The following is a 70,912-nucleotide window of genomic DNA, read 5'->3' on the forward strand; positions in this document are numbered from 1 at the left end:
GCCACAATGTTATCAGCAGGGTTTTTATACTCAAGTGCTGCCAGTTGATAAGTCTTGCCTTGTGCTTCTGATAGAAGGTTGCTCTGACACAGGCTTGCTAGTGTGTGAAGATAGTGTTTAATGTCAGGCAGTAGATGGATAACAAAGTGTGATGTGAATGGGTCAAAAGGTGACATGAAATACAGTCTACATTCTGCACTACAATGACAGTGAACAACTAGCTGGTGTTAGTTGACTGCACACTGAAAGCAGTGCTCATGGTTAAAACAGAGTGAGAGAGAGAATCTCCAGGAAGGATAGGAAAAGAATGACCTGAAGATCTGTTGATGCTGTGTTTATTGTGGAAAGTCTCCAAGTTGCAATGAGGAAACGTGCAAGCACACATGCACAAACCATAGACACCAAAGTGGGAGCTGACTGAAAGTTTATTTATATTACTGTTAAAAACATGTATAAAATTGGTCCTGTTCCAGAAACAAGGCACACAATGTCTCCATCTCAGTGTTTTAGTATCACGCATTCCCTATATAAAAACACAACCAAATCTTACAGAACTTAAAATTCAGAGCAGCAAGACAACCATGCAAGAACTTGAGCGATGCAAACTGGATGCTTTCTAGTAGTACGTCTCCCTTTCCACCCAACCTAAAACAGAGAAGATAAAAAACAGGATTTAGAGATCAATTACCTCTGGTAAACAGGTGGACTAAGGAAGGCTGTAGCATACATAAACAATGATCATGTTAACTATCAGTGTGTAGTTCAGACGATCACTGAGGAAGACAGTCAAGTGACCGACGTCTTTAACATCAGCATTTTATAAAGCCCTTTTTACATCAGCAGTTGTCAATGGAGTGGACTAGACTCCCAAACTTGTCTGTGTCCACTGTCTCGCACTGACTAGTGCATCTGAAAAATATGCTGCTGCTTAAAGATTTACAGACTTCGCTTGTTTGCCAGATAGTAAGGCTGCATATTTAGGTAGCTTTACTATCTTCCTGAGAACGAGGGAAAAGCTTGTGGTTTTGAGAGCCCAACTGAAGACCTTAAGACTTGTATGAACAAGTACAGCAGATAGTCACAGTAATAACTAAAGGGATTTAGCCTCACCGCCTGGGCTGCGTCGGATGATCAGTTTTCGGATTTCATCATAAATAAAGATGAGGAGAGAGTATGGGAAGGCGCAGAACCACCAGCTGGGTCTAAGGAGAAAAGAAAAACAAAACATAAAACAAAAATAACAGATCTCAAATGACTCCAGACCAGAATGCGCCAAGAACAGATCTTAACATTTTAAGCAACACATAGCTAAGCTTAATAGAAGTCCTCCTAGAGTTAAGTAGTTTTGGTACTACAAATATATTTTTTTAAGAGATGAAGTGTACCTAACTGAAGGGTCTTTACTTACTTGAGTGGGTACATTCTGAGGGCGATGCCCATTCCAGGACAGTAGGACAGGAAGGCGGCCAGGGCTGTCTCCTCAAACAGGCCGAAGATGAGAATCTTGTTCCTGAGGAGGACAGAAGCAGCATTTAAAATCAAGTCATTTCTTTGACAACAAAAACGAACAACAGCCGATGCTCTTCAAAATGGCCACGGAACTCACCTCATTCCTTGTTGGAAGACGGAGTTCCTCCTGGTCTTACAGATGATCAAATCAGCCCACTGTACAACGACAATACTGGCAAAGAATGCTGTGTGGCAGGTGAACTCCACAATCTTTCTCTGTTCATAAGTCTGAGGAAAACAGTCAGCAACAGAGGGAGAAACAGTCAAAACACAGTCAACTAATCATCTAGAATCAGACCAATCAACAAGGCTTGTGAAAACCACATTGGTGTCTGCATACTCACCCACTGCTGGCCATAGCTATCCTCCAGGTCATTGCAAAATTTGTTGTCCCAGTCCACACGAATACCTAGCAGTCTGGAGGGCAAGAATCCGTTCTCAGCAAGGATCACAAAGTATGTGAAGAACCCAGCCAAAGCCTGGATCATACCTGTGGAGAGATGGGGAGACAGGATCAGATGGGTGCATTTGTATCAGATTCTATCCATGTCATTCTGTCTGTTGGTTTTCTGTTGCATCAATCTCCATAAAAAAATTTTTTAAAGTTTGATTGTCACATATACCGGATAGGTGCAGGAGAATGTGTTGTTTCACAGGGTCAGCCATAGTAGTAGGGTGCTCCTGGAGCTTATTAAGGTTAACTGCCTTGCTCAAGGGGATGGCGACAGATTTTTCACCTTGTCGGCTCAGGTATTCGAACCAGCAACCTTTCAGTTACTGGGCCAACACTAACCGCTAGGCTACCTGCCACCCTACAGTGATTCCCAAGGAGTACCACGTTGGTGGGAGAGGTTCTCGACCCATGATATGATGCAACCGCAGTATGTGAATGCTGTCCATATCAGTGTTTCCTCTTAAGGAAAGTCCCGCTCACGTGGAAACCTCTGGTTTAAACCTATTTTTGGCTCCATCACCAAAGTGTGAAACTCTTGAGCCAGAGACATCCCATAATCACTCAGAGACCCCTTCTCTTATCACCAGGGAGGCTATTTCTGGCGCATACCCCACTTCCAGCTGATCCCAAAACCACTCAGTCAACTTAAGAGTCTAGAATCCAGTTTGAGGTATATGAGATATTAATCTTTCATCTAAGAATGAAAATACTTTGTTTTGCGCAAGTCAGGCTTTGTGAAAAGGGGTCTTACCGATTTGACCGTAGGCTATGCTGATAAGTCTTTCATTCACCAGTTTGTCTGTTTTGGAGTTTCTGGGCTGTCTCTTCATGATGTCACTCTCGGCAGCTTCGTAGGCCAGGGAGATGGCGGGGACCTGGAAAGTTGAGGACGATTTCAACAATTAGAATGAAACTGAACAGTAAACAAAGATTTAAAAAAATATATATATCTTAATTATACAAATTCCTTACCATGTCAGTTCCCAAGTCGATACAGAGGATGGTGACGGTTCCTAGGGGCAGTGGAATGTTGGCGATGATGAAGAAGAGGAAGGGTGTGATTTCTGGAATGTTACTGGTCAGGGTGTAGGCGATGGACTTTTTCAAGTTGTCAAAGATCAGACGGCCTAGGAAAGGTACATGCATAACGTTAGTGAAAATAATGCAGAATAGAAGGAACCCCAAACATTCTACATCCACTGAAATGCTGCTTCTACCTTCTTCGACACCAGTCACGATGGAGGCAAAGTTGTCATCCAGGAGGATCATGTCTGCAGCCTGCTTGGAGACGTCAGATCCAGAGATACCCATAGCAACACCGATGTCAGCCTTCTTCAGAGCAGGAGAATCGTTCACACCATCACCTGTCACAGCTACAATAGCACCCTGTGGATAAGGAGGAGAGGTGTTTGAGTCTATGGAGAGAGAGAAGTCGAGAGAACTGGTGAACACATTTTTAATTTTAAAGGAATTTATCTACGCTACATTCACTCTGTTTACCTCTCGTGAGATAGGCCTAGTGTCTTTAAGTTGAGCTGAATATTACCTGGCGCTGGCAGCCCTCCACGATAATAAGCTTCTGCTGAGGAGAGGTTCTGGCAAACACAATCTCTGTGTGATATTTCAGGATGTCGTCCAACTGTTCAGCGCTCAGGTCCTTGAGGTCACCGCCATGGACCACACAGGCCTTGGCATCCCTGGGAAAAACGTACCCTTTATTTATGGAAAATCCCATTGATATGAAGACATTTCTATAATGTCTATAAGCGCTCATGAGAAGGACCTGACATTCAAGCCTGAATGAAATCTTTGGAAGAAGGACTTCAAAAATGAAAAAAATGTAGAGAAACTGCAGGAGTTTAACTGTTGTTTCCAATAACCAAACTTAAATATTTTTTTTGTATTACCTAGGGTCAACTTCATTGACTGGAATGTTCAGACGAGCAGCGATGTCCTCAACAGTCTCGTTTCCTTCAGATATAATTCCCACACCCTTGGCAATGGCTTTAGCAGTGATGGGATGATCACCAGTGACCATGATAACCTGAGGGAAGGAAGGGAAGAGGAGTGGTCTGATCACAGTGGCTGCTATGTAGATTGACTGAAGAGTCGTGTCAAGTATTACATTGCTATACCTTGATTCCAGCACTCCTGCACTTTCCCACAGCGTCAGGCACAGCAGCACGGGGAGGGTCAATCATGGACATTAGGCCAACGAAGCACAGATTCTCAGTTGGGAAGTTCACCTCTTCACAATCAAACTGGAAGCCCTCAGCGAACTGGTCATCAGGGAGCTGGAAATGACAGAACCCTAGACGGATACAAAATGGTGAAAATGTGAATTGAAAAAAAGGAGCAAAAGCGCAACTTTACACCTCACATTGGATCATTTGACAACACAGATGGAATAACAAAAATACAGTAGTATTGGCTAATGATGCCTGAAATAAATGACTATTACCCAGCACTCGCTCTCCCAGACCACCCAGTTCCATGTAGGCGTTCTGGAAAGAGTCCTTCATCTCGTCATCCAGAGGCTGTTCTTTGCCCTGGATCAAAATGGTGGAGCAGCGGTCCAGGATCCTCTCAGGGGCTCCCTTCATCACCAGCAGATGCTTGGACTCACCCTCATTCTTGTTTAGGTGAACGGAGAGCTAAGGGATAAAATTATAGGAGCAGCCATTTTGAAAACAGATTTCCAGAATAGGCATAACCATGTTGATCTCTGTGCCAAAGGGAAGGGTTTTCAAAGACTTACAGTGAAACATATCCCTTATTTCGTGTGGCAGGGTGCTACCGTGCCATTGACCTACCTGGTATTTGTTGGTGGAGTTGAATGGGATCTCAGCAACCTTGGTGTACTGGTCTCTCATGCCTTGCACAGACCCACAGCACAGCTCAATACACTTCAGCAGGGCAGACTCTGAGGCATCACCAGCCACATCTCTCTGTGAGAGGGAAACGAGTAGGCAGATGAAGTGGACGTGGTATGCCGCACATTCGCTTTCACACACTAGCACTTCCGAGGACCTGGTTTATCCTTACGTGGCCTAAGACATTAAAATGCCCTCCCTCAATTTAAACAGATTTAATGAAAAGGAAATCTTTGTAGATTTTGTCTTCTACCAGGCTCAGACAGTGACAAAGAGAAACTGAAAATAAGGGGTGAAATTAAGTGTGGTAATCACAGCTAGTCCAAGGTGAGATGATTAACGGAGTGAGAGGTTATATTCCAGGGGATTGCAAGGGCTGAGGCAATATGAAGCATTCAGGCAACAGGGGAGGAATTACATAAGGTGAAAGACAACCCTGTTGAGCCTTTTCAGCAGCTTTACATGCTGAACTCCTGTCGATAGCTCCATGTGTATACTGTTGTCAATTCACTCTGGGGAAATGAGACACTTACTTTAAGGATAGGAATACCGCTCTGTTCTGCCAGGAAGACGGCACGGTTACACAGGCCAGCGACTCTAGCCAGGGCAGCCCAGGTGGCAGAGCTCCTGTCGAAGGAGGTACCGCTCTGGTTCTCTGTGGTGTCAGCCTCATGGATCTGGTTGTCGAACCACATGTGAGCCACGGTCATTCTGTTCTGAGTCAGGGTTCCAGTCTTGTCAGAGCAAATGGTGGAGGTGGAGCCAAGGGTCTCAACAGCTTCGAGATTCTTCACCAGGCAGTTCTTCTTGGCCATACGCTTGGCAGTCAGAGTTAAACACACCTACGGAGAAAGCCAAAAGTCACTCAACATGTCTGTCGAACAAAATTGGCAATGTACTGGTTTTTGGAGCCATATGTGAAGTGTTTGGGGGGGGAAAAGCACTCCCGAAAGACAGTACTCACAGTTACAGTGGCCAGGAGACCCTCAGGCACGTTAGCGACAATGATTCCGATGAGGAAGATGACAGCTTCCAGCCAAGAGTATCCGAGGATGAGGGACAGGACAAAGAAAGACATGCCCAGGAAGACGGCCACACCAGTGATGATGTGGATGAAGTGCTCAATTTCAATGGAGATTGGGGTACGTCCGACTTCCAGGCCAGAGGCGAGGGTAGCAATACGACCCATAACAGTGCGGTCACCAGTGTTGATGACAATACCTCTGGCAGTTCCTGCAGGAAATAACATGCAGATTTCATTTAACAATCATGACATCATATTGACTACTGTTTAACAGCACAGTTGACATTGATTCAACCTCAGAAATGGTGGACATACTTTATACAGCAACAGGACTTCATCAAAGCTAGATCAGTCATGGTTTGTTTTCTTTTATTTATTTGCCAGGGACCATGTACAACATGCCCTTGCACCAGATTTAGCTAGATTGCTAATTTTTATCTGTGGTCCATGGGCAGAATTTCTTTTTATTTGGTTTGCTTCTCATCTGAGCCACTCTGCTCTGTTAAAGTACCTTCAACACAGTTGGTAGAGAAGAAGGCAATGTTCCTTGTCTCCAGGGGGTTGTCATTGGAGAAATCCGGAGTACGTGTCTGGGGCTCAGATTCACCAGTGAGGGAGGAGTTGTCCACCTGAGTGGGGAGGGAATTAGATTAATACAATAATGAATGGCACGGACATGGGCGGAACGTGACGTATTTGGAGCAAGGGGATTTTAAAGTACCCACTTTGCAACCGCTGGCAGAGATGATTCGCAAATCGGCGGGAATCCTATCTCCACCTTTCACCTCCACCAGATCTCCAACCACCACTTGTTGAGCGTTGATGTTCATCTTCTCACCGTCACGGACAACCAGGGCTTGCTACCAGGCAGAGGACACAACAAGATTAATCTTTAAATGTAACAATAAGGGGGAAAAAACACCTTCAAAAGATGTGTTTCTAAAACAGCCAGTACCTGTGGGACCAGGTTCTTGAAGGAGTCCATGATCTTTGAGCTCTTGGCCTCTTGGTAGTAGGAGAAACAGCCAGTAACAATGACAACAGCAGAGAGTACAACACCCAGGTACAACTGTGTGGGACAAAGATGCAGAACGTGTTAGAATTAAGTTAACTCCCCCGCACAAACACCTGTACAAAATAAATAACTGCTTTCAATTCCATCACAATGTCAATAAAATCAACATTCTTCATCTTAGAATCTTACGTTATCATTGGCCGGCTCATCCTCCATGGCTGCCTGGATTCCGTAGGCCAGGAAGCAGAGGAGAGCTCCAGTCCACAGCAGCATGGAGAACCCGCCAAACATCTGCTTGCAGAACTTCACCCACTCAGGGGTAGTGGGAGGAGGGGTCAGGGAATTGGGGCCATCACGGAGAAGGTTCTCGGCAGCCTTAGCACTGGATAACCCCTGAGGAAACAGGAAATGGGTTGTGTTACTTTACATGTCGAGACCTCAAATTAAGATGTTGTAGGAGGATACTTAATTTTAAAAGAATGGATGCTTCCCTCCCACCCAACCTTTTAAGGGTATACCATTATCGACCCTTGCTTTTTAAAATCAAGTACATTGCTATAGTCGGGCATATCTAGGTACCCCACCCTTGAGATTCTCTCTCACGGCACGTGATAAGGAGAGAGGAAGCAAATTGTCAACACAATATATCTCTCTACGAGGTCTGTCAGTGGCAGACAGAGACACTGCAGGGCCAAGTCATAACTATAATTTCACATAAGGCAGAGAACAGAGAAACAAGTCAATGGGGCTCTGGAGAGAGTCGAGGTGCTGACAGTTGCCAGGCAACTCGCCGCAAACAATGAAAACAGTGCCATCTCCTCTGCTGGGATTGAGTGCATCCTAAATCTGGGCTGAGGTGCTATGGGCCTGCTGCTTGTGAATTATTCAAAAGGACCACTCGGCTGCTAAGCTGCGCTGCTAGGTTTGGAGGCGGTAATCTACTATTCCCCTTGATCTCCCAATCATGATCAAGAATCCATTTGTATGGCTGTAAAAGAGGGATAAAGCATCTCTCGTATTGCCTTGGTATTTGTCACATCCAAGTCTGATAACCCCCTTCTTCAACGGTTTAATAATTGGAAGAGATCCCAAGAGTCCGAAACCCATAACTTGAGCAGAACTTTGAAGTACTTGACTTAATTTTTCTATTAAATAATTGAAACTATTCGAATTGAGGAGAACCGAGCTGAATTGCACTCCAGCTGTGGTCGATAAACAACTAATTTGTTAACAGAAAAGTGCAGGGGAGATGAATGAATCGCCAACTGAAATGAAAATGAGTGAAGCTCCAGACTTACCCTACTAAGGTCGGTGCCGTATTTGCGGTTGAGCTCATCCAGGGTCAGTTTATGGTCATCCTATGGGACAGAGTTTAGGAACATGTCACTGACAATCGTATTGCACTGCACTTCTGCACCATCAAGATAAACATTCAGTACATTACATGCAGCGCCAAGCTTGACACCAAGTCAGTGACATCAACACGCGAGTGACCAAGACTTGTGATTTAAAGATGAACTTCCCAGGTCCTGAAAGAGAATGAAAGTGAGAGAAGCCGACTCACCAGATCAACTTCCTTTTTCAACTCATCCATGTCCCTCTCCTTCTTCATGGCCTTGGCATTCTTCTTCTTGCCTCCCTGCTCAGAGGTCGCCGCCAGCTCATACTGTTCCCGTCCTTCCTACAGAGAGGGCGAGATAAGATAAGAAAGATATACAAACACTATAATAAAATAGGTAGAAAGAGCCCCTTAAGAGCTCTGCCCGAGAAAATAAAATCTTCACCCAACTCAAGCCCCTGATGCAGAATCTGCTTATAGTATAGTTTCCCATAGTGTTTCCGAGGTATGAATAAAACCCAAGTCTGGGGGCCCAACTCTTGAAAGGTAATTCATTGAGTCAATGAGACTCGCTCATTTGAACAAAGGATAAAAATGCTACTTTTCAGTTACAAATGACTTACCAGAAGTCACCCAACAACTTGTGGGTTATTGATGTAGCATTGTTCTACTGAACGTAAGCCCAGTTATCATTTACAAAACAAACGTGACCTAGACAGGTATGGTGCAACAAGTACAAAGATAGTTGTGGCTGTTCCTTTTGGACTATCACCCGGTAGGCTTTCACCTTTTAGCGTCTACGACCTGTGCTAGATAGCCAAATTACTTTCACTACTCAGCAGAAGAAACTCAGATGTTTGAAAATGGCATCTGTCTGAAGTTCATGAGGAATGCTTAATGAACAATCATGTCACAGACCGTCACTTTGCGCAACTGCGTCAATAAGGAGAGCTGTGGGAGGGGTGGGGCTGAGGGTCATTTCAACATACTCCACTGCAATCCAGAAATGTCAGACTATTAGGCCCTATGTCACAATACTTTGTCCAGAATAGGGGTAAAATTTACTCTCCAAAGGGGAAAAGATGCACACCATTGGCTCGGTTGTCTTGAGTACACACAGAACTTTCTTCCTCTGGAGTCATCTCATTGTGAAAGTCCAAAAAAGCCCCGGCCCCTCACCTTCTGCAAACCCATTGTTCATTCACTCTTCCCTTTCTCCATTATCAAATCGGTCACTTTTGGGACGAGGATAAAGACCTTGAAGAATGCGCGTCAGCTAGACGGCTGAAAAGGGGAGGGTGTTGGGACACTGCGGCAACAGGATAACGCACAGTACCAGATAAACATCGGTAAGGCAGTTAGCGATCATAAATTATTCAGGTTCTACTGGTGTTCAGAAGTGTTTTGGCTGTGGGGGAGAGAGCTCTACATGCTTCTCTTGATTTGACCCTATGGGGTTACACAAAAGCTGCTTGACTCTAAGCAAGACAGATCCTGGTTCAGAATGTGATCCCCAAGTCACAGGGGCGTGACTGATAATTAAACTTCGTTGTTTGGTTACAACTGAATCCAACATAAGGTGTCTACCAGTTGTTGTTTTTTTGCTGTTGGGACAGTAAAGGGTAGAGGTGGAACGACAAGTCCTGCTGGAGTCTTCCGGGCCCCCTCAAGGAATCTGTTGTCGCAGTCCCCGGTTGTCTTTTTATTCGTTGACAGGCACACCGACTTGCCCTTCTTGGAAATGCACCCCCCTCCTACTAATACTATTTAGAAATATCCCTTTTACTTTCCCAATAGTGTACACATCCGTTATTACCACAATGAAGCAAGGAAGGGAGGATGCTGTTTTGGAAGTATTACTCAGCTGTCTCTCAAATGTAACAGGAAGCTAGTGCACTGAAAACAGGAAAAGAAAGTGTGAATGTCAGCAAATGTGTGGAATCTCTCAGAAGACCAATCACGCAAAAACAACAGTTGTCCCACTACAAGCCTGAGAACAATGAGGCTTTGCACCTCTAGAGAACCACGTAAAAACAAGAATGAAAAATGGGGCAAAGAAATATATCTTTAGAGTGACTTTATTTTGGACAAACTGTACAGTCACGGAATCTATTCAGACCCTCTTAGCAAAACACCTAAGATACCAGGCTTACCGCATTCTTATATGGGATTACTGTAATGGTTTGATCTGGGAGTGGGAGCAACACCACTGTGGTAAACATGGCTTGGGTCTGCATACCATTTCTCCCATAGTTCAGAGTAGTATATTCAACTGCGTAATCGTTGTTCTCATGAACGTTGCATATGGGAGTGAGTGTAATTAGTCAGGGACAGAGAAACAACTATGTCTGAAAGAGAGTGCAAGAACGCAGGGTGGGTGGAGAAGGGGGTGAAGCCGGCAAGACATCCTTTCCAAGAGGACAGAAAGTTTGAAAGAACAACTGTCCTCATAAAAACAACAGCGATAAACAGAACAGAGCCTCAGTGAGACGAGGGGCCTCTCACTTTTACGCTAAAACAACACCACCGCCAGATCAACAAAAGTTCATAAGAGACGGTCGAGCGGGTGCATATTTTACAGCCAGGGTCGAATTCCTGTGAACACCATTCCTGGTTCTGTTCCTGTACGTGTGCCAAATACAAAAGCTGCTCACTCAAGCATATTGGCTCCTCCTCGCCCTGGGACTTTGCCCCGTTGCTACAGGCGACATAACCACACCTCTCAGATATCTGAATGGACCGAGTCACATGTTACTCTCCTCCCCTTTTCTCTCCCTCTCTTCAGTTTAGAAAAAAGTTCATTTATTCACAAGAAACGCATTTAAAACTCCCACCACGTCCGCTGGAAGAGTCCGTTTTCCCACAGAACAAAAGATGGTGAATGCCTGTGTTTCTCCTTAAGACCCCAGGAACCACAGTTAAAAGCAGAATACGAATCAATGGGATGCAACTTCCTTTATTGCGCTAGTCTGAAATGTAGGTTAGAACAGAACACACATGGCTATTGCGAAATGCCGATTGTGAGTAGGCCTATGGGACAAACATTTTTCTACAATTACCTCGGCAGTTGGAACAATAGAAATTACAGTGGAGGAAACAGAAGGTGTAATAATGTGTGGTACTCTCCATAATGTTTAGGCAGCTAAGCCAAATGAGCAGAGGGAGCTCAAGCAGGAGAGAGAAAGGGGCAGTGGGGGTGAGATGTGTTCTCTGTCACAGAGATGGGGTGGCGTGTGACAAAAGGGATGCCTAATACATAGTGACTGTCGAGCGGAAAGAATGTGAAATCCTCAGGAGAGAGAGAGCAAAACATTTTTTTTTTTAAAGAGCGCTAGAGCGCAGGTCTCTTGGTTCCACAGTGGACCCCTGGGGGGAAAGAATGGTCAGCTGAGGCCACAACCTGATAGTAGCTCAGAGGTGGAACACTGGAGAGAAATAAAATAATTCCCCAATTACTTCACCATATAAAAGGGCCTTGTTTTGGACATATTCTAGGCCTCATTTGTTTACAGTGGAGATTTTCCACAAGCCACTTTCCATCACACTCAGTGGTGGAATCTTTAAAACAATGACCCCCCTTGATGAAAGATGGCGAGAAAAGAAGTGGAAAAACAAAGAAAGACGGCGCCCTAATAACGTTACAGGAAAACGGCCTTGTTTTCAGATCATCACAGTTTATTTTGAGAGATGGAAACAGTAGCCATAGTATTCCATTTCGGGAAGGAACTTTTGGGCGTTTCAATTTGTTGACAGTGAGCAGTTGTATACTATCATACCTCTTGATTTTCCATTTCATTATAGAAAAACAGAATTTTTCCTCCATCTGCCATTCAATCAGTTCAGAATTTTTTTTGCCAGCTCCCTCTGAACAGGAGCCTATGAACAATGATGACAATGCAGCAACTGGTGCCTCATCTTCACAGCAGTCTCCCTTCCATATACCTCACCGCTCTAACCAACCCTTTGCTCCCTCCAGCCCTATGCCACCCTCAATCTCTCCCTGTACCTCTCACTCCCCCCTCTCTCATCCCTCTCTGTGGTCTCCTGGAAATCATTAGTCCGGCTGTCCAAGCATCTGTGCCTATTGCGCGTGTACTGGACCGGAGCGCTGAGAAGAGGACAGAAGGGGTGGGGGCAGAGCAGAGTGTTCACCACCAAACACGGAGGTTTGCTGCTCTGCATTCACATCATACAACCAATCTGTCTCTAATCACCCCTCTCTTACTGTAGCTGTGAATGCATAATTTATCACTGTGCCCGTGTGATCCATTGCCCAGCAGGGAGTGGCGAGCCTTTTATATGATGCTATTAACCTCCCCGATATCCCACCAGTCTGCCATACAGTAGTCAATACAGTACCCAAATACAGGAGTCACAGGTAGGTAGCTGTAAAATATAAAACATCAAATTAAAAATCACTCCAATAATTGATACATTTCCCATCACCATAAAGTTGCAGGTAGTTATTTAGACAGGTTTGATGACAAAAACCCTATTGACTAAGGTTTGCCCATTAAAAGAAAAACGTAATTCTACAAGTCTAGAACAATATGCCTTGAAGTGAGAGGAATATACAACAAATCTAGTGTATTGAACATCACTGGATTTAATAAAAACTATTGTTTTTTTTGAAAAGCGATGACTTTCATTAATACATGAGAGGGCTGTAGTTGATGTAGGTCTATCTGAATATTCGCAGAATGTAGGCTACACAAGAAATGTCACACAACCATATGCCAAATCAGTATACAACAATTAAGCCTTCAGTGGAATACATTTATTTTTTAAAGAGATTTTGCAGGTGCTCTGAAGGAACAGTTTGGTATTTTCCCCAGAGTCAGATGACCTCGTGGATACCATTGTTGGGTCTCTGCGTCCAGTATTACGAAACTTAGAGGTATTTTCGTGAGCCAATGCTAACTAGTGTTAGCGTGTTCCCATATACTTCAAGTCATTGCGCTAACGCTAGTTAGCAATTAACTTCAAACTTAACGCTGACATAAAAAATGGTATCCACGAGTTCGTCTAACTCGGGGAATGTAGATAAGGGCATCCTGATAAAATCCAGAACTATCCTTTTAAGCTGCCAAAGTCAATTATTCCAATGTAGGCCATCTACATAAAAACTACATTCTTTCAACGAGCATGACAAAAAAAATAAACACCGACGACTTTGGCGCATGGTTGATATTGTGAATGGGGTGGACTACGGTTATTATTCAATTTATGAAGAACAGACTTTCGCAATAGCCCACAGTCGCAACTACATTTAACCAATTTATTAAGAATCTGAATATTACCTATACTTCTCATTGATGAACAAAATTCAGTCAAGCGGGTTACAAGTCACCATGAAAGACTCATTGAAACAAAGACCATCACTTATATTCAGAAGTGAGCTAAGGCTCTGTATGGCCGTGTATCTCAAAGTAACACAAGTCACAAGATAGCATGTCTTCCCCACTTCCCGCAATTAGAATTTAAACAGACCACGCTACATTTGTAGTCACCTTGGCGGCAGTTTACTTGGATGAAAATAAACATTGTATCAATCTTCAAACTTGTCTTACACCGCCAATTCTATCATCGTAGCGCTTACAAGCTTTTCTCCTTGGCGACTAGATCCAAGCTAAACAACCTGTGGATCTTCAGTATCAATGTAAAAACAACACATTTTTAACCCTAATTGACACTCGACCAAGACACGTTATGAAAGCAACTTTTGTTCAGCCTACAAAATGCGGAAGTCACTCTCCCATCGCAGGCATTTTGAAAAAAAATGCGGCCATCTACGTACATGTGATAATTTGAAAACAACTTCGACTGTATTATATATATTTTTTAAATCCATACCACTTTTGACAAGTAGGCTACAATTAAGAATTGCGTAAATTAGGCTACAGTAGCATTTCATGGAGGAGCTGGAATGTGAAGATGGAAAGAAAAAGCGCACTTACTCCACGTCCCATGTTTGCAGTTTTGTGGAGGAAAAAAAACAACTTATTGAACAATCAAATCCCAATTTACTTAAAAACGATTTGAAAAATGTATTGCCCCTGGATGTGCCCTTATCCACACGTGTCACTCCTACCGGACACGGATCCAAGCTCCCTGTCTCATTAAAAGGTCCAATACTTATATACAGTGTTCCTTTCGATCGTGACGTCTGCACTTTTTGCCATGGTAACATAGAATGGAGGGGCGGAGTCCCCATTATTGAATGTTTTACGATTATCGGCCTTCATAAAGTAGAATGAATCCATTGCGTGACAATGGACTTTAGTCTCTGTAACTTCAAACATTTATGAAGGAAAGTCACTTGGTCTCTTCTGTGCAGGCTTATTCATATTAGGATGAAATCTTCAATATCTCTCACCACTCATATTCACAATGGATACTAACCTATCCTCAATCCTCTTTAAACCTATCCTCAATTCTCTTTAAGAATTCTCTACATGTTTTGTTTGTCCCTTTTCTCTTAATTTCCACATAGATTTAAGAATTAACATGATTTAAACGCACACAAACACACTCTTTCTCTCTCTCAATCACTCTCTCTTCATTCCTTATTTTAACCTCATTTATGGAAAGCGATAATTTTAGTGTAAACTCCATCACTGGTCTTTAGGAAGTTTAAACTTGAACGAACCAGGCCGTTAAACCCTGTAGGATGTAAACTTTCCCTCCTGACCCTGTCATGAACACTTCGTGGACAATGTGACCCTGTCAGAAGAATAATGGAAGCCTGGGAGATGGCAGGTTGTTGTATCTACAAATGATTAACTCTTTAACTTTGGGATCCTAACCATTAACCCCGTCTCAAGGTCCTGTTTTATGTCTTAACTTCACCCTTCAGTTTGGACTCCAGTAGGAGTGCTGATCTAGGATCAGTTTGTCTTTTAGATCAAAGTGAATAATATTATATGGACAGATCCTAGATCAGCACTCCTACTCTGAGGTGCTTTGTGGATACGGGACCAGGTATTTCACTGCAGAACCAGACAGAGGCAGATTCAACCACATGTCTAGAATTCAACCACATGTCTATAGGTCACTGTAATTAGTGTAGCATTCTACCTGTGTGAGGTAGAATAGAATAGTATAGAACAACACATCTTTATTGTCCACCCAAATATCAACTTTTCCCTTTGGCTTCACACTACAATAAGACAATCTAAAATGGTGTTAATAATGAGCATTACATACAAACTCTAATGAAAACACATTCACTCAGACACTGACTTTTCCCCCACCACGACAGGTCAACTAAAGTCAAAGAAAACGATTTGAAATGCTAATTACATTGAATTTAATATTTTTATACACAAGACTTTGCTTCATGCCGATGTACAGTATCATCTAGGACTTGTTGTACCCAAGAAGCTGCTTGAAAGCGTTTGCATGAATTTTACTTGGAGAGACTTGATGGACAGATGGACAGACAGCTCAGGCACAGTGTGTGTGTGTGTGTGTGTGTGTGTGTGTGTGTGTGTGTGTGTGTGTGTGTGTGTGTGTGTGTGTGTGTGTGTGTGTGTGTGTGTGTGTGTGTGCATGTTCAAAGACGGAACTAAAAATATCTCAAATTGTATATACAAGCTGTGAGCCTGATCCAATAAATGAGTTACCATGGAAACTATCACGTTCCTGTCCCCGCAGAGCGAGCGAGAGGAAGCTCTTCTCTCTTTATCTGCATAATGCCCCCTAGTGGGGAAGAAATACCAGTCCACAAGTTGGTCTCAGAGTAGGATGAAGCTGTCCCTATTAGGCCTAAAGACTGATCTAAGGTCAGCTTTGCATTTGACCCATACGCAAACCCAGACCAAAAAATACAGTCTCTCTTTCATATAACACCACCATTGTTTTAGTTGAAGTTGCTCCCTTGTCACTGTATGCATCAAACAGCCAGGGGCGAAAATCTGATATCAACCTTGGAGGGGACAATTACATGAAATTTTCTCAGGAGCAATTCCTGAGGGGGACACCAAAAGTAGTGCTGTAACACATAGACTATGTTGTAATATGTTAAATGTATATTGAGGGACCATAATCACTACTACTGGATAATTGTTAGGTACAGTAGTTAACTGAAGGGTTGTCCCAACTTGTTTAAATCATTATAATACTAATAATAATAATAGTTATAGCAATGTTCCTTATCAGTGCAGTGTTCCTCTCTCTTGAAACGTCAACACTCTGTTTGCAAGAGTTTGCGGTTCTATAAATTGTGGGTGTGGCTGATATGGTTTTGTGTCATCACTGAGGTAACTGGACGATGCTGTGCCACTGTCCCCTATACTGGTGCTGCTGGCAACAAGGGTGACACCTGGTCCTGCCGTGGCTGTGACACTGTCCTCTGAAGTCTCTCTCCTTGGCTCTTTCCCTTTCACCACCCTCACTGACTCACAGTCTGTCTCCTAGAAAATAAATAAGGTGTTTGCCGTACTCCTAACTACCGGTACCCAAAACTACACAATTAATCACAACAGCAATACCATTGCCTTAAACAAATCTTGGTTCAGTCACCAGTTTAAATTGAGAGTGGGGGTATTCATGGCATTTTCCAATTATGTCCCTATTTTACAAGTCAAAAAAATTGAGAACCTTTCATAATGTTGCCAAACAAAGACTCAACTAACTTACCTGAGACTCCCTGTCTCTGCCAGTCTGTCCCTGCATATCTGTCCCCAGCTCTGCTGTCTGTGTGCCATCTGTTGCCTGCTCTGCCTAATGACATCATTGTGAAACATTTCCATTAGCATTTCACTTCTTTCTTATGAACATTTTATCAACTGGTCTTTGAGATATTAGGCTACTAGAGTTCTTACTTTGCGTTTTGGTGTACTGAAAAATACTCTGATGTCCGTCTTTTTACTTTTTTCTGACATTTTTCTACCTGGCTGGCTGGCTGACCGGTCTAGCTGCACACACACATTTACACAACACATGCTGCAACGTTTTGAAATTTTAACATAGTTTGTTTCATATTGGCAGGCTTCCAACAATAGCTGAATTTGCAAAGCTAGCGAGCACCAATTCCGTTTCTGTGGTGTTTGCTATAATCTTTGCTACCTGGTTAAAGGTGAAAAAAATAAAAAATTCACTAGCGACAATTTAGCTTTTGCAACGAGACCATTAAATATATTTAAGACAATGGTATAAGAGAGTGTAGTTCTGTTCAGTTTGGACTTCAGTTTATCGCTAACCTTATCACAGGGACTTTGAAGCACTACAGCTGCATGCTAATCTTGGAATAAACTGACGATAGCAAATATTCCATCTTTGACGACGCCACATAAATGGAATAGGTACTAGCTAGCTTGATAGTTAATGTTTGCGCGCTAGCTCTGCAAATTCAGCTAGTGTGTGAACCCTGCAACATTAAAAAAAATATATACATTGCTAAAGCGCGATTGACTGGATTAACCTCACGTCAGTTACGTACACTGAGTGCTTTTCTGACAGTAGATAAGAGCCCTCTATTACCTTGCCAGCTAAAGAACTGGCAGTGGATCAAACCATTGTGAGGCAAAGGGCGGGGGGGTCGCAATCTTGTGAAACTTAAAAACGCGCTATTAAGTGTCTATAATCAGCACAATTGCTTTCATTGCGTATTATTAATATTATTGAAATTACATAGTTATGTTTACAGTGATATATTGGGGGGGACAAATCATATTTTTCCCAGGATGGGGGGGTCGTGTCCCCCCCGTCCCCCCTGGGATTTCCGCCTATGCAAACAGCAGGTGATAATATGTTCCTTTTGAGTCGGTACCTTTGGTAAAACAACTATGGGGAGTAGCACTCTCGCGACTTCAATTGAAGAACTAAAATCACGGCTAACGAGGCCAATGAAATCCGCGCCTCGCTGGAAGCCTCGGCTTCCACAGGTGATAAGCCCGAGGCTCGGATTCATTCCTTCAATTCTTCCGCACTTCACCTCGATGTAAGCAGGAACGATTCACGCTACTAAAAACTAATATTTTTGGAACACAAGACTATCTGACTTTGTGCTAACTGAACTGTCCTTTTGTGGTACAGTGTGCTCATCCCCTGGACATTGTGTGCTGGAGTTTGTATTTGTTATCCTAATTTCCTGTAGCAATGAGATGAAGATGGCTAACAAGCTGGGTTTTTGCGACAATGCTCGAATGAATAAAAAGATAGTAATGTTTGTTGTCTTGTATGTCTCAGCTCAGTGCATACTCGGACGGTGTCAGTTACAGTTGCTTGCCCGCGGCTGGCACTGTTCCCCTAATCCACGGTGCAGGTTCTCTTGACAGTCGTATAGCATTCTTGAAGGAGCTTGGTCTTTCCGATGGTGACTTCCTCTCCCGGGTGCCCGTACCTCGACTGAGTCTCAGTTGCGGGATGCGGAAATGGATTGGGTATTTGGTCGAAGCAAACATCATGTCTGTATGTCAGTGGTGGCATACATCAAGCGATGGGGAGAGACTCGATCTCTCTTCCTCTTAATTTTCTGTCTCGCTCCCTATTGCTGGGGAGCAGTGCGCGCACATGCTCTCGCATTGGGCGACGCATGTCCCCGGTTGCCTCAACTCAGGTGGAGATCTTCTATCCAGGTGGGGCCCTCTCTCTCAGGAGTGGAGGCTACACCCCTGGCTGGTCTCCCAGATATAGGAAATCTTTGCGCATCATGAGAAAATGTACATTGTCATCTGTTTATGCGTTTAAGTGGCAGGTGTTGGGGCTTTGGTGCCAAAATAAAGGAATTGTTTGTTTTCAGAGTGCACATGGGGACATTTTAATGAGCAGGGTTGTTCATTCTCCACTTTGAAAGTGTTCATGGCGGCTATTTCAGCGTGTCAAGTGGGAATTGATGGCGCCACTAGCCCTTGCTGTGCGCTTCCTAAAAGGTGTGTGCCATCCCAGACGGGTTTCTAAACCTATTTCTCTCACTTGGGATTTAGCTTTGGTTGTGGATGCTATGTTTGAGGCCCCATTTTGAACCACTGGAGTCTGTGGATCTGAAGATCCTCTCCTACAAATCCTCCTTGCTCGTGGCTCCTGGCGACTCTAAAGTGACGAAGCATCCTAATGGCGCCTTCGCCCCAAAGGTCATGACTATGCCCTACAGGTCTCTAGCTTTGAGCTATTTCCCTTTTCGCTTCCTCCATTTGTTCTGAGAAGCAACTGCAGTTACATGCCCTGTGTCCAGTACGATCTTTATGCAAGTACATTGAGTGGACCCGGATCCGGTTATGTGACCAGCTTTTTGTATGTTTTGCTAATCCAGCTCAAGGCAGGGCACTCTCTAAGCAACGTCTCTCCCACTAGATTGTGGAGGCATATGGCAGCAAGGGGCAACGGTTACATAGCGGTGTACACATCCACTCCACTATGGGTCTGGCAGCATCTTAGGCATTATTTAAAGGGTTGGCTGTGGGGGATATTTGTGCTGCAGTGAGTTGGGCATCACCAGACACTTGGTGGTTACAGCTGGGACAGGAAAGGTGATTAGGCAGCTCGCTGTGTGCACAATAGATGTGGTAGAGAGGTCAATGGAACTCGACCAAAACAATGGAAAGTCATGGAAAGGCGTGGGGGAAAGATGCCTTGAGGGAAAGATCCTGAATCTCCTCATTGCCCCCTGGAAAATTTGGCCTACATTTGGGCTATTGTTTATATGTGTATTTCACACTATGTTGAGGTAAAAATCGGAGTATAATGCTGTATAGATGTCAACCCCAATACATGTTAATTTCATTGTCACCAATCCACTGCATTACAGTTAAAAACGACTTTGGTAACCTCCACTGCTTTCTCCATGTAGCTATGCTACCAGATTATATGAATAGGACTTAGCAGTCACTTCTTCTAAACCTGAAAATGGACTACTTCTAAATGTTATGCAGCGAAAACAGCCAAATATACCCAAACTCGACCATATATCCAAACTCGAACAGGCCCTCGACAGGGGCCTTTTACAATACATCGATGATGACAGATTTGAAGAATATCCTAGCCTAGCAGTTAAGCGCGTTGGGCCAGTAACTGAAAGGTCTTTGGTTCGAATCCCCGAGATGTCTAGTTGAAAAGTCTGTTGATGTGCCCTTGAGCAAGGAACTTAATCCTAATTGCTCCTGTAAATCGCTCTGTATAAGAGTGTCTGCTAAATGACTAAAATGTAATGTAAATGTAGATTTGTTGAATGTGTGCCAATCCCCCATGGTCTGCGTTCCATTGTCCTCCTTACCGGATCTATACCCGGACTACTACATCCTGCAAGGGGGGGGGGGTCTGCCATGGGCCATTTCATTTGGTATCGGTTGGTATAAAAGTTCTACCCGATTACATCATGAATAGTTGGTTTTCAAACACTATGAGATTCACAGTGATGTGGGGAGCAAGAACATACCCTCCCTCTGTCTAGAAACTTGTTGCAGGTTAAACTTTTAATCATTGGTTCAGGGCACAGAACAGAAAACCGTAAAACAAATAAAACATTTGAGGAACATTTATACTGTTCTGGAACAGAACCATTCTTTTAAAAGTATGGGAACCAGTTAATAGTGTTATTTTACGTTCCGGGCATTTTGAGTCCTACAAAAAATGTAACAAAGCGCCTCTGCAAAGCCCTGACTCTGTCACTCAGAAACGTATTCCAGTGTCTGCCTGCCAGCTGAAAATCTTTGCCAGTGTGTGTGGGTGTCAAATCAAATCAAATGTATTTATATAGCCCTTCTTACATCAGCTGATATCTCAAAGTGCTGTACAGAAACCCAGCCTAAAACCCCAAACAGCAAGCAATGCAGGTGCAATGCAGGTGTAGAAGCACGGTGGCTAGGAAAAACTCAGTAGAAAGGCACATGTGTATGATACCTTCCCCGCCCCCTCCGAAGCATAGGCCATTGTAGCCTACTGACATTACAAGCGTGATTCAGAAATTAGGGAGAGAGATTTTTAATTAGAGAAGAATGGATTCACTTTTTCAATGCTAGTTAAGGATACTATAGTTATCAGCTTTCACGTGTTTTTATTTTAATTCTGGTTCCCCTCTGCACACACAAGCTTGTTGGCTAGCTAGCTAGCTCTGGTCCAACGTTAAGCTAACTCTCGGAAGTTCAAAGACATTCAACGTTCCTTCATAGAAGCTGCTCCTCCGTAGATATAAACGCTTCAAGCTAAGCCTCCTCCTCCACCCTCTCTCGCTCTCTCCCAACCTGCAAACTTTCAGTCACATCTCGTGTCCTACACTTGTCTGTCCAATGCATGTAAATAACTATAGCTTTCCCCCTCCATAGCAAGCTGCTCTATCCGCACTGATTGGTGAAGTAATTTAATGTGGAGCTAATTGTAAAAAAAATCAATTGTAAACCGTTACTTTTTGGGGGTTTGAACCGGTTCAGAACTTTATTTTGCTGGTCGGAACAGTTGAACGGAACAGATTTTTTTTTTTCAGAACCAAACGATTGGAAAATAATTTCGGTTCCAATCACTACTTTTAATCCTACAATGTGATGTCACAGATCATTTTATAGGACATTTCTTCTTATCTTTTTAACCGCAGATCATATAAACGTGCCGTTTTCACATACAGTATGTAGACTGGTATGGTGCTGGAGATAATGAATATGAAGTTGAAAAGGGGTGGAATTGCCCTTTAAGAAAGCACTAAACTTTCCATGAACCCATGTCTCATTCATAACTGGATAATAAAGCCTGTATCCAGTTTGGAGTTTTTAGTGAATAGCATTCAGTCAGACAGGCCCTTAAGATAATTGAGGATAGGGGCTCAAACAGAGGACAGAGGGTAATCAAATACGGCCAGATGAAATCCTTGACTAATAGCTTTGGCATACCAATACCTTTTCACCATTGTGTGCATGTGTTCCGTATGACTCATTGTTTTGAAGCCATATTTGGCTTGACTTCAATGGATTTCACATGTTTGTTTGCAAGTGTTTTCATATTTCCATTCTCTCATTGTTTGTCTGGCCTAGTAATCAGACAAAGTAATCATATATAATCATAAACCTAGATCTACCTCACATACCCTCCCTCAACCTTGCTGTTGTCAGCATCAAAACAAAACAACTAATCCATCTGAATCTGTGTCACAAGCCTTGTGTTTTCTATCTATAACCATAGGGAGGGAGTTTTAGACTGTTATTTTAGGTGTTCTATTTTGGAATCCTACAGTTCAATAAGGATAACAGTGTTCAGAATTTCAACAGAGAATAACATGTGCAATCCTAAATTATCAAGTGCTTAAAGGTCCAGTGCAGTCAAAAACTAGATATTCATTTGTTTTATTCCTTTGTTTTAGGTTGGAATAATACTGTGAATTTATGAAAATTATGATAATGCCATTTAAGTCTAAGAGCTGTTTGAAAAGACTGCCTGAAATGTCAGCCTGTTTTGGTGGTATGGAGTTTTGGCCTGCCTGGTGACATCACCATGTGGTAAATTAGTTAATAGACCAATAACAAAGAGGGTTGCAAACCTCTCTGCCAATAAGAGCTAGTTTTCACTTTTCCCCTCACCACTCAGATCACTCCCAGACAGTCCTAGCAAATTTCTTGGTTGAGAAATTGCTCTTTGCTAAGAATCAAATCAAATCAAATGTTATTAGTCACATGCGCCGAATACAACAGGTGTAGACCTTACAGTGAAATGCTTACTTACGGGCCCCTAACCAACAATGCATTTAAAAAAAAATACAGATAAGAATAAGAGATAAAAGTAACACGTAATTAAAGAGCAGCAGTAAAATAACAATAGCGAGTCTATATCCAGGGTCGTACCGATACAGAGTCAATGTGCGGGGGCACCGGTTAGTTGAGGTAGTATGTACATGTAGGTAGAGTTATTAAAGTGACTATGCATAGATGACAACAGAGAGTAGCAGTGGTGTAAAGAGGGGGCGCACTGCAAATAGTCTGGGTATGTGTCACGATTGTTGGTTGAATTAATGGACCAAGGCGCAGCGTGCATAGAGTTCCACATGTTTATTGGATGAAACTCACAGAAAACAATAAAGCGCAAAACGAACCGTGAAACTAATGTAGTGCTCGCAGGCAACTAGACATAGACAAGATCCCACAAAATCCCAGTGGGAAAAGGCTACCTAAATATGATCCCCAATCAGAGACAACGATAGACAGCTGCCTCTGATTGGGAACTATACCAGGCCAACATAGAAATGAAAAAACTAGACTACCCTAGTCACACCCTGACCTAACCAAAATAGAGAATAAAAAGGATCTCTAAGGTCAGGGCATGACAGTATGTAACGACCGTTGTTGGAAGGATGGTCGGACCAAGATGCAGTGTGGGGTAGGTTAATAATTTTTATTATTGATAACCGGCACAAAAACAAGAAAAAGTAACAAACGAAACGTTCAGCTTTGTAGGGCTAAAAAGCAACAATACAAAAACAAGATCCCACACAAAACAGTTGAAAAAGGCTGCCTAAAAATGATCCCCAATCAGAGACAACGAATGACAGCTGCCTCTGATTGGGAACCATACCAGGCCAACATAGAAATGCAAAAACTAGAGTACCCACCCTAGTCACACCCTGACCTAACCAAAATAGAGAATTAAAAGGATCTCTAAGGTCAGGGCGTGACAGGGTAGCATTTGTCTAGATGTTCAGGAGTCTTATGGCTTGGGGATAGAAGCTGTTTAGAAGCCTCTTGGACCTAGACTTGGTGCTCTGGTACCGCTTGCCGTGCTGTAGCAGAGAAAACAATCTATGACTAGGGTGGCTGGAGTCTTTGACAATTTTTAGGGCCTTCCTCTGACACCGCCTGGTAAAGAGGTCCTGGATGGCAGTAAGCTTGGCCCCAGTGATGTACTGGGCCGTTTGCACTACCCTCTGTAGTGCCTTGCAGTCGGAGGCAGAGCAGTTGCCATACCAGGCGGTGATGCAACCAGTCAGGATGCTCTCGATGGTGCAGCTGTAGAACCTTTTGAGGATCTGAGGACCCATGCCAAATATTTTCAGTCTCCTGAGGGGGAATAGGTTTTGTTGTGCTCTCTTCACAACTGTTTTGGTGTGCTTGGACCATGTTAGTTTGTTGGTGATGTGGACACTAAGGAACTTGAAGCTCTCAACCTGCTCCACTGCAGCCCCGTCGATGAGAATGGGGACATACTCGGTCTTCTTTTTCCTGTAGTCCACAATCATCTCCTTTGTCTTGATCATGTTGAGGGAGATGTCGTTATCCTGGCACCACACGGCCAGGTCTCTGACCTCCCTATAGGCTGTTTCGTCAGGCCTACCACTGTTGTGTCATCGGCAAATTTAATAATGGTGTTGGAGTAGTGCCTGGCCGTGCAGTCATGAGTGAACAGGGAGTACAGGAGGGGACTGAGCACGCACCCCTGAGGGGCCCCTGTGTTGAGGATCAGCATGGCGGATGTGTTGTTACCTACCCTTACCACCTGGGGGCGGCCCGTCAGGAAGTCCAGGATCCAGTTGCAGAGGGAGGTGTTTAGTTCCAGGGTCCTTAGCTTATTGATGAGCTTTGAGGGCACTGTGGTGTTGAATGCTGAGCTGTAGTCAATTAATAGCATTCTCACGTTGGTGTTCCTTTTGTCCAGGTGGGAAAGGGCAGTGTGGAGTGCAATAGAGATTGCATCATCTGTGGATCTGTTGGGACGGTATGCAAATTGGAGTGGGTCTAGGGTATTCTGGGATGATGGTGTTGATGTGAGCCATGACCAGCCTTTCATAGCACTTCATGGCTACAGACGTGAGTGCTACGGGTCGGTAGTCATTTAGGCAGGTTACCTTAGTGTTCTTTGGCACAGGGACTATGGTGGTCTGCTTAAAACATGTTGGTATTACAGACTCGGACAGGGAGAGGTTGAAAATGTCAGTGAAGACACTTGCCAGTTGGTCAGCGTATGCTCGCAGTACACGTCCTGGTAATCCGTCTGGCCCTGCGGCCTTGTGAATGTTGAATTGTTTAAATGTCTGACTCACATCGGCTGCTTAGAGCGTGATAACACAGTCTTCCGGAACAGCTTGTGCTTTTGTGCATGTTTCAGTGTTATTTGCCTTGAAGCGAGCATAGAAGTAGTTTAGATCGTCTGGTGGGCTCGTGTCACTGGGCAGCTCTCGGCTATGCTATGTTTTCTTAAAGAAGCTATTTTTGTTTATTTTTGACTATTTTAATTGAAAACAATCATAGTAAGGTACTTAATTGTTATCCAGAAATGATTTGATATTGAGATAAAAACAGCTGACCTTAAAAGTAACTATAAGGTTAAAATATCACTTTTAAAAGTTAATATTCTATAAACTCACACCCAAATAATGTTGTTGACTCATTGTATACTCACTCATACTTCTGGCCAAAGCATAAATTAGAGAAAAAAAAACCCACCTCAAACAGTGTTTAAAAAATGCTTGCTATTTCCTCATATACCATGACATCACGTTGGCAGAGCTGGCCAATCAGCTGTTGAATATTTTAAATGACTGGTATACGACCACACCATTCTGTTGTTGGAGTACGCACACACCATTCAAACACAGAAAAGCTGCTTTTTAACATACTTCAATACAATTGTTTGGAAGTAAAAACTATTTCACTCATATTGTAATTCATTATAGGTCATATTTCATAGAACTATGCAAACACTGGACATTTACTTTAAACAAATAAGACACAACTATACTAGGTTATTTCTCCCATAGATGCAACACAATTTAAGCCTACAGGTCTTACATTAAATCCAAACCAATAAATCTAAATAATTCAGACAACAAAAAATGAATACAGTCTTAAGCATTCGTGTTGAAGTGATGTTTATTTCAATTTGCATTATCACAATCAAGAACTCCTCAATGCAGCTGAGTGCACCATCACAGTGTTCATTGGATGTAATGGTAATGTAGCAGATTGAAATGTAGTGTAATGTTGTTGGTTGAGATGTAGCAGCAGAGTGAGATTGAGTGATCCTGGGGATAGCCTCTTTTTGTCAGTAGTAGGTCTCCTGTTCCACCCAACCTTAAAGAAGAGACAATTCAGAGAGAAGAACACAATTAGTTAGATTTCATCTCGTCACTGAAAATCTCCATGAGACAAATTAAATAATTTGTTCTTCCCAATCCTGCATGCCATTGTCATGTTATAACACAATTATTAACTTTGATGTAAAATTGTCGACGCTATCTTAACAGCTTGTTTTCGTCCATAGTCCCTGAGCACTTACCTCCTGGGTTTCGTCGCAGGATGTATCTTCTACCCTCATCATAGAGGAAGATGAGCAGAGAGTAGGGCAAGGCACAGAACCACCAGCAAGGCCTGAGGAAAGAGAGAAGGAAAGAGAGAAGAATAGAGAGAAGGAAAGAATAAAGAGATTAAGTTGAGCGTAAAACAGCGAGGTAATGCGCTGACAGGGCCCCTAAATGTCAAATAGCGTTTTCTCTCTTGGTTGGGCAGTAAACTCCATTACACTTCAGCTAACTAGTGAACCCCAACTGATCCTGAGGCCACAGTAGTCTCCTCCACCCATTGTAATATCCATCCATTTTACCACTCATCTTTTAAAACGGGTGAGCTTTGTTCCAAGCTGATATACAGAAGAGAATCAGAAGGGTCTACTCACTTGAGTGGGTACATTCTGAGGGCGACATCCATTCCAGGACAGTAGGACAGGAAGACAGCCAGGGCAGTTTCCTCAAACAGTCCGAAGATAAGAATACGGTTCCTGAGATGGGAGGAAAAAAAGAAAAAAAATCATGGATTTGATACCAACAGGGTGGATATTGATTTAGAAGTCAGTTGCAGGGCTGTATGCACATTAACTCCCCTCTGGCAAACAGTTCAGCTTCATCATGACCAAAACCACCCACCACCTGAACAGTTTCTTTCCCCGTGCTGTGGCCCTCACCAACTGGCCAATAGTGACCAAAGCACATTGCAATCTGTGATGCACACTGCATCAAGTATCCAACACTTAGCGACCTTGTCTAGAAGTTCTGGCCTCTTGGTGTAATGGTATAGGTGTTGGCTTGACAGTCACTGGACATGGTTTCGAGTTCCGGTTGGGGCTACCCCCTGAATTTGCTACATTGGTGTCAGAAATGTTATGGTGGCCATGTGGTCACCGGAGAGGTTGGAACATGTCAGGGACATGGTATAGAGGAACGTGGGGACACACTCTCCCAAAGGAAGGGGGTAATGTAGCGACCTTAACCCAACACCTCATTGAGAGGTTTGGTGTAATGATTAAGGTGTTGGCTTAACAGTTGCTGGACCTGGGTTCAAGTCCCGGTCAGGGCTACCCCTGAATTCTCTACAATATATTTATACTGTAAATGTGTATATCCTCTCTTACTCTTCAGTTCTATGCACATTTTATCAATTTTGTATATAATGTATTTAAACTTTGTGTAAATTGCTCTGTCTGTATTCTGGCCTTTAATGTTGTCTATTGCTAGCAGCACCATATCACCAAGTACAATTGTGAGTATGTGTAAATGTACTTGGTGAATAAAGGTGATTCTGATTCTGGTGATGTGTAAGTCAAGACCAGAGCAGTGAAGATCAAGCTTCAGAAAAAACCTCTTAGGACCCAGACCTAGACCAAGACCACAAAGATCGATGTGTGTACTCACTTCATTCCCTGCTGAAGGATGGAGTTCCTCCTGGTCTTACAGATGATCAAATCGGCCCACTGTACAACTACAATACTGGCAAAGAATGCTGTGTGGCAGGTGAACTCCACAATCTTTCTGCGCTCATATGTCTGAAGGATGGATCATAGACCATAGAAAGAGAGAGAGTGTGTAGAGAGACATATGGAAAAAAGAAGAGTGAGAGGACATATGTTTCTTACATTTGTACTTTACAGTAGTGAAGATTACTGACTACTCTGTTACCAAATGTGTGGTGAACCTGTGTGCCGGCGGCAGCAGTGGCATTCACAAATGGTAGTTCTGGAGGAATAGTAGCAAGCTATCTACAAAGCCCAAAATAACGGAGAGGACTGTTGGGGCCGGTGAGGTGCATTGCTGAGGCTACGGACCTGTATGTCTGAATCCCTGGCTGTGACTGAGATGCTCCGTATTTTTTCAAGACAATCGATATTTCCTCTGCTGACTATCCGAAATGAAAGCTTCTCAACTTTCTTGATAATGTATCAGATTTACTTATTTATTTTGTTATCTTGAATTTCCAGATATATACGCAATTCAGCTTTCAGCTGCCATGTCTGCTGGAATAAACTAAACAAAAAAATTGGGAGAGAGATTGAAAAAGCTCTTATCGAGAACTTATCAGATCAAAACAAGGCCAATGCTAATCCGTTAGTACAGCAAAAAGCAGAGCGGTGTTTGTGTACTTACCCACTGCTGGCCGTAGCTGTCCTCCATGTCGTTCATTATCTTGTTGTCCCAGTCCACACGAATACCCAGCAAATCCATGGGCAAGAACCCGTTCTCAGCCAGGATAACAAAGTATGTGAAGAAACCGGCTGTGGCCTGCATCATACCTGTGAAGAGTAAAAATGAGGAGAGTATTTTTGTCAGTGAAGAGGCATTGATCAGCTATGAAACTGACTGGCCAACATACAACGAAACAAGACCCGGTAAAGGCAGGCAAAACAGAAGAAGGGCCAAATTTACTCCTTACCAATTTGACCGTAGGCTATGCTAATGAGCCGCTCATTCACCAGTTTGTCAGTTTTGGGGTTTCTGGGCTGTCGCTTCATGATGTCGTTCTCAGCTTCTTCATAGGCCAGGGAGATAGCTGGGACCTTGAAGGTAATGATGGGAAAGATCATCGTTGGTAACTTTGATGTTAGTTCAAAGACCTTCCAAACAAACTCTAAAATGATCATGTACATTGTTCTTCATAACGCAGCAGAACACATTATCAGATTGTTCACAAAGGAGGAGTATCCACATCTGAAAGACCCACCATGTCAGTTCCCAGGTCGATACAGAGGATGGTGACAGTTCCTAGGGGCAGTGGAATGTTGGCGATGATGAAGAGGAGGAAGGGTGAGATTTCTGGAATATTACTGGTCAGGGTGTAGGCGATGGACTTCTTCAAGTTGTCAAAGATCAGACGGCCTGAGGGGAAATAGAGGATGGGGGGAAGGAATAGTCAGGGTGATGAGAGAAGGATGGAAAAACCCAACAGATTGCTGGTCATTGCCAGAGCTTCTCTTACCCTCTTCAACACCAGTCACGATGGAGGCAAAGTTGTCATCCAGGAGGATCATGTCTGCAGCCTGCTTGGAGACGTCAGATCCAGAGATACCCATAGCAACACCGATGTCAGCCTTCTTCAGAGCAGGAGAATCGTTCACACCATCACCTGTCACAGCCACAATAGCACCCTGTGGATAAGTAAGAGAGGTGTTTACAGATGTTAGAAACTCCAAAAGTAAGATGCAATCATCCTGACTGACTCATGAGCATGAATTAATTCAATAAAATAGTACCTGACGCTGGCAACCCTCCACAATGATCAGCTTCTGCTGAGGAGAAGTTCTGGCAAACACAATCTCAGTGTGATGGGCCAAAATGTCATCCAACTGTTCGGCTGACAGGTCCTTCAGCTCTCCACCGTGGACAACACAGGCCTTGGCATCTCTGGAGGGTACAAATATAAGCTAAATATAGGGGCTTGTATTGGTCTGTTCTGATGATGCCCCAAAAAGGCTAAATAAATGTTTCTGTCACTCCTCTTTAAGTTTAGACAGTGTGATGACATACACTGAAATGATCCCAAACAAATTGCAACATACCTTGGATTAACCTCAGAAACTGGGATTTTCAGACGAGCAGCGATGTCCTCAACAGTCTCGTTTCCTTCAGAAATTATGCCCACACCCTTGGCAATGGCTTTAGCAGTGATGGGATGATCACCAGTGACCATGATAACCTAAGGGAAGGAAGGGAAGAGGAGTGGTCTGATCACAGTGGCTCCTATGTGAATTGACTGAAGAGTCTTGTGTTTAGTATGATATTGCCATACCTTGATTCCAGCACTCCTGCACTTTCCCACAGCGTCAGGCACAGCAGCACGGGGAGGGTCAATCATGGACATTAGGCCAACGAAGCACAGATTCTCAGTTGGGAAGTTCACCTCTTCACAATCAAACTGGAAGCACTCAGCGAACTGGTCATCAGGGAGCTGGAAATGACAGAAACCTGAAAAAGACACAGAGTCAGAGACACGCCACAACAAATTCTTCATGTTCTAGACCAGTCAGGGCCCAACTGGGTTGTGGTCACAAAGAAATAAATTAAGAGTACAGATTATGTTGGGACAATATACAAAAGGTTTTGAGAAAGATCATTTTGTTATTGGTTTCTTTTCATTTTAAAAATGTAATGAATTGAAGGTTATTTGTTGATGTTAAAATTTAAAGCGGCAATCAGCAATTGAAACAATAACAAAGCAGGCTCCCCACAGCTGGTTCGGTAAAAAGCTGAGGGATGGGGCTGGAGAAATGATACCCCTCATAGACAGAGCTATGGATGCAAGGATTGACCATCCATGATATCAAAATTATAGTTTAACAATGTTTTGAGGCTATTCAGTGTTGTTTTACATTTACTTTGTTTACAAACATTGGAGTAAAAAAAAAGCTTATATTTTGGGTTATGATGGTTTACGACAGTTGAACTAATTAGGCATTTATTCAGTTATATTCTTCAAGAATCAATAGGTACTTATCAATAAGTAAAAAAATTGAGAATAAAAGATGTAGCAACTCCAGATTGCCTCTATGTTATGTCATTAGATTTGGGGCGGGGTCGCAAGAAATTCTGGTTGAAGAAATGGGGCCCCACTGAAAAATGTTGAATACCACTGTTCTAGACTTTTCATTCAGTCCAAAACCTTTGAATGCATATTTTCCCATACTGGTGCCCTCTTACCCAGCACTCTCTCTCCCAGCCCTCCCAGCTCTTCGTAAGAGTTCTGGAAGGCTTCCTTCAGCTCGTCATCCAGAGGCTGTTCTTTGCCCTGGATCAAAATGGTGGAGCAGCGGTCCAGAATCCTCTCAGGGGCTCCCTTCATCACCAGCAGGTGTTTGGACTCTCCGGACACGATGTTCTTATGAATGGAGAGCTAGGGGCGAAATGAATTGGATTTTGATCAGATGACACCATGAAGAGAGTTTAAATTTAAATTAGCAGGCAATGACCAGTAAGTAGCCTACAGTGCCTGGAAAACTAAAGTTCTGGCAACTTTTTGGATGTCGATACAAAGTGGCATTTCCAAGCTGATTGAGAAAATCCATCCATCCTGATTTTGAGTCTATCACACCACCTTCTACAACTCAGTTTAACCCGTTGCTAACCCACAGATACCACAAAGAGTGCATGTGGTTACCTGATATTTGTTGGTGGAGTTGAAGGGAATCTCAGCGATCTTGCTGTACTTCTCTCTCATGTCTTTGACAGACCCGCAGCACAGCTCGATACACTTCAGCAGGGCAGACTCTGAAGCATCACCAGCCACATCTCTCTTGAGGATAGGTACGTTGTTCTGTTCTGCCAGGAAGACGGCACGGTTGCACAGGCCAGCGACTCTAGCCAGGGCAGCCCAGGTGGCAGAGCTTTTGTCGAAGCAGGTACCACTCTGGTTCTCTGTGGTGTCAGCCTCATGGATCTGGTTGTCGAACCACATGTGAGCCACGGTCATTCTGTTCTGAGTCAGGGTTCCAGTCTTGTCAGAGCAAATGGTGGAGGTGGAGCCCAAGGTCTCAACAGCTTCGAGATTCTTCACCAGGCAGTTCTTCTTGGCCATACGCTTGGCAGTCAGAGTTAAACACACCTACGGTAGAAAGCCATATTAGACAGTTAAATAATCAACAAGTTTTGTTGTTAGGACTGAAGTTTTTGTTAAACATGACTTTTCATCAGTACTCACAGTTACAGTAGCCAGGAGACCCTCTGGCACATTAGCAACGATGATTCCAATGAGGAAGATGACAGCTTCCAGCCAACCATATCCCAGAATGAGGGAGAGGACGAAGAAAGACACGCCCAGGAAGACGGCCACACCGGTGATGATGTGGATGAAGTGCTCAATCTCTTTGGCTATAGGCGTCTTACCACCCTCCAGACTCGTGGCCAAGGTGGCGATACGACCCATGACAGTGTGGTCACCAGTGTTGATGACGATACCTCTGGCAGTTCCTGACAAAACATGGAGAATATGGTTTAGAGTCACAAAATGGCTAAGTGATACATTTCAAGTTATTTGAACTATTCAATCACTACGGCTAGTTACACAAGTTATTTACCTTCAACACAGTTGGTAGAGAAGAAGGCAATGTTCCTTGTCTCCAGGGGGTTGTCATTGGAGAAATCCGGAGTACGTGTCTGGGGCTCAGATTCACCAGTGAGGGAGGAGTTGTCCACCTGAGTGGGAAAAGAGAATTGCATTAATACAACATTGAATGACACTAAAGGCGTCCGCATGCTTCCCATCCGAAACAGTTCAGAACAGTTTGTCATATAATATGATGACATTTTGTGCTGTTTTTATTTGTTTTGGTCTCTGGCAAGTTTCTGGGGGGCTGTTGGTACACACACAAACAAATTCTCGAGGCCAGCCAAAGTTCAGGTGCCAAAGTCTATGCCCCTTCGTCGGTCATTGGTCAACAGTAGTGATTTTGTTGTCATTCAACGATAGACGATTTGTTTTCATTCACATTTTTTCACTTGAGAAATACTGCACCAAAAATCTTATTTAGATTGCGCAACCAAGATCTCCTTAGCAAAAACATCAACATTTATGACATATTTCTTGAATTATCTTAGATTCATTCGGACTATTTTGAGAAAGTGTATACTGGCTACGGCATCTCAAAATGGACAAACAGTACTATTGTCGATTTTTCAAGCAAAGGTCTTTTAAGGGAGTATGCCAGCCAAACCGAAGCATGCGGAAGCCTTAGGTTACATATCTGACCCATGATCTTGGATTGTAAAGTACCCACCTTGCAGCCGCTGGCAGAGACGATACGCAAATCAGCAGGGATCCTATCTCCTCCTTTCACCTCCACCAGATCTCCAACCACCACTTCTTCAGCGTTGATGTTCTTCTTCTCACCGTCACGGACAACCAGGGCTTGCTACAAGGCAGAGGACAGGATTACAATCCGTAGACATGACAATACAATCAAGTTCTTCTCAGAGGTGTTTGAAAAGGCAGAAGTCTAACCTGTGGGACCAGGTTCTTGAAGGAGTCCATGATCTTTGAGCTCTTGGCCTCTTGGTAGTAGGAGAAACAGCCAGTGACAATGACGACAACAGAGAGCACAACACCCAGGTACAACTGTGAGGGACAGAAACGAAGAGGGAGAAAGACTATGAGACTATTAAGTTACGGTTAAGTGAGAAAACCCTTTCAGGCACTAGAGGCATTGTAGTTTTTGTTAAGTCTCAAATGATCTCAGAATTCTATAATTCTCACATTATCATTGGCCGGCTCATCCTCGGAGGCGGCCTGGATTCCGTAGGCCAGGAAGCAGAGCATAGCACCAATCCATAGGAGCATAGAGAACCCACCAAAGAGCTGCCTGCAGAACTTCACCCACTCAGGGGTAGTGGGAGGAGGGGTCAGGGTGTTGGGGCCATCACGGAGAAGGATCTCCTTAGCCCGAGCTGAGGATAAACCCTGGATGGGGGAGGGATGAGAGAGAAGGAGAGAGGGGAAAGGTAGAGTGAAGAGAAAGGAGGAGGGAGGAAAGCAGGAAGAGGGAAGAGCAAGAGGCAGAGTAAGAGGCAGTAGAGTGATTACCTATGGAACTCAAAACTTTCCCCTCCCCTTTTGTCAGCAAGAAAATCTGTCCTCCCCCCATACCTCGCCCCGCCCCTCATCACTACATAGTGCTTTCAATGTTCCCGTGTGAATGTGGCCCTGGTAGTGGAAATTCTGCTTAATCCCTGGATCAAATATCAACAGATCATTATCTCTGCTCCATCAACCAAAATAGTGTTTAACTGTTATCCTTTCCACACAAAACAATGTTTAGGCCTGTCCTAATTGTACTCCACACAAAGCTGAAGATATTTCAGATATTGTGTCCCTTGCATTAGACCTACCCTATGGCTTGTTAAAAGTTGTTAATGTGTATCTGACTTGCTGTCACACAAATGGAAAAAGTCTCATCCATATGTTCTATGCACCGTTTTAACTTCCACTCACTGTCATGTCTAATGTTGTGGTTATATGTTGTGTTTACTATGTATGCCGCTTTTCCGGCCAGGGCTCACTTTTAAAAGAGATGTACATCTCAATGTGACCTCGCTGGTTAAATAAAGGATTCAAAAAATAAAATGAAAAGAATGTAATGGGAGTCACACAATCGGAAAATATATATTTGACTCAGTGGTAGATAGTGATGTCATCATGACTCAGAAGGCAGATGAAGTTCTACCTACGATATGACCTCGTGCCGTAACCTCCACGACCTCAATGCGCTTCAAATTACAGTCAGAAATAATTCGTAGGAGCAGCTGATACAACTGGTTGTCAGTTTTTTAAAAACGGAGGCACACATGCACACACATATTCACTCACCTTGGCTAAGTCTGTGCCGTATTTCCTATGAAGTTCATCCAAGGTCAACTTGTGGTCATCCTAAATCAGAGAGAGGGAGAGAGAGAGATTGAGAAAGAAAGAAACAGTTTCTTGTTGAACTAGGGAGTTCTCTCAACTTTTCCCCATGGCGGAAGTATATGCAGAACATGCATAGTTAATGAAACACATTCCTCAAACAATTTGAAATGATCCTAGGTATGATGAGGTTATGCTGCATCGATTTCAATATAAACCACAGATAAGTCATGCGTTTCTTTATGATAGATGGAATTGTCTGGTTCACATTTCTGCCCTGAAAAAGTACTGCACAGTGCACACGTTTTGATTCTGCTCCGTGTAAAAAAAAGCAGTTTCCAAAGATACGCTACTGTTCCTCTGAAGTTTAAACGCAGGCTATTGGGGTTTTGAAACTGCTCCCAAGGCTCCCTGCAGAGTAATAGTAAGTCAATTAAAATGCTAATGAGTACCCAAATGCAAGTCTAGAAACTACAGAGCTTGATGCACATTTGAAAGGTTGTGTGTTGTACCTTTTCTGATCCACAGAGACTAATAGGCTTACTGTTTACCTTAGTCTTTTCTTGGTGAAAATACTGACCGTTTTGATGCTATATCACACTATTTAAATCATCTCTGGGACTACGGATTCAAAGTTTGGCAGCCAACTCCAGTGCTTTGATGTGTAAATTGCATATGGATAAATGTGCATTGTTCATGTCAACTAAATTAGATTAATCTAATTAGTAAATTAATAAATAATCAGTTTTCCTCACCAGGTCAACTTCCTTTTTCAGATCATCCATGTTCTTCTTCTCCTTTGCTTTCTTCACCTCCTTTTTACTCTTTTTATTTCCACCGTCCTCTGAGGTCGCCGCCAGCTTATAATCATCTTTCCCCTTCTGTATATCAAAAGGTACGTTAATGATGAGAAAGTGTGAACTATCGATGTGCCTCTTTCCTAATGAGGGCTTAGATAAGGAGTGCATTCAGAACTTTATCAAATATATAACTTTTTTTTTTAAACTAAGAAGCAGCCATGAACCGAGGGCTAAACCTTTAATATGAACTGCAAAGAAAACGACAGATTTTTTAAAAGTTGAAAGAACACAATATAAGTAAATCCAAATCTTAATACTTAAAAGTGAAATCCAGACTTACTCCAAGCCCCATCCTTGCACTGCTGTCCTAGGACTCTCAATCCCAGTGGTTTGTAACGAGAATATACTTGCTCCTTATCCTGAGAAACTCCACCTGTTACACGTTTACACTTCTCTCTCTCACTTTCTCGACGTCTCAAGTCACCCCAGAGCTCCCTGGATAGCTAACTCAGGTTTGAATATATTTATATACCCGACTGGTTTACCTGCCCAAGGGGAGGTACACAGGAGGAATGAGGCAGGTGAGTGGAGAGGGGGCTGAGGATGGGAGGGGTTGGGGAGAAGGAGGGGGATCTGTGAAATGTAATTTATTTATTTATTCAACCTTCACCTATACAGCTTGGTCATTTTGACGACAAGGCCGCTGAAAGAAAGAATCCGTCTGAAGTTGACGGTAATAACAGTGTGTAGTGGAATGGAAAAGAAGTTGACAGTAATAACAGCGTGGAGTGAAATGGAAAAGAACGAGGACAATGAATGAATAAAGATCATTTTCTTTCTTTCTGCTGTACTTACTTTCTCACTTGTTGGTTGATTTGAAAGAAATCCTGCACCTTTGAAGCTAAATAATATCACGAAAAGCTGTTGAAGCGAGCATAAAGAACTGTGTTTGTACATTCATTCTCACACTTGAAACATAAGTTGCCAGTATAGAAACCAAGGCCATGAGCCTTTGTCCGATGGCGTGTTGGTTGTTGCAATTATAACAAAAAATACTGACTTTGACCCAGAGGCCATCTTATCTGCCTTCCAACTGGACAACGTCACAGCACATTCATTCCTTGACCTTTGCTGTCGCATGTAAATCCACAGGTTAAGATGGAGGCTGTGGGGAAGAGTGCGTAACCTTGACACACTCAGGGAGAGGTTGTACTTCGGGAGGCAGGGTGGAGTGCCGCGGGTGTCTGTTTAGTAAACGTCTGGCTGTTTGTGGTTATCAGTCTGTGGGGAGAGGCGGGCGGTAAGAGAGATGGAGGTAGGAGGGGGGATGTGTAACACCAGTTTATTTAAATAATAGCAACATCAAAACTTTTATACTTTCTTAAAAACCCAATATAATCAAATAGTCTTGATTCATTTTACAAAACAGTGCAAACCTTTAAAGTTGGTAAGCCATACTCTCCTAGCCATACATTAAATCGGCGATATGTGAATTCTTCCATAGTAGCTGTAATACCTTGTGGAGTGTAGATGGAGATTTAGAGAGGGAAATAATGACATGATAGATGGATAGATAGAAAAGAGAGATGGGTAGATAGAAAAGAGAGATGGGTAGATAGAAAAGAGAGATGGGTAGATAGAAAAGAGAGATGGGTAGACAGAAAAGAGAGATGGGTAGATAGAAAAGAGAGATGGGTAGACAGAAAAGAGAGATGGGTAGATAGAAAAGAGAGATGGGTAGACAGAAAAGAGAGATGGGTAGACAGAAAAGAGAGATGGGTAGATAGAAAAGAGAGATGGGTAGACAGAAAAGAGAGATGGGTAGACAGAAAAGAGAGATGGGTAGACAGAAAAGAGAGATGGGTAGATAGAAAAGAGAGATGGGTAGATAGAAAAGAGAGATGGGTAGATAGAAAAGAGAGATGGGTAGACAGAAAAGAGAGATGGGTAGACAGAAAAGAGAGATGGCTAGATAGAAAAGAGAGATGGGTAGATAGAAAAGAGAGATGGGTAGATAGAAAAGAGAGATGGATAGATAGAAAAGAGAGATGGGTAGATAGAAAAGAGAGATGGATAGATAGAAAAGAGAGATGGGTAGACAGAAAAGAGAGATGGGTAGATAGAAAAGAGAGATGGGTAGATAGAAAAGGTGAGAGAGTTTCTGAAAGAGAGTGTGTGTGTTTTTAGAGATATGTAAACTGTACTGCGCCACCTTTTTTATACACGAGGGGAGGTCCTCGGGACAAGTTAAGCACAGGTCTGTCAAATGATTGAGATGAACAATAGTTAACCAAAGTGCCAAGGTTTATTAACATAGAGAGCACAAACAATGGATTAGCAGCAGGGCAAGAAATACTACCAAGTCTCCAAGACTCAAACCTTGCATGTAAAACACTTCAAGGAGAATATCATGCAAACTTAGATAAAATATATTCACAATCATTGTAAGATAATACACTTGTGATTAAAAATATTTGTAAGACCTGATGAAACATTCTTTGTTAGATAGCATACTCAATATGAAACATTCTTTGTTAGATAGCATACTCAATATGAAACATTCTTTGTTAGATAGCATACTCAATACGGAACATTCTTTGTTAGATAGCATACTCAATATGAAACATTCTTTGTTAGATAGCATACTCAATACGGAACATTCTTTGTTAGATAGCATACTCAATATGAAACATTCTTTGTTAGATAGCATACTCAATACGGAACATTCTTTGTTAGATAGCATACTCAATATGAAACATTCTTTGTTAGATAGCATACTCAATATGAAACATTCTTTGTTAGATAGCATACTCAATATGAAACATTCTTTGTTAGATAGCATACTCAATATGAAACATTCTTTGAAAGATAACACACTTGTGATAATTAGCATGCTAAAGCACACACATTAATTCTTAAGACTTGCCACTCCTCTCTAACCAAAATAACTCCCCAAAAGACAACAAGCCCTGGAAGGCTCTGGAGAAGTGGTATCAAAATAAGACAAATATACAAACAAAACATATAACAAAGAAAATTCAACTAGTTAGACTGCCAAAGCAACCCCAAATCTTTTGCCTGAATACCAGCTCATTCGCTTAGGGCAGCCAAATTCTTTTTTAAAAATCCTACCTACCTAATGTAAGGGACACAAACTAACATTAAGTAACATTTTGCTAATAGTTTCTTCATTCTTGATTCGGAAGTAAAGTCTATCTTATAAATGTCTGTGTTTAGTTGCACGTGGTTTTCCCAAAACCAGAGAATATAAGTTTGTAAAAGCCACGTCTGGCACCAAGTGAGGAGTTCCCTCGCCATATTAGCTGCCAGACATCTAGCATTTCCCAACATCTTTGCAGGAACTAGTCATTTCTATGCGACGCGTCCATGGCCACGTGTAAAAAAAAAAAAAAAAGATGACAGCGCATCACACAGTGCGACCAAAACAAAGATCCAAACACATGCATGAGGCATTTCTCTCTCGATACAAAACTTAGATTTGTACTATCTTTCTGAATATTCCCTGGTTTTTGGAGAACCACCTGCAACTGAACATGGACATTGATAAGATACACTTTTCTTCTGAACCAAGAAAGTATGTGCAAGAACAGGTCCTCGTTTCCCAGTGTCGATGTAACTTAAGCATTACGATGATCGTACCAGATGCATCGTTATTTACGTTATTTATGAGCCAACTTTTGAAGTGTTTCCCCAAACAAGCACGTAGCGAACGTTCACTAAGTGCGTCGTTAGACCATGTGTCGATACTGATAGGATCAAAAGAAAGGCAGCGCTGCTCTCGGGTCAGCTTTATCCATTCAAATCTTACCTTAACATTAGAATTACTCCACAATAGTGACGACGGATCAGCTCCTAGAGAGAGATTACCACCTATGTCTGCAAAAAGGCTATTGAGGTAGTTCATTATGCTTCCCTAATAATAAGGCGCAACATCACAGATTGGGCACGTCATTTCGCACATGTTGTCACATATCATGAAACACATTGAGGCAAAACATTTTTTTTATAGACAGTAGCCTAGTCGCAAAATAGAACTCCATTGATTGAACATGAAATAGATTTCAGTATAACTGAAATAGCCTACATAGGCCCATGCAGCCTATATATCTTTTAATGCAGTCATCTCGGTTTTCATTTGAAGCATTCATTTACCCTTGCAAATACTTTGGATACTTTGCATTTGTAGTCAACTTCGTTCTAAAGTTATCGGCAGTCGCAGTCAGACAGATAGAATCAACATGTTGAGTCTATGTTTAGCGAAGATCCTCTATGAATATAGTGACGCGGAACGGCAAAAAAAGCATCTAACGGTGCACCTTGGCTGCTCTACGAGTGGTCTGGATCACTCAGAGATGTGCAAAGGTTTTTCAGAGCCGCTTTACTAACAAAGGCTCTGGGAAACACCTGGGCTACTAAAGCTACATCGTAAGAAGGTTCTAACGATGATATTAACGCTACAAAGGCTCTGGGAAACGAGGCCCTGGTTAGTTGAAAAATTGCTTCCAACCCTTTCTACTAGCCAAGATATATTGGCAACTATGGACGAATTCACATATCTCTAACTCTCTCCAGGCATACACAGCCAACAGAACGGTTTCAATGATGCGTCTCGCAGACAGCGTCGATCCTGTTTCAAACCTGCGCCGAACACGTTACTGAAACACAAATTATTGTTTTAAATGGCTGTCGTATACTTTAACAAGCGGTAAAACATGCACAGACCAACAAACAAAAGTTAGCTTACCCAAAGTTCGACTAACTTTGACAAACACAGCCAGCATGGGTGAACAGTGAAGTGCACCGTCCCTTGTCCTCCGGGGTGGAAACAAAGATCCCAAACAAAGGTATTTATGGCATCGCTCACCTCATCTCATACCAGCCCATAGGTGCAACTGGCTACAGAGACAAGGGAGGAGATAAATATGGAGATAAACTGTGTGTCTATGTGTGTGGTGTGTGTCTGTGTGTCAAATAGAGAACTGCTCCTTATTTAGAGCAAACATGACCAGTGTTTACACTTTTTAGAGGTGACCACTCCCTGCATTAAAAAAACGATTGTGGACAAACAAACACAAAATGGAACTGGCACCTGTATTTGAAATGCTTGAGCCCCATCCGCTCTCACCATTTCATTTGTTGCTACCCAGATAACTGCAAAAGAGGTAAGTTCTTGGAAAACTGACAATCAAAGCGGAAGTGTATGATTCTGGGGCATTAGCACAGGGGCCTGTTTTCATATGTTTAATATTCCAATGGTGAATAGGTTTTGTTTTGAGAGGGACCTCATCGCTGTTGCCCTAAATTGGCGACTGTGCCAATTGAATATCAACAAGGAAACTGTAATAATCCCTCAACACCTGTGGAATTCCAACACTCACTGACTAGAGAGAGAGGGGGAGAGAGAAAGGAAACACACACAACTGCACATAACTACACACACACACATCACTGTGGATGAGAACAGTGGTCCCTGGATGGTCCTGCTCTTCTCCATCTTACTTTGACATGGCTTTGTCCTCTACCCAGACCAGGACACAGAGAGAGTTGGGGAGTTGGGGGGGGGGGTAGTTGGGGATGGAGGGATTCAGGACAGAGAGAGCAGGGGAGAGAGGAAAAGGAGAAATAGAATTGTAGAAGGAAGGAAAGAGGAAGAGGGGTTAAGAGCTCATCACAGTGCAATAAAACCTTATTGCTCTGAGGCTTACACACGCAAACGCATGCACACACACACACATGTATGTGTCCCTAAACAGCCTCTTTGATTATGTGGAATTATTGTGGATTACACAAGGTTTAACCACCATGCATTTGTACCCGTGTGAAAGACCTAAACCAGGGGCATTCATATCCTGGCCTAGAGGTCTGAGCAATCATCCCATCGGCCATTCACAATCTTTCCATTCCTAATCCTACATGGATACACATCTGATCAGTCCAGATACAGTTTACTGTCTTGATTAGAAGCGAGTGAGGGAGAGGAGGGGGAATTAAAGGATGTGGGTAGAGTAGAGAGACATTCATTAGGGAAGAGAGAGACTCAGGTGTGAGAGAAAGAGAGTGAGACTGAAGAAAGAGATGGAGGCAGAAATAGCGGTGGAGAAAACGAGAGAAAGAGGGAGAATGCAAAAAAGAGAGAGAATGCGAGAAAGAATGAGAGATACTACAGGTTTCATTGAATCATGTCTACTGGTCTCTGGTGGGTGTCCCTGTCTCCTGGTGAAGCTGTCATGTGACCAAGCTCAGCGCCTCTCATGTTTCTCTACCGCAGGATCACATCCATCATCACAAAGGGGCAGGAAAGGGAGGGAAATAACTAAAGAAAGTTTAAAAGAGAGAACGGAAGAAGCGAAAAGTGGAAAAAAATAAAGAAGGGAAGTAAATAGGAAAGAGATCAAGAGAGAAAGACCGAAAGTTTAGTACAGAAAGTAGAAAAACAAAAGAATGAAATAAAGGAGAGTGCAACAGGGCTCTGCCAGTGCCAGCCTCCTCGCCTGAGCTGAGACTTGGCACAACAAACAAAGAGCCTCTGTCCAAATCCAGAGAGGGCACACAAACAAACGCACACACACACAGTCACATACACACACACACACACACAGTCACACATACACGCACACACACTTGGTGGCCTGCTGAGTGTATGGAACAGCAGGGGAACACTCTGGGGATGTCATGGGGAGTCAGACAGCAGAAGTCTTTCTCTTTAATTATCAGAGTCCTGAGTAACACTGAGACCTCACACACACACACACACACCTGCTTTTGAAAAACTAGATGATTACTTCTTGGATTACTTTTAAATTCAGAAACAACTGTAGCTAAAATGTCTGGTACATCTTTCAGTTAGGTTCACACACGATTTAGAACACATTTGTTATTGTGCATGTGTAACCAATGTGAAATGGCTAGCTAGGTAGCGGTGGTGCGCTCTAGCAGCCTTTCAGTCGGTGACGTCACTTGCTCCGAAACCTTGAAGTAGTGGTTCCCCTTGCTCTGCAAGGGCCGTGGCTTTTGTGGAGCGATGGGTAACGATGCTTCGTGGGTGACTGTTGTTGATGTGTGCAGAGGGTCCCTGGTTCGCGCCCGGGTCGGGGCGAGGGGACGGACTAAAGTTAAACTGTTACACATGGTTAGTAAAATAGAGATATACAAAGTGTAACGTTTGACCGATTGTGAAGAAATATATCACTGTGTCATTTAAAAAAAAAAGTTTTATTAAAACAACAATACAATACAAAAACCATATGAATAGCCTCTACCATCAGAGGGTGCTCTCCCCGAAACGCCGTCAGGCCGAAACCCCCGCCCCCGGCCCAAAAGGGATTTTCCAAGGGCGGGATGGACCAAGCCCCGCCCGATGACCGGGTGAGCGCACGCATAACCACCAGGACCAGCACACACACTGTTCACACACACATCGCTCACAGTGTGAAACCAAAACACCAAACATACATAACTAAACACAAAACATCCCCACCCTCACTCCTGATTGGAGGACCTCAAACCTAAACTTGATGCTGTGCATGTGTGTACGTATTTACAACCCTCATTAATTCCAACCTTCAGATCAACCCATCTTTCTCAGTAAATCATCATTCGACCATTTCCTCTTGCAATACATCCATTCTACCATGGTGTCTCACTAGTGACTTCAACCTCCCCATCTCCAAAACGAAAATGTTTACCCAAGAGCACAATGATATTTCCTATTGGACCCCAACAACACAGTTTGCAGGTTCAACCGCGCCTTGATATTATGACATAACAAGCATTCCTGGACCGGACTCCAAAAACAAGCCAGCGATGCACAGTACCAGAAGAAATGCTCTTTGATTCTGTTTCCACATGGCAGTCTGCACCGGTCTGACTGTTCAATGCCCCATAAACTGAGCATTGTTTTTGTAGCGTGAATATTTGTATAATAGCTTAAATTGAAAATAATGGATTGATGCATCAATTGTTGTTTTGTATATCAGTTCATAAACCCGATGCCATGGTATTGAGACTAGGAAAATCTGTTCCCAACTATCTTTAATGTTATGCTGCATAGTTGTCAAACCTCTTGACTGTAAGTGAAACTGATACATTTTACGATTTATGTTGGTCATTTATGCCATTTTTAATTGGTGGCAAACAAACTAATTCATTCCTTTCTCTTTTAAGTAATTGCATCTTCCATTTTTGTGGCAGAGCTCAGCTGAGTTGGTTTTCATTTTGTATTGAGCACACATTTCCATACACCTTGATTAATTGGTTGTATGACATCATTTTACCATCGTTGTAAACAACGTCGTTCATAAACATGATACTCATATACATACCCATATATATATTCTCTCTGGTTTATCCTCCATCAGTACATCAGGAGTTTAGCCATATTATTATATTAATATTAGGGGCGGCAGGTGGCCTAGTGGGCCAGTAACCAAAAGGTTGCTAGATCGAATCCCCGAGTTGACAAGGTAAAAATCTGTCATTCCGCCCCTGAACAAGGCAGTTAACCCACTGCTCCTAGGCCATCATTGTAAATAAGAATTTGTTCTTAACTGACTTGCCTATTTAAATAAAGGTTGCTGTAATATATATTCTGCCTCTTCTGGAGGATAAAATTGGAATTGTAGCCAACATGGCTTCCTCCTTTAAGAAGGAGGATTATTTAAAGACGGTTCCATTGTCAATCCACCGGAAATTGATAGTTTTAATCTGTATAAGAGCAAAGAGTCTCTGTTTAAACATCGGATGTGCCTCTCTTAGTAGCCTACTGGAAAACCAGTTAGCATTTAGATACAGTTTCAGTGTAATAGAAGCTTTACGAGAGAGGTGTAATGCTTTGATATTTAATAGTTTTAGCCCTCCAAACTCATATTCATTATATAAATATACTCGTTTAACTTTTACAAAAGTGCCCTCTGCAGTGGTGTGCCTTTCTTTGTTTTCTGAAATCCATACTTTCCCAATAAACATTAATCAAATACAACCTCTCACTGTTTCCTTTTTGAGATTAAATTGGCACAGTTGCCTTCTTAGAGCAACAGCAATGAGCAAACAGTCTGTGGTTGTATTTGATTAATGTTTATTGAAAAAGTATGGCTTTCAGCAATCAAAGAAAGGCAAGCTCCTGACGAACAATTCTTGTGCTGACGTTGCTTCCAGAGGCAGTTTGGAACTCCAAAATGAGTGTTGCAACCGAGGACAGACACATTTTACGGGCTACGCGCTTCAGCACTCAGCGGTCCCATTCTGTGAGCTTGTGTGGTCTACCACTTTGTGGTTGAGCTGTTGTTGCTTCTAGACGTTTCCACTTCACAATAACATCACTTACAGATGAACGGGGTAGCTCTAGCAGGGCAGAAATTTGACTAACTGACTTGTTAGGAAAGTGGCATCCTCTATGACGGTGCCATGTTGAAGGTCACTGAGCTCTTCATTAAGGCCATTTTACTGCCAGTGTTTGTCTATGGAGATTACATTGCTGTGTGCTTGTCAGCAACGGGTGTGGCTGAAATAGCCGAATCCACTAATCTGAAGGGGTGTCCAAATACTTTTGTATATATATATATATAGTGAACATAGCTTGCTAATTAGACAGTAAGCTCCATTAATTTAATCATAGTCATTCTTTGCTGAGTTGAACATTTCCCTTATCCATAGCTACTGTAGCTACCTAGCTACCCTAGTCTGACCTCAGGTTAGCTGACATAGCATGTGAGCAGAAAATGAATTTTTAAATGTTTGCATTGTAATTTCAGAAAATGTCCATAATATATCTGCAGTAATACTGGAATGGTAGCGTTTCACAGCATCACTTCAGTGTTGTGATTGGCTATGATATTGGCCTATTGATTTCTCCCACCGGCCGGCAAAATAAGCTGTTTTGGCTTTGTGGATGTTTTATCTAGTGGAAACTGGGGCAAGTGTCCAATGTAGGGCAAACGGCCATTTCCTGGTTGGTAAAATTCGACACTGTTCGCTCAATTTCTGGTTATGTAAGAAAACAAGCACTGAATAGTGCAGGGAATCATTGTACCATCTGTGAAATATATTTTCAATAACAATATGGTTTTTATAGCTGTTTGAAGCTGGTGGACCAAAACGGAAAGTTTCTGCCCTGTTACGGGGGATGGGGAGATTTGTTTTGTTGCAACCTAGTGCTGTTGCAATTCAACTAGCTTCCACTGTAGGGGATAAATTCAGAGAAATTATATGTATAGCGCCTTTAACGTAATCAGTCATGCACATGCTGCCTACGCCATTTATCTCTGGATACATTGCTGCTCGTGTGTTTCCGTGTGTCCACTTTACTCACTCCTGTCTTTCGGTCTGTCTTCCTGTTCGTCTTTCAGGAACATGAATGGGAGGGAGGCAGAACCCCACTGATGAATGCAGCCAGAGTACTGTACAGTACTGTACCCTTTCTAATCAGCAAAGGTGTGCCTCTGCTCCCTCCCTGTATAACACAGAACCACACAGGAGACATCTGACACATTGCATTAGTGATCTAATGTTGTCACTTCTGTTGACAACGACTGAATGTTAAACAGGAAATGTCATTGTAGGGAAGAAGCACCCAGAGCATTGTTTGTCATTGTTCCTCTTGTCCACACACACAGGGCACCTGGACATGGTGCACTTCCTGTTTGTTAGAAGCTGGGGCTGATTAGATGCACACAGCACTCATGGAGGCTTGTATGGTGAGTACACACACAGACACACTGGCTGCTGTTGGACAGCGGGGCACAGGTCAACATACCTGCTGACTCTTCTGTGTCTCCGCTGACGCTGGCGGCCTGTAGGGGACATGCAGAGCTGGCTGCCCTGCTGATGGAGAGGGGATACGATGAGGGATACACTCCACACATGGAGGTTACACAAGAGGGCCAAGAGGAGATGGTGGCGCTGCTTTTGGAAAGAGGTATGGGCTTCATCTCTCTGGGTTTGAATTAAACCAATGCCAGTGCTTTTGTTTAGAGATTGTACCTACCATATTGACCATCTAAGCTCAGTGCTGAGGCAAAACATGGAACCCTGCATATGCATTATAAAGATTTTGTATCATTTCAGCCAGTAGTTCTGAAGGTAGCGCTCACGAGCCAAAAGGGGTCCCCGAAAATGTTGCACAATTGTGTACAATGTCATCCATTTTCTATAATATGTTATTTCCTATATAAAACGTGTTTGTGCTTGATATCCCCTTCAATCTATCATTTGATGTCTCATTGTAGAGCCGTTAGAAGCAGAACTCGAGGAGAAAGGGCTTTTTGAGCTGTTCTTGTTTTTCACGTCAATACATCTAGCTACAGCACTCTCACATTTTATAGAACTTGGTCCTATATACCAGAGTGGCAGTCACTCTTTCCTCAAGTCGTGTCATTACAGACTGAAAACGTTCCAAGATTTTAACGTCTGCAATTGGGAGGAAAAGAAAAGTTGAACACAAGGGTAACTGAACTTTCAAACAGCCAATTTGGTCGGCAGCATGTCAAGCCCAAATTTGGGCATTTTACAGTCCATTTCCTGAACAACGTATAATTTTGAGGGTCTGGTTTGAGCATGCCAATCATTTCCAGATTGGCTCATGACATTAAAAGCTCGTAGAAGAACAGAAGGTGCCATAACATTTTAGGCCTCAGGTTGCTCATGTGGAATGGAATACAGTTGAGTAGTACAAGTAGTTTACAACGAATGTGTGTGTTTCTATGCGTGTGTCTGTGTGTCAGTGTTAATTTCGTCAACAATAACTATGACTAAAAATATGTGTCAATTACCTATTTTACCTGACGAAAACGAATGACGATAATAAAAAAATTACATGAAAAAAACCCGATAACTGCGACAAATTATTTTTCATTTTAGTCAACGAAAATGTGATGACAAGAATTCCACATGAGAGACTAACGGATATTCAATTTGACATGAAGCTCATTTTTCATCTCTTTTGTCCAATCATAAGCAAGCATGCAGAATATGTCATGCAATCCTCTCATTGGCAGAATGAATTTATTTCAGTTGGTTGTCTGATTAGGCTGACACAGCTCCCGAGCCGTCACTTCAGTCGCTCGTCAATCTTTTGAACTGGTGCGCAGCCAGCCAGGACACTTCACTTGTAAATAACTAAACTAGAAACAATCATGTTTACTCTTGTACTTTCATGTTGGCTATTTTTGCTTTGATCATATCAGAATCTCTATTTTCCCATGTGCGCTGCAATTCATCTATGTTGCTACTCTCGCGGTCCGCAAATGAAGTGCAGTTGTTTATTTCTGATTGGAAATATTAATTTGCTGAATATTAGAGTATAGTAATATTTCTGGCATGGTTGGAAAGCTCAGATTCTCCCCCTTTTAAGTGAATCACTGTTATTTACCCCCATCCCAAGGTTATGAGGGGATAATAGGCCTCGTTGGACCAGGCTATCTGAATGTGCACATAAATATGATTTATCTAACGGAGGAAAAAAATGCACTGGCTAATACTGTATATGACTAAAATGACTGTGACTTCAACTAGAGAGCCTAAATGACTCACGGGTGATTACTATTGACTTCTTAATGAACTGGATTGTTGAATTCCCTAATTATGTTAATAATGAATGATTGTTATGATTTGATCTTTGTGATTATTTATTTGATTGGATACATGTTATTTTGTTTCTTTTGTTATGCAGCACAGACTACTCAGTAAATATACCACTTTATGGTTAAAGGAATTCCTGCCTCAGTCTCATCCATTCTTCTGTCACCTGACACGTGACCACCTGTTCACCTTCACTGTCAGTCATCCTACCTGTCCAGCTACCCACACAGATTCCACTAATCTTTCACTAACATTGTCCAGAGTTTTGTTCGACCGATAATAACTCAAACTAAGAAGGAGGAAATTACCAAAATGTGACTAAGTTTAAAATGTATTTTATTCATAAAGACTAAAACGAAAACTAAATTGAAAAAAATAGCTGGTGTGTTTGTTTGTGTGTGTAGTCATACTGTACCATCAGTTTGTATTGTGTATGTGGGTGAATGTGGGCTTCCTGTGTGTTTGGAATAGGTTTGTATGAATACGTCACAGCTCCCTATACACACAAGCCTTGCTGAAGCGCTTGTGAATTATTTAACAGAAGTATACAGAGCTGAAAGAGCACACACACACACACACACATACACACACACACACACACACACACACTGAATTAACTGAATGGGCAAACAGTGTGAATAGACAAGACTGTCTGACACATACCGAAGTCCAGTGAGTAATGTCTGAGTGTTGGGAGGCATGTTAGTATTGCTGCTGCAGCAGTATGTTAATGAGACCTGTGGTTTCATCATTTACAAATGAACTTCAAAGTCTCAGAGTTTACTGCAAATACAATATATCAAACAAAATGTTCAGAATCAAAGATTTAACTCTGACGAGAGAACCTAATCGATATATACCCCTGTGGAAAACAAAGCTAAGCATGAGAGATGTGAAGTTTGTCTGCTGTTCTGGATGTCAGAATAGTTGAGAAATTGTTGGGCATTGTTTTGTTTGAGGTAAAATAAGCACCAAATCAGTGAAAATTATGTCGTTAAATGTGTTTATAGACCCATTATACAGTAGACTATCTATAGACCAGTGAATTGTAGACCAGTGACAAGGCTGGTCACATGAAGGACGGAGAGAGAGAGATGAAAAGAGAGAGAGGATAGAGAAAGAGAGTGAAAGAGAGAGTGAGAGGAGAGAGAATTGAAAGGAGAGGCTGAAAAGAGTGAGGAGACTAGCAGAATAAAGGAGAGGAAAATGAATGGGGAGAAGGAGACAGAAAAAAGAGTAGTGGAAAAGTTTGAGCTCATGAGCAGAAGGGGAGGAGGGAGGGGGCTGGCCTTCTCTGGTCACATGACCTGTCTGTCCTTGAGGAGGTCATTGCTGTCCCTTACAACCCTCTTTTTGTCTTTCTTCCCCCCCCTTCCCCCCACCCCTGTCTATCTCTGTTCCTCACCAGAACAAACTGAAAGGGACCTCTGTTCTCCTACCTCTCTCACTCTCAATTCAATTCAAGGGGCTTTATTGGCATGGGAAACATGTGTTAACATTGCCAAAGCAAGTGAGGTAGATAATATACAAAAGTGAAATAAACAATAAAAATTAACAGTAAACATTACACATACAGAAGTTTCAAAACAATAAAGACATTACAAATGTCATATTATGTATATTTACAGTGTTGTAACAATGTACAAATGGTTAAAGTACACAAGGGAAAATATATAAGCAATGTATTTCTCTCTTTCTCTCTCTCTCTCTTTCTTTCTCTCTCTCTCTCTCTCTCTCTCTCTCTCTCTCTCTCTCTCTCTCTCTCTCTCTCTCTCTTTCTTTCTCTCTCTCCTCTCTCTTCTCTCTCGCTCTCGCTTTCTCTGGTTGTTGGCAGAACTGAATGGAGGGACTCCGGTGTTACGCAATACTGCTTCCTGTAGTGCCCCACTCTCCTCTGTCAGTGACACTAACTCAATTTCCCAATAGGCAGGTGTATTATAAGCCTTCCCCCCTCCTCTTCCCAAATTCCATTCTTTGCCTCTTCTCTCCTTCCCTCCTCTCTGTGACTGGAGGGATTGTCCTTCCCTTGGGGCCCTGGTGTTCCCTCATGGAAAAATACTAGAAAAACAGAACACTCTGAACTAAGACACGCACACACACACACACACACACACACACACACACACACACACACACACACACACACACACACACACACACACACACACACACACACACACACACACACACACACACACACACACACACACACACACACACACACACACACACACACACACACACACACACACACACACACACTGTGACTGTCTCATTACTGGACAGGGACAGGACATCACAGAAAGTGTCATGGTGAATAGTGAGAAGTGAGAAAGAGAGATACAGAGAGAGATCAGATAGTTTTTTAACCTTTAACCTGATGTCCCCCTGAGTCAAACATCTGTAATCACACTGTGACATCTGCTCATGTGATCACTTCATCACTCTCTGTCAGATAACAGCAACAGTATGCTACAGCATCCTGGTATACAGAATCCTTAAGAGGTGTTGTTGATAGACATACACAGGACTAAATCCTGCTGTACAGTAGAGTCATTAAGAGGTGTTGTTGATAGACATACACAGGGCTAAATCCTGCTGTACAGTAGAGTCATTAAGAGGTGTTGTTGATAGACATACACAGGGCTAAATCCTGCTGTACAGTAGAGTCATTAAGAGGTGTTGTTGATAGACATACACAGGGCTAAATTCTGCTGTACAGTAGAGTCATTAAGAGGTGTTGTTGATAGACATACACAGGGCTAAATCCTGCTGTACAGTAGAGTCATTAAGAGGTGTTGTTGATAGACATACACAGGGCATTGCAAACAGCCATGACACACTTGAAAGTCTTTCTCATTCATGTCAAGCTGAAACAACACAAGGACACATCTCTCTCTGTCTGTCTCTCTTTCTCTCTCTCTCTCTTTGTATATATACATATATATATATATATATATCCCTCTTCATCCATCCCTCTGCATGTTTAAGTGTGGAACCGAATGGACACATACTGTATCAGAGCTTTGTGTCATTATGGGATCATGTGAGTTTTTATTCTGGGCCGTAGAATCTATGGTCCCTTTTTGCCTCCTTCATCTCTCTGTACTGTTACCCCTGGAGAATATAAGCTTGGCCAGAAGCAAAGACCAGGCAAGGCCCTTTCCTGCAGTCAAATTAACTAGTGGCCTCATGGGTGGAATGTTTATAATATTTTTCAGAATTTCATAGTTAATAAACATTATTGTTTTATGCCGAAAGTCCAGGGTTTCCATTACAAACAGTGTTGTTATATTTCAGTCTTCTGTGATGTACATAAAGTGTAATAATGGGATGCAAACTCTAAATTGACCCTGATTTAGCCCGACTGCAGTCAATGAACAAGAAGTCACTGGTGTGTGTGTGAGTGTGTTAGGTTATGTTGCCACGGTGCTCTCTCCTCTAGAGATAGAGCCCCTGATGATCAATGTGTGATCTAAAGAGGCACGTCTCAAATGTCAACAACAAACACACACACACACACACACACACACACACACACACACACACACACACACACACACACACACACACACACACACACACACACACACACACACACACACACACACACACACACACACACACACACACACACACACACACACACACACACACACACACACACACACACACACACACACACACACACACACACACACACACACACACACACACGTACAGAGCCAGTACATCCATCACCTCTTCTCCATTCTACACATAAACACACACATATACAAGCAAGAATGCACATACATACGCTCCACTAACACATGGTAAGATATTTGCTACCGCTGTGCATTCCAGACCATAATCATGGGCTTTGGGCATGGGCAGAGGTTGCCTAGCAACAGTTAACAGTTGGTCAGTGTTGGATGGGCTAGCTTAGGTTGGTTTTTGGTGGGGATATAGAAATATACACGTGCACACACGTGCACACACAGACACACACATGAATGAAGGAAAGGAGACAAGGTAAGGAGGATTCCATTATTTCAGACCACTGAGATGCTCCCTCAGTGAAGTCATCAGGGAATGGACATATGAGATTGTAACGTGTTGGAACATGACCGTACTGTCTAGTGAGGAAGCCCTATAGGGACCAATTTGAGGCAGAAATTAAGGCAATCCTATTTAATGGTAGTTTTCCTGGCGCCTGTTCTAACATTAGTGTGCAGAGATGAGTTGAGAGGATCGGCCTGTCTTCTATATCCCTGGGGGCTGAAGGTTACTGTGTGGGACGCAACACTAGCACTGACACATCTCACTGGAAAGCAAGACGTTCATCTGTCTGCCTACTGCAGACACTTCTCCTCTCTCCCCCATCTTTTTCTCTCTCCCTCTCTCTCATCTCCATGCTCCTGCTGCCTGTCCCTAGGGTTCTCCTTCTCAAATCAAAGTTTATTTGTCACGAGCGCTTACAGTGTAGAACTTACAGTGAAATGCTTACATGCTCATCAGTCTAGCATTGCCATTTAGTCTCTCGCCACCATGGTCCTCCAATGCCCTCATATACTGTACCCCCTGGCCCACTGTTTCTCATGTGTAGACACACACACACGCACACAAACACACGCACACACTGGTCATTTCACTATACACCCTCAGGCCCACTGTTTCTGTTGTGTGGAGAATAGGTTATGAGTCTCATACTTTACTGACTTTGTTTTAAAGCTCAAACACGCACATGTTGTTCTGCTGTTCCACTCTCCCCCCATCTTAACCCTCCATGTCTATGTGGTACCCATAGTAACCAACTACACCACATCCCTTAGGTCCCATTCCATCACTGAAACACCTCACCCACCCTACCCACACACACATACCGACCACACTCAACAGGCACTGCACAGGTCCACTCCTCTCTGCATCATATGGATGTGCTAATCCAGCAACTCACTGAGCTGATAGGAGATCGAGGGGATTTAAAGATCAGAGGTTTGACAGCGACACAGGTGAACAAGCTGATATGTGCTCTCTTACAGCACAACACAGCAGTCGGGGTTAGGTTAGGAGGACGCCATAGAAATCAATGTCTTTTTATTCACTGCTGCGGCTCACTGGTTCACACACAACCACATCCTCGCAGGCACCATGTGAATTGAACATCCTTGCAGGCACCATGTGAATTGAACATCCTTGCAGGTACCATGTGAATTGAACATCCTTGCAGGCACCATGTGAATTGAACATCCTTGCAGGCGCCATGTGAATTGAACATCCTTGCAGGCACCATGTGAATTGAACATCCTTGCAGGCACCATGTGAATTGAACATCCTTGCAGGCACCATGTGAATTGAACATCCTTGCAGACGCCATGTGAATTGAACATCCTTGCAGGCACCATGTGAATTGAACATCCTTGCAGGCACCATGTGAATTGAACATCCTTGCAGGCGCCATGTGAATTGAACATCCTTGCAGGCACCATGTGAATTGAACATCCTTGCAGGCACCATGTGAATTGAACATCCTTGCAGGCACCATGTGAATTGAACATCCTTGCAGGCACCATGTGAATTGAACATCCTTGCAGGTACCATGTGAATTGAACATCCTTGCAGGCACCATGTGAATTGAACATCCTTGCAGGCGCCATGTGAATTGAACATCCTTGCAGGCACCATGTGAATTGAACATCCTTGCAGGCGCCATGTGAATTGAACATCCTTGCAGGCACCATGTGAATTGAACATCCTTGCAGGCACCATGTGAATTGAACATCCTTGCAGGTACCATGTGAATTGAACATCCTTGCAGGCGCCATGTGAATTGAACATCCTTGCAGGCACAATGGGAATTGAACATCCTTGCAGGTACCATGTGAATTGAACATCCTTGCAGGCACCATGTGAATTGAACATCCTTGCAGGCACCATGTGAATTGAACATCCTTGCAGGCGCCATTGGAATTGAACATCCTTGCAGGCACCATGTGAATTGAATGTGTGAGGTGTTGGTTACAAGCAGGGAGGCACCTAACCTTTTCCTAACCGACTGAAAACCAGCAGTCTGACAGGGGTTGTAGGACAGGAACAAGGAGTGGTTGGGTGAACTATGGGTAGCCTAACCTGAGATATAAACACTTGTGTTGGCTCCCTGAGCCATTGGCTCAATGGGATAACAGTCTGGGGTTCAAATCCTCTGGGTCCCATATACACCTACACTGTTCCTTCTCATCTGTAAGAATAGAAGAAGAAGAAGATGAGTGTGTATATTTAGAAGAAGAGTGTGTGCGAGAGACACCTGGTGATAGAGATGAAAGGATCCTCACAGGGAGGAGGCAGGTTTTGGCGTTTCCACGGAGATGAGAGAGGAGGGACGACAGATGTTGGGGACGAGTAGAGAGCTCAATCAACTCTCCTCTCCAACTCTCTCTCTCACTCTCTCTCTCTCCACTCCTCTCCTCTCTCCTTTCTTCGTACCTCTTCACTCCTCTCCTCTCTCCTTTCTTCGTACCTCTTCATTCGTCTCCTCTCTTTTTCCATCCCTATCCTCTCTGCGCTCTGTCAGAAGCTTCTGCCTACTGTAACTAACATCGCTAGTTGGCGAGCAGTCTTCTACCTCAGCTAACGCCAAACAATGACACATCCATGTCATTATATCACAGCTAATACACTGTGGCTAATGAAAGCTAGCATGTTGTCTCACACAGCTAACAACGCTACTAACTACTAAGATAACACACAGCATCAACAGCCTTATCTCTCCCACTGGTACTCATTGAGCTACGAGAGATCTAAGCCAGGCATATTAATAATGGCACACAAACAAGCAAGTACGAGGCAGTGTGTTTGTGTGTGCGTGAGCGTGTGTGTGAGCATGTGTGTGTTTGTGAGTGTGCGTGAGAGCATCTTTCCTGTGAACAGAAATCCAAAAAGGTTATGAACATCAGTGTCAGAAACATCTGGATTACTGTTCACCTGGAGAGGTTGGAGGTTGTTTTTTCACCTTTGACCTGCTCTTTTAATATCAGAGGCTTCAGTGCCTCAGGGATGGATGTAAATAGCCCAGTGTGTGTGTGTGTGTGTGTGTGTGTCTGAGTCTGTATATGGTTACTATTGACCCAACCAACATACTGATGGCTCAAATCCATCAATATCACTGCTTTAGGAGAAAGAGTAAGATATATATTATATGTGTAACAGGGTTATATGGTGATTCCCCTTGCTACTTTATTGTTAAGCCAATGGGCTTTTGGTTTTAGTTTAGTCTTGCCTTCACCTACTCAACATGGCATCTTATTGGCTGGTTTGCGTAGCTTGCTTACGAGGGGGGATATTTCAGTTAGAATCGTCCCAGTGAACAAGCACCAAACCAGCGGTAAGTTGTTGGTTGCAAAGCACTGTACGTCAAAAGTGATTTTTATACTCCCAAGTGACGATTTAAATGTACAATTTATATAAATTTGTTTGTAAATGTTATTAGAACACCACACATAAGATATAGCGTTTTTTATGCATATTTGTTGTGCATTTTGTTGTAGAGAATTCCAGCTAATACTAGCTAGCAACTTACTGTGTCTGGTGGGGGGGGTTCGTATATGTTGTACAGTGCGTGAGTGCAGAGTTGGATGGTGAGCCGTGTATTATATGATGTGCAATTTTGTGCTGTTCCTATCAGAATAAATCTCCATGACTGGTGCTACAAGTTGGAGTTCGTGTCGATGATTGATTGTGCACAACGCAAGAAGAGTACTGTTACATATGTACATCCACCCACATGCAGCCCCCTACACAAATGCACTCAAGTACAAATGTTCATATACAAGGATTCAGACCCCTTCACTTTTTCCACATTTTGTTACGTTACAGCCTTATTCTAGAATGGATGAAATCGTTTATTCCCCCTTATCAATCTACACACAATACCCCATAATGACAAAGCAAAAACAGGTTTTCAGAAATGTTTACAAATGTAGAAAAATAAATGAAATATGACATTTACATAAGTATTCAGACCCTTTACTCAGTACTTTGTTGAAACACCTTTGGCAGCAATTACAGCCTTGAGTCTTCTTGGGTATGACGCTACAAGCTTGGCACACCTGTATTTGGGGAGTTTCTCCCATTCTTCTCTGCAGATCCTGTCATGCTCTGTTAGGTTGGATGGGGAGCGTCACTGCACAGCTATTTTCAGGTCTCTCCAGAGATGTTCGATCTGGTTAAAGTCCGGGCTCTGGCCATTTTGAGACCTGTCCCGAAGTCACTCCTGCGTTGTCTTGGCTGTGTGCTTATGGTTGTTTTCCTGTTGGAAGGTGAACTTTCGCCCCAGTCTGAGGTCCTAAGCGCTCTGGAACAGGTTTTCATCAAGGACCTCTATGCACTTTGCTCCGTTCATCTTTCTCTCAATCCTGACTAGTCTCCCAGTCCCTACCTCTGAAAAACATCCCCCACAGCATGATGCTGCCACCACCATGCTTTACCGTAGGGATGGTGCCAGGTTTCCTCTTCAGGGCAAAGAGTTCAATCTTGGTTTCATCAGAACGGAGAATCTTGTTTCTCATGGTCTGAAAGTCCTTTAGGTGCCTTTTGGCAAACTCCAAGCGGGCTGTCATGTGCTTTTTACTGAGGAATGGCTTCTGTCTGGCCACTCTACCATAAAGGCCTGATTGGTGTAGTGTTGCAGAGATGATTGTCCTTCTGGAAGGTTCGCCCATCTCCACAGAGGAACTCTGGAGCTCTGTCAGAGTGACCATCGGGTTCTTGGTCACGTCCTTGACCAAGGCCCTTCTCCCCCGATTGCTCACTTTGGCCGGATGGCCAGCTCTAGGAAGAGTCTTGGTGGTTCCAAACTTCTTCCATTTAAGAATGATGGAGGCCACTGTGTTCTTGGGGACCTGCAATGCTGCAGAAATGTTTTGGTACCCTTCCCCAGATCTGTGACTCGAAACAATCCTGTCTCGGAGCTCTGTTCTGACATGCACTGCCAACTGTGGGACCTTATATAGACTGGTGTGTACCTTTCCAAATGATGTCCAATCAATTGAATTTACCAGAGGAGGACTCCAAACAAGTTGTAGAAACATCTCTAGGATGATCAATGGAAACAGGATGCAGCTGAGCACAATTTCAAGTCTCATAGCAAAGGGTCTGAATACTTAAGTAAATAAGGTATTTCTGTTTTTATTTTATTTCTAAAAACCTGTTTTCACTTTGTCATTATGGGGTATTGTGTGTAGATTGATGAGGAATTATTATTTTTTAATCCATTTTAGAGTAAGGCTGTAACGTAACAAAATGTGGAAAAAGTGAAGGGGCCTGAATACTTTCCGAATGCACTGTATAAAAGAAGACCCCTGAAATGTCTATGGGAAAAGGTCTCCATTGTATCCCCTTGTTCCTGTCCTTCTATGGTAAAATAACCACGTCTCCATGCTTCCCTGTATGAACAACATCCTAACACCCTTAACCAAACACCCCGCAATAGCCGTTACCATGGAAACTAGTGCCTCGGAGTCCAAACGTGGATCACAATGAATGTCCCCCCTGTAATTCTCTCTCACTCTCTCCCAATCTCTCTCACTTTTTCTTTCTTTCTTTCTGTCTGTCTTTCTTTTTCTCCCTATTTCCTCTCTCTCTCTCACTCTCGCTCGCTCTCTCTTGCTCTCTCTCTCAAACAGAATGATTCTCCAGAGACTGATAAAACTCAAGTTGTCAAAGTACCAATGTCACACATCCGTATCCTGCCCTCCTTTTGTTCAAGTCTTTATTCACATATTATCAGATGTAGCTTACAGCACTGTCTGAGGCAGATACTATGGTCCATATTTTTAGATGTAGCTTACAGCATTGTCTGAGGCAGATACTATGGTCCATATTCTCAGATGTAGCTTTACAGCACTGTCTGAGGCAGATACAGTGGTCCATATTCTCAGATGTAGCTTACAGCATTGTCTGAGGCAGATACAGTGGTCCATATTCTCAGATGTAGCTTACAGCATTGTCTGAGGCAGATACAGTGGTCCATATTCTCAGATGTAGCTTACAGCATTGTCTGAGGCAGATACTGTGGTCCATATTCTCAGATGTAGTTTACAGCGTTGTCTGAGGCAGATACTGTGGTCCATATTCTCAGATGTAGCTTACAGCATTGTCTGAGGCAGATACTGTGGTCCATATTCTCAGATGTAGTTTACAGCGTTGTCTGAGGCAGATACTGTGGTCCATATTCTCAGATGTAGCTTTACAGCACTGTCTGAGGCAGATACAGTGGTCCATATTCTCAGATGTAGCTTACAGCATTGTCTGAGGCAGATACAGTGGTCCATATTCTCAGATGTAGCTTACAGCGTTGTCTGAGGCAGATACAGTGGTCCATATTCTCAGATGTAGCTTACAGCATTGTCAGAGGCAGATACTATGGTCCATATTCTCAGATGTAGTTTACAGCGTTGTCTGAGGCAGATACTGTGGTCCATATTCTCAGATGTAGCTTACAGCATTGTCTGAGGCAGATACAGTGGTCTATATTCTCAGATGTAGCTTACATCACTGTCTGAGGCAGATACAGTGGTCTATATTCTCAGATGTAGTTTACAGCATTGTCTGAGGCAGATACTATGGTCTATATTCTCAGATGTAGTTTACAGCATTGTCTGAGGCAGATACTATGGTCCATATTCTCAGATGTAGCTTACAGAATTGTCTGAGGCAGATACTATGGTCCATATTCTCAGATGTAGCTTACAGCATTGTCTGTGGTCCATACAGTATTCTCCTGCTGCATATAGAGACTCCATCCATACAGATGACAAAAACATTGAACGTTTAAATGTCAAAGCTTATGTGAAGAACAGGTCAACTTTACATGAAATGAATGCTCAATCATGCGGTGCAGACATAATCAATGGTTTTTCACCTCTCTCCAAATATGATCACTCACCACCATATGCAACCAATGTAGCATACAGCGAAAATAAGTTTGTGCTTGTTTTACACTTCATTTCCATGTGACTTCAAGCAAGAAATGTAATTATCTCCAGTCCTATGATACATTGCATTACTGCCTATTGACACACACACACACACACACACACACACACACACACACACACACACACACACACACACACACACACACACACACACACACACACACACACACACACACACACACACAGCTGTTAAACGAGGTCAGTTTGTTATTTAGGTGAGTGAGAAAGTTACAGACGCACAAATATCAAACCCCCCCTAAAAATGCTAACCTCCCCTGTTATGATTTAATGGTGAGACGTCAGCACGTCTTGGTGGTATGAAATTTGTGCATCTGTAACTTTTTCACTCATCATTATTGACGATTCATTCAGGATTATCCGTAATCATGGTAGTCTTTAGAAACATTTTATATTCTTATTTACAATAAAAATTACCCCAAAAGGACAGAGTACAGGGCCAAATACTTAACTTTTTACTACTTTAGCACATATATAAGTGAATTTGTCCAAATACTTTTGCTCCCCTAAAATTGGTGGACTTTGTGCAAAAAGTGGGTTCACCGTGGAACGATTGTTCTCCTCCTCGTCTGAGGAGGAGCAAGGATCGGACCAAAATGCAGCTGGTGATGAATACATGTTGATTTATTAAACAAGACGAACACGAAGCACACTTGAATAACTACAAAAACAACAAAACGACGTAGACAGACCTGAACATGTGAACTTACATATACCGAAGAACGCACGAACAGGTACAGACTAAACAAACGAAACAGTCCCGTGTGGTACAAACACTGACACGGAAGACAATCACCCACAAACAAACGGTGTGAACAGCCTACCTTAATATGGTTCTCAATCAGAGGAAACGTCAAACACCTGCCCCTGATTGAGAACCATATAAGGCTAAATAACAATGAACCTAAACATAGAAACAAATAACATAGACTGCCCACCCAGCTCACGTCCTGACCAACTAAACAAAGCTAAACAAAAGGAAAATAAGGTCAGGAACGTGACACACCCGATTTGGATGAAAATCCCCTCAAATTAAAGCTGACAGTCTACACTTTAAAAACTTCTTAGGGATAGGGGGCAGTATTCGGAAGTTTGGATGACTGAGGTGCCCAAAGTAAACTGCCTGTTACTCAGGCCCAGAAGCTAGGATATGCATAGTATTATTGGTAGTATTGGATAGAAAACACTCTAAAGTTTCCAAAACTGTTAAAATAATGTCTGTGAGTATAACAGAACTGATATGGCAGGTGAAACCCCGAGGGGAATCCATCCGGAATTTATTGTTTTTGAGCTCACCACTCATTCAAATGTCTGTCTATGGGAATATCAATGGAATACCTCCCAGATTGCAGTTCCTAGGGCTTCCAGTAGATGTCAACAGTCTTTAGAAAGAGTTTCAGGCTTGTTTTTTGAAAAATTTGCTAGAATTTGTAGTTTTTCTAGGTGGCTCCCATTTTGGCTGTAGTATTGTGGCGCGCGTCGGTGAGGGCGCGCACTTCGTTATTTATCTCCGGTAATGAACATACTATTCTCCGTCTTAAATTGTATAGTTTATTTACATATTAGGGTACCTGAGGATTGATTAGAAACGTTGTTTGACTTGTTTGGACGAAGTTTATTGGTAACTTTTGGGATTCATTTGCATGCATTTTGAACGAGGGAAACCGGTGGATTACTGAGTCAAGCGCGCCAACTAAACTGACTTTTTTGGGATATAAAGAAGGACTTTATCAAACAAAATGACAATTTGTTATGTAGCTGGGACCCTTGTGATTGCAAACAGAGGAAGATCTTCAAAGGTAAGTGATTTATTTTATCGCTATTTCTGACTTTCGTGACGCTTCTGCTTGTTTGGAAAATGTTTGTAATGCTTTTGTATGCGGTGCGCTGTCCTCAGATAATCGCATGGTGTGCTTTCACTGTAAAGCCTTTTTGAAATCTGACAAAGCGGCTGGATTAACAAGAAGTTAAGCTTTTAAACGATGTAAGACACTTGTATTTTCATGAATGTTTAATATTACGAATTTTGTATTTTGAATTTCGCGCTCTGCAATTTCACCTCGACGGTGGGGCGCTAGCGGCACGCCTATCCCAAAGAGGTTTTAACCTCATAGTCAAAGTTTGATTTCAAATCTAAACTTTTGGAGTATAGAGCCAAAAGAAGAAAACATGCTTTACTCTGAAGGTAGGTCAGAGTAAATAACACTCCTGTGGTTTAGCTGAAGGTAGGTCAGAGTAAATAACACTCCTGTGGTTTAGCTGAAGGTAGGTCAGAGTAAATAACACTCCTGTGGTTTAGCTGAAGGTAGGTCAGAGTAAGTAACACTCCTGTGGTTTAGCTGAAGGTAGGTCAGAGTAAATAACACTCCTGTGGTTTAGCTGAAGGAATGTCAGAGTAAATAACACTCCTGTGGTTTAGCTGAAGGTAGGTCAGAGTAAGTAAAACTCCTGTGGTTTAGCTGAAAGTAGGTCAGAGTAAGTAACTGGCTGCCAAGTGGGCGTCATATCACTGTTCTGTCTCTGGCATATCATGTTGCCAAGTACATTGCTAGTGAATGACCAGTCCTTTAGAGTACTGGTAGGGAGCGGAATGGAATCCTGGGTAGGGAGCCATGTTTGGCTGAATCTCTTTAACGTTTACAAGAGCCACGATGATGCTATCTCATGACTGGTGGACCTATTTACCTTTGACCTTACAGCTGAGCACAGGTCATGGGGGATTGCCTGCCAGCATGGAACATACTTGACACCAGGTGTGTTAACCTGGTTTACCCCTGTGTGTGTGTGTGTGTGTGTGTGTGTGTGTGTGTGTGTGTGTGTGTGTGTGTGTGTGTGAGCCTGCGTGCGTGCGTGCGTGCGTATGTGTGTGTGTGTGTGTGTGTGTGTGTGTGCGTGCGTGCGTGCGTGCGTGCGTGTCTGTGTGTGAGGATATCCATCCTCCCCCATCAGCTGTGTGTCCTCAGCAGGGAAGTGTTTCTCTCCAGCACTCTTCAGACGACTAGAAAGCAAACAAACACTTTCAGATCTAACCGCTCAACAACAAAAAACATCTTTAAACAAATAAGGCCTCTTTGATACTCAGATATTCTACTGTATAAAGAGACAGACACAGGTGGTGTTTTCATTAAGAAGAAAAGCCCTCCCTCTGCTTTTCCCAGAATCCTGTGTTGTTTCTCCCAGCAGGCTCTGCGCCCTGTCAGCCCATTGGGTGGTGTGGCCCAGGGAGAGATGGAAGGAGGCGGAGGAAGGGGTTAGAGGTCACAATACTATTTCCTTTTCTTCCCACCTGTCTAGTTATTTTCAGATCAGTGCAGATGTGGAAAGGGGGCGATACATTGGCCATGTTCAAGAGCATCAAAACGACTGCAGGCGACTGCTAACTGACTGATCTACAAATCACCTTGCATCAGAAATAACACTCATTATTATTTGTATATCAGTCAGTCAGTCACAATTTACGGTTTTGATTCTCTCGAACACAGCCATTCCAAATGCACATACACACGTGTGTGTCCTCCTGCTGGTGTGTTCGAGCGTTAAGCCCAACGAAGCCGACCGTAGACGAAAGTTGGAGAGTGAAGTTGGGGGTAGGTGCACCTGCGACAGCCAAAGGTCAAACAGTGTAAGGGTTTTACAACAGCAAGGCTCATGTCAATATGGCAGTGTCAACATAGCTGCTATTGTTTATTTAATTTTTTAAAATAAATGTCCAAATAAACTTTTCTAACCCTAACCCATATCACACACTCATAAATTAAAAACATAACGTGTACAATTCCTTGGTTAGAGAGACTTTCATTTGTATCCCCTGTAGCTAAAGAATCCAGGCAAAGTTGGTTCCTGTTTCAGTCAGGTCTTTGGCCATGTTCGCGTGGATCAAACAAAAACATTGATTGACAAATAGCGCTTCCCAAAATGCAGGTGATGGCTGAGAAGCAACTGCAGCGACTTGAAGGCGACTTCATTAAAAAAATGATTTTTGTAAAGTGAAATCAGTCGACATGTCGTCGCAAGTCTTTTTATGACCATAATGCAACACACTTTGAAAGGCCAACTGTTGATCAACCAAGCACTCATTTTCTTTCCATCTAGTTTGCCACAGAATAGCTGATTTATATTTTATAGATTTGTTCTATAGTGAATTAACATGTACATTTACCAACATTCATGAGCCTTGGTTGGCTCTGTAACTTTTTCTTGTAGACCTAAACACACAGCACAGCCTCATTCTCTCTCTCTCTCTCATCACCCTGCTCCTTTCTCTCCCTCCCTCCAGGCGTTGGACAATGTCCCTCTGCTCTTCTACTTCCTGGCATGTAGAAGAAGAAGACACGGGGCGCATTGGAACGGATCACTTTTGTCAGAGTGGTGACCAACAATGATCACTGCCCTGACAAAAGTGATCCGCTCCATGCCCCGTGTCTTCTTCAGTATCTCTAACAGCCTCCAGACACTGATCTAAGGTCAGTTTGGTGTTTTGGTCTTGATGGTTAAGGTTTTGATTTTGGATTCATGAGCTGATTCTAGATCTGGGCCTAGGAGTATAAACGCCCTACGCAACAGACTGATGGAGAGGTAATTTATCGCCCTCTAGAGGATACTGAACAATACTGCATTGTCATAGTAGTTTGACCTCAAATAGCCAACATTGTTTTCCATAGAACACAGCATACCTTTAAGCATTAAGGCCCGAGGGGGTGTGTGGTATTGGCCAATATATACCCCCCTTAAACGCTGTTCTTAAGCACGACGTGAAGTGGAGTGCCTGTACACAGCCCTTAGCAGTGGTAGTGTATATTGGCCATAGGCCTATACCATTACCCCCCGAGGTGCCTTATTCATATTATAAACTGGTTACTAACATAATTAACAAGCAATTTGTGTCATACCCATGGTATGTTGTCTGATATACACCCAGCTGAAATGCTGTTTCCGCCAATCAGCATCCTGGTCCCAAACTACCTGGTTTATAATAGGCTATAAATATAATTTGAACTGTATGGCGGTGTCTATAGCTAGATGTTGGCTAGAAGTACAACAAAGTGTGTGAAACTCGAATGGTTAAATCCATAATTGGTGATGGAGTAGGTCTACATTTAATCTGATTCAGCAATAATAACATGGCTAATCAGATCAGCAAACCCCGTTACAAGGTTGTAACCTTATAGTAAGAAGTAAGAATATCTCTGGAGTCACTTCTAGACGGTTCTTTTCCATTCGTCATAACATGTTTCCCGTGAAACTCTCAGTGCCCATTCATTGGCTAACCTACCGGTTTGTTCTACGACTCTTAGATGACGATTGGTCCAAATAATGTACATCAAACAAAGTGTGCGTTCTTATTGGTAGAATGTCTTAAGCCCCGCCCCTAGAAGTAATACATTATACTTTACTTCCCCCCGGAGCAGTGCCACATATATCTGTGCTAGGGGAAACTTCACCCAAAGCCACTTTCTTAACACAGTTCCGTCCAACGTCACATTACAGCAGACATGGACCACATGATCAACTGGAAGGTAAGTCAGATATATTAATACAAGTCTATTCATTAGTAACAATTAACATATGCTGAGCATCCCATGTTGTATTGTGTTCTATAAATCGTCCCTTATTTCGCTACGAGGTCGTTGATGTCTGGCAAGCTGCCCATCCTCTCCAATGTTGTGACTTGATAATGACACTTGCTATTTGCATGGACAGTGCAGTGTTACGTTTTAAGATATTTTTTATTCTCTTGTTGTTGGTTAGCTACATTGTTATGAGTGCTTTGTACAGTGACGCATATGCAACGTTTTTAGGATAGTCTTGCTATAAATACTGCAGCCTACGCAGCACGGTTTATGTGGTCTAGTTCACGAGGGTCGTCTTGAGCAGGCGCTGTGCAGAGAAGCAGATTTAAAAGTCAGCTCATTTTACAAATAACTGAACTGACAGGTTCTAATTATAGAAAGATCAGCTAATTTGTTTTGAGATCTGTGATTGCATCATGCTGCTTGGTGTGTGTGTGTGTGTGTGTGTGTCACTGACAGAAGACAGGCCTAGTATATGATGGTTGCAGCTGTCCTGCCAACTATGGTGACTGTTTGGGTGTCAGCTGACTTCTAGTCTTTGGACTTTTTGGTGTGGGGTTTGAGGGGGGTTCGGTGTAGTATTTTGGTCCCTTGTGGAATTCTAGAGCAGTGGTTCCCAACCAGGAAATCCACAGGGGGTACTTGAGAAGGCTCATGAGCCCATAGGCATACTGGTAAAATGCACGAGTGGGCACTCCGGGCAAAGCAAAATTCAGTTGGTGATACAGTAACCGAAAAAGGTTGGGAACCGTTGTTCTAGTGTTCCTTCCTTGAGGGATGGTAAGAGTGACTTGGTCCAATGTGCAGTTGAGCATGACAGAGGATTATATTAAGTAGGCCAACTTTGTTGGTCAAACAAGGACTCATTTTCTTTCCATCTAGTTTGCCACAGAATGGCTGATTTTGTATTTTATAGATTTGTTCTATAGTGAATTAACCTGTACATTACCAGCCTTCATGACCTAAACACACAGCACATAGCCTCACTGTCTCTCTCTCTCGTCACCCTGCTCCTTTCTCTCCCTCCAGGCATTGGACAATGTCCCTCTGCTCTTCTACATCCTGGCATTGAAGACCCTGGTCTTGTGCCTGGGCTTCGCTGGAGTGAAGATCTATCAGGCTAAGAAGGAAGAGGCCAAGCTGAAGATACAGAGGGCAGAGCAGAGGAGGATAGCGGAGCAGGTGCAGGAGCTCCTGGATAACGAGCTCCTGGACAACAAGAAGGATGACTGACCCGGAGGAACAAGGAAGTGTGAGAAGGTGAAAGTGAATACAATACAAAATTAGTCCATTTGGAAATCAGTCAGCAATATAGACTGGGAGATAACAATGGGTGTTTCAAAGCTACTTCAAAGGGTATGATGCCTTAAAGTACAGTAGTTATTGGTCAGTTTGAGTTAAACATTTCCCCTCTTTCTTCCCAGGAACTACAGTATGTCACCTGACCAGACTGGGGACCTACATGCTCCAAGGATGGGGCGGCGCTCTGATTGGCTGGTCTGGGGAGGAAGTGTTGAATGTATAATTCCTGTTGGACACTACTTACCCAGAAGAGGCCTGGGGTCCTGGACATTGCTGTGGGTGTCATTCTTTTTTTACACAAACTTTTAACTTCAGAGCCACCAGATGTTTTGTAAATAAAGACTGTTTTTGTACCTCTGTTGGAGCAGCCTTTCTTTGTCACATTTGATGTATAGAGCTGAATGTTGGAGACAGTGGTGTGATGGAGACGTGGTCAGTCTATTGACTACACATTAGGGGGCATTTAATTTGTCCTGATCCAAGGAGATGAGATGAGGAAGCCACTATAGCACTAAAGTCTGTTATCATGTTGACTGTTTTCCCTGGTTCGTCTGTGTATGATTAGTGTACTTTTGGTACATATTTGAATGATTTTATAGCTTTTTTTTGACTTGCTGATTATCTCCATTAAGTGAAAAGCACTTAATCAAATGTGTTATTAGACTTGAGAAGTCTTAGTGGCTTAGTTACTGTACATGGCTCGGTTCCCTGCACATTGTAAATTTGGTATTGGCACTGACCCTGTTAATATAGCTTCCTCTTATTTCTGATGTTTTTCTTAAACAATTATTAGTTATTTTGATATTGAGCACTGCACCGTTGGGTAGAGCTTACAAGTTAAGCATTTCACTGAACTTTTGTGCCTGTGAAAACTTGTAACGGTGATAGTTTGAAAGGGTGCACATCCAACTGTCACCATAGGGAGGCAGCAAAGTGCCACCAAATGGCCAGAATGTGAAGTGGCTCCAGACAGTACTTGCCTACGTTGAACATTTGATGAAAATAAACCACATAATTAAAACAAACCACAACTTCGCATGACTTTAGCGGTGAAGTCTTTATTACATGATAACTCACTAGATTATTATTCAAAGTATAATGAATCTCAATAGTTGAGTACAAAAGTAGCTAAATGACTAATGCAACTCCAAACCGCTGGGGTGAATAACATTCCAGATGTGCTGTGATGGCGCATGCATTAAACATTTCACAGTGCATCTACACAAGCCTCCCACTACAACCTATGAAACCCCCCTCTGACAGCAGCGCACACAACCAACCCTCCTACAGTAACTGCAGTTCAGAACCCGAATGGCCCCCAGTCGGCCCCAAAATAGCAGTGTAAGTCAAGTGAGACAAGCCATACTGGCCAGGAAGATGTGCAGCAAAAATGTACAGTAAGCTATGAAGACCCATGCAGGCGGTCATCCCTGCCCCGTGTGATCAGAGTGATATGGCAGCCAGTTCTGTCAATCAAAGAAGGGAGCTTGTATTAACATACATTAACATATCTCAATGCTATGGAAGCAGATGAGTCATTATTGGAGACATATTATTGAACAAGTACCTTTCATAGAATTCACTCCTTGACAGGTTCATTTGCTAAGAACGTAACTCTGAAGTGTTCTGTTTACAAATGTTAGGCCTGGAGTCAAGACCATTAGGCATTAGAATATTCATGAATAATAATTAGGTCTATTGTGATGTCATCAAATAGAATGTAATTTGTACTCCTCGATGAGTGAAACATTGTAAATCGCTGAGCTGGTGATGCCAGCATTCCACAGGAGGTTGGCGGCACCTTAATTGGGACTGCCTCGTGGTAATGACTGGAGCGCAATAGGTGGAATGGTATCAAATACATCAAACACATAGTTTGACGCCATTCCATTCGCGCAGTTTCAGCCATTATTATGAGCCGGCCTCCACTGCAGCATGCGCACACATCTTATAGACAAGAAAATGATGGATCCAGTACACAGTATGAAATGAGTCTATAGACAGGGTTTGTTACGGGGTCCTGAATTACAAGTCACAATGAATCCAAAGAAAGTTGATCCCCCGGTGTCTCTCTAGAGAAGACTACAACATCTCTCTCACACTACCATGCCTGACCACGAACATATACAACGGTTCCAAAGCAAATGAGGAAGTAAAACATTTTTTTTACAGCAAAAATATTCAAAACATCCCTTGCTCTTTATTCTCTATCTACTTCTCTTTTTCTCAAGTGTCTAATATTGTTCCAAATGGAGGACAAAAGAGAAATTAAATGTGAAATGATAAGAGATGAATGTCTCTCGCTCTCTTTTCCTCTCTCTCTCTCTCCATGAAAAGGCAGGGCTTTGAGAGGCGACTCCCCCTAGTGTTAGAGAGGATGTATTACATGTCCCAACAGCATCCTCCCAGGGCCAGGTTGTCATTGACTTCTGAGAGGCAGATGTGGGAGACATGCTTTGTGGATGTTAGAGCGCCCCCTCTCTCTTCCGCTCACTGCATGACGCCGGGGGTGATGTCCGGACGCCGTGTCTGGATGATTTTGGGGCGAGGGGGGCGGTTGCTGCTGCTGGTGCTTCCTTCTGTGTCGTCTTCGCCCCCCGAGCTGTCCTGCTCGTTCTCACACACGTGGACCACTACGCTGGGGGTGGTGGGGGTGCCGGTGTGCAGCTCGTACTTCTCACCTAATTTAGAGTTGGAGAGAGGACTGTGAACACTGTAGGACTGGCCACAATCGAACTGACGGCAATACAAAGGACAGCTACTGTAATTCCATCACATTGAATAAAAATGTATTCTAATTTTAACGAATTCTAATTTTAGGTTCCCATCCTCATTGTAGTAAGTGTGTGTGTGTGTGTTGTACCTGGCCCTAGTTTGGAGATGGCACAGAGAAGGTCGTAGTTGATGACGGGCACGGCGTCCGGGGCCTGCTGCCACCCCACCGGTGGCGAAGCTGGGGGGGAGATCAGGAACTGTTTGTCTGGTTTAGGGGGCTCCAGGCGGGGACTACCTATGAGGACGGACTGCAGGGCAAACGGTGGGGGGAAGGGGAAAAGCGAGACACAAGAGGCTCAATGTAGACCAATGGAATCAATCAGTGCCAACACTGCTGCTAGCTAAACCAAAGTGATGAACACGTTTTTTTATAATTTGTTTACCTTTATTTAACTAGGCAAGTCCGTTAAGAACAAATTCTTATTTACAATGACGGCCTACTTGTAAAGTCCCCCGGCCAAACCCTCCTCTAACCCAGACAACGCTGGGCCAATTGTGCGCCGCCCTATGGGACCCCAGATCACGGCGATACAGCCCAGGATCGAACCCGGGTCTATAGTGACGCCTTTAGCGCTGTGATGCAGTGCCTTAGACCGTTGCGCCACTCGGGAGCTATTATTTGTAATGCATAGCATATTTCCACTACCAAAAGATCCAAGTTACTGAAAGTATGGGGGCATTGGGTGATGTACAGAAGTCGTGTCTCTACCTGTGCGAAGTAGAGGCGCATCTCTTTGCCGTTGAAGTCGCTCTTGTGGAGTCGGAGCCGCGCCTCAGCGGCGGCCAGTGCATCGCTGAAGTTGATTCTCACACGCCGGAAACTCTTAAAGAACTGGAAGTTTACGTCCGGGTCGAAGGAGCGGAACAGAGACTCAAAACTGGCCTATAGGAGGAGAGAGAGAAAAGAGAGGGCGAGAGAGAAGGTACAGTACAAGTGAGTTGGATAGTGATGTTGCCACACAGCATTAGTAATGGGATGACATAATACATTATCGTCTGTTTACCCAGAAATAGGCTATGTTTCTCAAAACTGCTCAGTCACCATGATCCCACAGATAATAATAGTCTAACAAACATTAACTACAGTTATGGGACTGTGGCCTGGGAGAGAACCAGCAATGGGAGAGAAGTAAAAAAAAAAAAAAGAGCCTAAAACCAAGGGGCTCCCGAGTGGCTCAGCGGTCTAAGGCACTGCATCGCAATGCTTGAGACGTCACTACAGCCCCGTGTCTGATCCCAGGCTGTTCCGCAGCCGGCCGCGACTGGGAGACCCATCAGGCGGCGCACAATTGGCCCGGCGTCGCCCGGGTTAAGGGAGGGTTTGGCCGGGCCGAGATGTCCTTGTCCCATCGCGCTTTAGTGACTCCTGTGGCGGGCCGGGCGCATGCACACTGACACGGTCGCTAGTTGTACAGTGTTTCCTCCGACACATCGGTGCGGCTGGCTTCCGGGTTAAGTGGGCATTGTGTCAAGAAGCAGTGCGGCTTGGTTGGGTCGTGTTTCGGAGGAAGCACGGCTCTCGACCTTCGCCTCTCCTGAGTCAGTACAGGAGTTGCAGCGATGGGACAATTGGATACCACGAAATTGGGGAGAAAAAGGGGTAAAAAATAAAAACCCAAGACCAGTCCAGGCACAATGACAATAAAACCAAACCCTATAAAGGCAAATTTGTCAAGTGTATGAAGACTTGTACTGTAAGTACCTTTCCTGAAAACACTGTCACCAACCTCGTTTCATATCTGCAGTCTTTCAGGCCTAACGTTACCCGCCCCCGCCCTTCTAAAAATAGCTGCTGCAAAATGCTTGACTAAACTGTCCCCTTAAAATGAGGAACACTGCCTGGTTGTCATGGCAACGCTGCTCAACTTGTGTGCGTGCCTGGCCTTGGTGAGCGCCGGGGTCCGTCGCTAAAGAAAGACCCAGTGTGACAGCGGTCTGATTGGAGCTCAGCTCAGACAATGAGGACCGCTGCATCTCATTGGTCTAAAGCAGTTTGGAACGATTAGTTCAGTGAGAATGGATCACAAGCTGCAGCCAAGCACAGATCTAGGAACAGATTACTTAACCATTACAACCACTAAGAAATGGACCTCAAA

General features: G+C 43.1%; 4 protein-coding genes and 2 long non-coding RNA genes across 10 annotated transcripts in view; 1 reads left to right on the forward strand and 5 right to left on the reverse strand.

Annotated features, from left to right (window-relative positions):
* Nucleotides 1–407: 407 nt before the first annotated feature.
* LOC139532439 (sodium/potassium-transporting ATPase subunit alpha-1) lies at nt 408–14,373 on the reverse strand. 2 transcript variants are annotated; one of them, XM_071330011.1, is made up of 22 exons: nt 14,172–14,373; nt 8,440–8,556; nt 8,174–8,233; nt 7,065–7,268; nt 6,816–6,929; nt 6,586–6,720; nt 6,372–6,489; nt 5,801–6,069; nt 5,370–5,678; nt 4,777–4,911; nt 4,425–4,617; nt 4,099–4,274; nt 3,871–4,007; nt 3,510–3,660; nt 3,181–3,349; nt 2,936–3,090; nt 2,715–2,838; nt 1,854–1,999; nt 1,607–1,737; nt 1,409–1,510; nt 1,111–1,202; nt 408–645 (listed from the first exon to the last, which is right to left on the reverse strand). In XM_071330011.1, exons 1-22 carry the CDS (start codon nt 14,181–14,183, stop codon nt 617–619), a joined length of 3,078 nt encoding a protein of 1,025 aa, XP_071186112.1. In that variant the 5' UTR covers nt 14,184–14,373; the 3' UTR covers nt 408–616. The 2 variants fall into 2 exon arrangements, with proteins under 2 accessions (XP_071186112.1, XP_071186113.1); XM_071330012.1 differs by lacking the exon at nt 14,172–14,373 and adding an exon at nt 12,221–12,317.
* A 1,300-nt stretch (nt 14,374–15,673) lies between these two features.
* On the reverse strand, nt 15,674–17,678 carry LOC139532437 (uncharacterized). 2 transcript variants are annotated; one of them, XR_011666573.1, is made up of 4 exons: nt 17,639–17,678; nt 17,040–17,132; nt 16,855–16,938; nt 15,677–16,628 (listed from the first exon to the last, which is right to left on the reverse strand). It is a non-coding gene; the product is annotated as an uncharacterized lncRNA (long non-coding RNA). The 2 variants fall into 2 exon arrangements; XR_011666572.1 differs by lacking the exon at nt 17,639–17,678 and having other exon boundaries at nt 15,674–16,628; nt 17,040–17,626.
* Nucleotides 17,679–25,979: 8,301 nt separating this feature from the next.
* On the reverse strand, nt 25,980–36,082 carry LOC139532438 (sodium/potassium-transporting ATPase subunit alpha-1). Its single transcript, XM_071330010.1, has 21 exons — nt 35,922–36,082; nt 35,537–35,662; nt 34,746–34,805; nt 33,636–33,839; nt 33,384–33,497; nt 33,160–33,294; nt 32,461–32,578; nt 32,085–32,353; nt 31,545–31,988; nt 31,088–31,280; nt 30,180–30,355; nt 29,950–30,086; nt 29,644–29,794; nt 29,370–29,538; nt 29,115–29,269; nt 28,827–28,950; nt 28,541–28,686; nt 27,812–27,942; nt 26,800–26,901; nt 26,404–26,495; nt 25,980–26,198 (listed from the first exon to the last, which is right to left on the reverse strand). Exons 1-21 carry the CDS (start codon nt 35,931–35,933, stop codon nt 26,170–26,172), a joined length of 3,087 nt encoding a protein of 1,028 aa, XP_071186111.1. The 5' UTR covers nt 35,934–36,082; the 3' UTR covers nt 25,980–26,169.
* A 2,623-nt stretch (nt 36,083–38,705) lies between these two features.
* Nucleotides 38,706–40,560, reverse strand: LOC139532440 (uncharacterized). The gene is made up of 2 exons (XR_011666574.1): nt 40,347–40,560; nt 38,706–40,257 (listed from the first exon to the last, which is right to left on the reverse strand). It is a non-coding gene; the product is annotated as an uncharacterized lncRNA (long non-coding RNA).
* Nucleotides 40,561–64,540: 23,980 nt separating this feature from the next.
* Nucleotides 64,541–66,399, forward strand: LOC139532444 (small integral membrane protein 11-like). Of its 2 annotated transcripts, none has more exons than XM_071330022.1 (3): nt 64,541–64,685; nt 65,769–65,999; nt 66,164–66,399. In XM_071330022.1, exons 1-2 carry the CDS (start codon nt 64,662–64,664, stop codon nt 65,970–65,972), a joined length of 228 nt encoding a protein of 75 aa, XP_071186123.1. In that variant the 5' UTR covers nt 64,541–64,661; the 3' UTR covers nt 65,973–65,999; nt 66,164–66,399. The 2 variants fall into 2 exon arrangements, with proteins under 2 accessions (XP_071186123.1, XP_071186124.1); XM_071330023.1 differs by having other exon boundaries at nt 64,545–64,685; nt 65,769–65,991.
* Nucleotides 66,400–67,079: 680 nt separating this feature from the next.
* rcan1b (regulator of calcineurin 1b) overlaps nt 67,080–70,912 on the reverse strand; it is a 12,392-nt gene continuing 8,559 nt past the window's right edge. For both annotated transcript variants that reach the window (XM_071330016.1, XM_071330019.1), the window contains exons 2-4: nt 69,526–69,699; nt 68,905–69,064; nt 67,080–68,722 (exon numbers count right to left, since the gene is read on the reverse strand). In XM_071330016.1, coding sequence (XP_071186117.1) covers nt 68,532–68,722; nt 68,905–69,064; nt 69,526–69,699 — 525 coding nt within the window. In that variant the 3' untranslated portion in view covers nt 67,080–68,531. The remainder of the gene's footprint in view (nt 68,723–68,904; nt 69,065–69,525; nt 69,700–70,912) is intronic.

Source organism: Salvelinus alpinus, chromosome 10 (genome assembly GCF_045679555.1).
Source record: "Salvelinus alpinus chromosome 10, SLU_Salpinus.1, whole genome shotgun sequence".
Classification (NCBI taxonomy): domain Eukaryota; kingdom Metazoa; phylum Chordata; class Actinopteri; order Salmoniformes; family Salmonidae; genus Salvelinus; species Salvelinus alpinus.

Coding starts and splice junctions, on each gene's coding strand:
- LOC139532444 (XM_071330022.1), top strand. CDS start 64,662: ATGGACCACATGATCAACTGGAAG. Junction 64,686..65,768: donor ACCACATGATCAACTGGAAG/GTAAGTCAGATA, acceptor CTCTCCCTCCAG/GCATTGGACAATGTCCCTCT.
- LOC139532439 (XM_071330011.1), bottom strand. Junction 8,234..8,439: donor TGAAAAAGGAAGTTGATCTG/GTGAGTCGGCTT, acceptor TCTGTCCCATAG/GATGACCATAAACTGACCCT. Junction 2,000..2,714: donor CATAGCCTACGGTCAAATCG/GTAAGACCCCTT, acceptor ATCTCTCCACAG/GTATGATCCAGGCTTTGGCT.
- LOC139532438 (XM_071330010.1), bottom strand. Junction 33,840..34,745: donor ACGGCACAGACTTAGCCAAG/GTGAGTGAATAT, acceptor TCCCCCATCCAG/GGTTTATCCTCAGCTCGGGC. Junction 29,539..29,643: donor TGGAGGGTTGCCAGCGTCAG/GTACTATTTTAT, acceptor ACTTATCCACAG/GGTGCTATTGTGGCTGTGAC.